We start from the raw sequence: 72089 nt of genomic DNA, 5'->3' as shown, positions 1-72089 counted from the left end.
TGTAAAACAAACAATAAAATCGCTCATAGCGTAACTTTGTAAAATCAACTGTATTGTGCCTGCGCCCTCCAGCGCACTTACGTGGTTTCAGTGATTAAAGCGCCTAACGGGCTGTTAAGCCCAGCGGTTTCACCCCCTCTGGTGGCGTCAGCGTCCCGTTCCTCCACTAAGGCGTGTCCGCTATTGCATTCACAGATCCCAGGCGGCCGGCAAGCACTTCCGCGACCTGGTGACATCAGACGCACCTGGCTCCGCCCTACGCGTTTCGTACAACATTATAATCTTAGACACAGAGGGAGAGGGGACATATAGAAATGAAGAATATGGATATGCAAACATACCCACGACCAACCGATATGATCAATTGGCAGATTACAATGATCGTTTTTTAGGGGTGGACCAGAGGAGCAGTTGGCAATATCCCCACATATATCAGGACGAAGAGTGGGAAGGAGGAGAGCAAAGAACAGGAGAGGAGTTAGAGGAGGCTGAAGAGAGAAACACAAAAAGACGCAAATAAAAGGGGAGGGCATTCCACTAACTCACCAGCAACTTAGATTGCTAGATAAAGGTCTTAGTTATGCCCCCCCCCCCCCAAAAAAAAAAAAAAAAACAAAGGGAGTCCCAGCACTAGGGCGAACCCCACTCCCCAAGAATTTATCCACACTGGATTAAAACATAGATCCCTCTTCAATCCACAGGATCAGTCCAAAGAGAGTACTATTGAGACTTTTAAACAAGCAGTTCTTCAAGATCTAGACTAGTGTTGGGCGAACAGTGTTCGCCACTGTTCGGGTTCTGCAGAACATCACCCTGTTCGGGTGATGTTCGAGTTCGGCCGAACACCTGATGGTGTTCGGCCAAACCGTTCGGCCACATGGCCGAACTAAGAGCGCATGGCCGAACGTTCCCCGAACGTTCGGCTAGCGCTGTGATTGGCCGAACGGGTCACGTGGTTCGGACCCGAACGCGCTCTGATTGGCCGAACTGTCACGTGGTTCGGGTAAATAAATACCCGAACCACGTCATATCTCCGCCATTTGTCTGTGGGTTTAGCTTTGGGTAGGCAGGCAGGGTAGTTCGCGCTCCAGCCACGCTAGCCAGGGTCCCCCCAGTCATTGTGTCCCTGCTGGGAATAGTAGTACACCGCTCGCTCAGCCACACTATATAGCATTGTGTTTACTGCCACTCTGTGTACCTCGCTCAGCCACACTATATAGCATACTGTTTACTGCCACTCTGTGTCTGCTGGGAATAGTAGTACACCGCTCGCTCAGCCACACTATATAGCATTCTGTTTACTGCCACTCTGTGTACCTCGCTCAGCCACACTATATAGCATTCTGTGGCCTTCTCCTCCTGCGCCTCCTCCTTTTCCATCACGTCTGCTGCTGCTGGGTTAGCGTTGCCGGTCCCTGTTTATGGAACCTCTCATCTTTATTACATTTATGACTGCATGGCGGAAAAAAGCATGCTATCCGCACGCTTCTTGTCCTCATGCAAGGCCTGGGTTGTTGTGTCTCAAAGCGTGGCCTTCTCCTCCTGCGCCTCCTCCTGTTCCATCACGTGTGCTGCTGCTGCTGCTGCTGGGTTAGCATTACCGGTCCCTTTTCCTGGAACCTCTTCTCTGTATTACATTTATGACTGCATGCCGACAAAAAGCATGTTACCTGTGCAAAGAAACATGACATTTTCCACATTTAAAAGACAGTTTTTCCTTTGAAACTTTACAATCAATTTTCTCAAAAACTATAAGCTCTTTTTCAAATATTTTTTTTCCTCTTGTACCCACTCCCAAGGTGCACATACCCTGCTAATTTGGGGTATGTAGCATGTAAGGAAGCTTTACAAAGCACGAAAGTTCGGGTCCCCATTGACTTCCATTATGTTCGGAGTTCGGCGCGAACACCCGAACATCGCGGCGATGTTCGGCGAACGTTCGCGAACCTGAACATCTAGGTGTTCGCCCAACACTAATCTAGACAAATTGGATATTAAAGCACAAAAAAATGGGAGAGTGATAAGCCAACAAATCATGGAACTGGCAGAAAACAAAGATCTTATTTTAAAACCGGCTGATAAGGGAGGTGGGCTGATAGTGATGAGTAGACAGCAATATAATGGTGAAATGAACAGATTACTAAGTGACCAACAAACGTATCAGAAATGAACAAGAAATCATACTGTTGAGTACAAGAGATTACTGAAAAATATACTAATACAAGGAGAAAAGGACACCATTATTTCTACCAATGAGTTAAAGTACCTACTACCCCAAAACCCCTGCATACCGGTGATTTACTTTAACCCCCGGTACATAAAAGTGTTGAGAGACCCCCCCCCGGGGAAACCCATCGTAAGTGGGGTAGGTACCCTCACACAAGGGTGGGGGAATATATAGATATATTCTTGCAGACTGTAGTAAAAACACTACCCTACCTTTTAAAGGACACTAAGCATCTATTACAAAACTTGCAAAATATACAGATTGAGGAAAATGATATTCTTGTAGCGGGAGATGTGACATCTCTATATACAATCATTCCCCATCAACAGGGAATGGAGGCAGTGGAGCAAGCCCTCACACAGCAAGCAGAATTGGAAACCCAGCAAATTCAATTCATACTGCAGCTGTTGGATTACTCCTTACACCACAATTATTTTTGGTATAATTATACCTATAACCTACAAACAACAGGATGTGCTATGGGGGCAAAATTTGCCCCATCAATGGCCAACATTTATATGGATAAGTCATAAGTGGGAACAAGAAATACTACAAAAGCCAGATGCTAAGCACATAGTAAGCTGGAATTTATTGATGACCTGTTTTTTATTTGGAGGGGCCCGGCTGAACAATTAGATCACTTTTGCACAGTAATGAATGACCACTGGACACCTTTTAAAATATCATTTAATAAGGCCGATAAGCAGGTGGATTTCCTGGACCTGGTCATAGTCACACAACACAATGGCCTGAGTACTAAAACGTTTTTCAAGCCCACAGATAAAAATGGATACATACCGAAGGGCAGTTGCCACCACAAGAGATGGCTAGAAAACATTCCAAGGCCAATTTATGCACATTAGACGCAACTGCACAGAGGTCGAAGAGTTCAAACAGCAGAGCCAAATATTGGTTGATAGATTCATAGACAAAGGCTATGATAACATACAGTTACAAAGCCAGGTCAACCAGATAGAAAAACTGAATACAAGTGCTCAGTATGTCCAGGGGAGCAGGGGACAGTGAATACAAGCGCTCAGTATGTCCAGGGGAGCAGGGGACAGTGAATACAAGCTCTCAGTATGTCCAGGGGAGCAGGGGACAGTGAATACAAGCGCTCAGTATGTCCAGGGGAGCAGATGACAGTGAATACAAGCGCTCAGTATGTCCAGGGGAGCAGGGCCAGTGAATACAAGCGCTCAGTATGTCCAGGGGAGCAGGGCCAGTGAATACAAGCACTCAGTATGTCCAGGGGAGCAGGTGACAGTGAATACAAGCTCTCACTATGTCCAGGGGAGCAGGTGACAGTGAATACAAGCACTCAGTATGTCCAGGGGAGCAGGGGACAGTGAATATAAGCGCTCAGTATGTCCAGGGGAGCAGGTGACAGTGAATACAAGCACTCAGTATGTCCAGGGGAGCAGGGGACAGTGAATATAAGCTCTCACTATGTCCAGGGGAGCAGGTGACAGTGAATACAAGATCTCAGTATGTCCAGGGGAGCAGGGGACAGTGAATATACGCGCTCAGTATGTCCAGGGGAGCAGATAACAGTGAATACAAGCACTCAATATGTCCAGGGGAGCAGGGGACAGAGAATACAAGCGCTCAGTATGTCCAGGGGAGCAGGGGACAGTGAATACAAGCGCTCAGTATGTCCAGGGGAGCAGGTGACAGTGAATATAAGCTCTCAGTATGTCCAGGGGAGAAGGTGACATATAGTGAATGCAAGAGCTTAGAATGTCCAGGGCAAGTTTAGAACAACCGTTATATATTTTTCAACAGCTGAAACAACTGTGGTCACTTATGGTCATCCTCCCAATTTTCCCATTGTTAGTTAAGGTGAATAGGGGACTATACCATTACACAGTTAATTTTCCTATTTAATGCAGCTATTCCAGACAAATTTGCTTAGGAACAGTCATGTGACCCAGGATCCCTTCAGAAAAATGGCAGCTGGTAAGAGAGTGGATCTTCCCCTGCTAGTAAACAGCTCTAACTCCCCAGGATAAAGTCAATTACCTCACCCCAGCCACCTCCTCCCTCTGCAGCTGAGAGATTAACCCTTTGTGGCCAGCACCACAGCACAGCAGAATCTCATCATCTCCCTATCATGCTAATATGGTCCCTGTGGTAAATAATATCACTACTTAACAATCTGGAGTCGTGTAAGTGGCTGGACTCTCTCCTGATCTAAGATAAAGAAAATACTGTATCCTATACAATAAAATGCAAGTGTCCCTGCGTCATCAACTGAATGGTTGTGTGTCCCTGGCTTTTTTGTACTGAGCATGTGCGCAGCCAGGGTAGTTAGGGCACAGGGCCGGTTCTGACAGTTTGCTGTGTGTGGTTCACAGAGGTTCTCATTGCATTGTAGGAAATAAAAGCTTTTTTCCAAGCAAGCAGCTCCCTGTGTGCATATACTTCAGAGAGTGGTGGGGAACGAGCAAGCGGGACGCGTATGCACAAGCATTGCAGGGGGTAGCGCCTGTTTTTTAACGGGCGGGCCTTTTTACTAGTGTCAGCATAATATATCACACCCTTTTCACGTCAGGTGAAGAGGGGGAACAAGGGAGCAAGGAGGTCTACCTTTTTTCATTTTCTTTTCTTTCCTTTTTTTCTTCCATTTTCTCTTCAATTGCTTATGACTACTATGTTTTTTTGGCTCTGACGTCAATGGAAACTATGAACATTCATACGTATATGAGACGTGTATGACAGCTGTTGCAATATGATTTATGGATTGTATATATATTCTTATGATGTATAATGGTATATTGTATTTTTTAAGTGATGTTGGAGTCCCTTCTATATACTTACCTCTTTGTATCATCTGATCTGCATTATTGTTCAGCGTCTATGGCAGATGATCAGAAGGACAACCCGGCAGTTTGCATTGTCTAAAAGATAATAAATACTGTATGTCATACTCCAAACTGAAGATTTACCTTCTATATCTGAATGCATTCTGATTTCTTATGTTACTTATGTATTAGGGATCTCCCTTAAGGGCCCTTTCACACTGTGGCGGTGTGGCAAATTGCCGCGCTGCTACCGTGGTTTAATGAAAGTCTATGGGGAAGTTCATACATCCCTCATTGCGGAAGTGCCCGATTTTATGCTAGAGCATACGTTACCACGGGTCTCCTGCAGCGGCCCGGAAGTCATGTTAGTCTATGGCAACGCAGGGATCTTTAAACACGTTGGCGTTGCAACGTTGCAGTGCGCATGCACAGAAAGGTATTTTTACAATACGCTTCCGCGCACTTCCGAATACCCGAAAGAGGAAGTAACCGCAAGTGCGCATCACTTCCTGTTTGGATGGATGCCAGACAGGGATTACCATATACTAACGTGGTGTTCTCTGAAAGATTGTATTTGCTGATGCGGTGCAGTGCTCGCAACACTAATGCCAATTTGTAGTGTGAAACCAGCCTCAACCTATAGTACTTATATCTACCTATATTATAAGGCCCCTCCATAGTTCTAGGTGTATTATTCAGCCCCCTGCCTTCTGCATATAAGAGAATTCCCTTGCTAGTAATAAAGTACACCTAAACTGAGAGGCATATGGTGGCTGCCATATTTATTTCCTTACTGGCTGAAGACCCAGCATTGCCCGGGTATATATTTGGTTGTTGAGTCTCACCTTGACACACAGTCACTCAATAACCAAGTTTGTGAGCTTTGGGGTTCTTGGCTTCAATAATGTGAGAATGGAAGCAGTTTAACAATTCTGATTGACTTAAAGGAGAACAGAGGCGCCAAAAGGATAAAATCAATTATTAAAAGATTTAAAAGTGCTTAGGAGGCAGTGGTGGACTTACCTCCTACAAGCAGACACAACAAGCTGTGTATTCAAAACAAGATAGATTTATTGGTACACTCCGGGGAATAGTCGCAACGCGTTTCGCAGGCCCAAAACCCGCTTCATCAGGCAATAGTAAAAGGAGTACACGACTGGGCCAAGAGGTATAGTTGGTGTATGGTCTCGGACATTGTACATACATCAGTAGAAATTCTCAACATCATCATGAGATATATAGGTACATAAAAGGTAAATATAGCAAACAAGTGGCAAATTACACATTATGTGATATTATGGCTGCGGGGAGGTAGTATGGGAAGGGTAGTGTGCACCCATATGGATAGAGTGGGGGACCTAGGTGGGGGGAGGAACATATATGTGTAAATGGGAAAACCCCTATGCAAGGGGGACGTGTTAGCCCCCCGGGGGCGGGGGGGGGAAGGGGGTTTATGGAGGGTGGGGGTATATGTTTTGTCCTCTATTTCAGTATTCCGTCTATTGGCCTATCAGATTGCGGGGCGGGCACCTGATTTCTCGCCTTGCGAGATTACGTAGTCAATGTGAAGTAACTTTGCAATCTGATAGGCCAATAGACGGAATACTGGCTTATTTAAACAGCAGATCCGGGACACCATGGCAACGAGGCGCCAGGTGTTACCCGGACATTCTGCTGGTAAGTGAAGCCACTAAACCCCTTTTTCTGTACTTGCACTTGTACTTTTTGTACTTGCACTAACTGTGAAATAGAGGACAAAACATATTCCTCACATAACATCAATCATTAATAAGGAGCTTCTCTTTCCCCCACACCCTGAGCAGGTTCAATTAGTTACCCCATTGTCCACACTTTAGGTGTTTTTTTATCTATATATATGTCTAACATAGCACTAAACCCCCCCCCCCTTCCATAAACCCCCTTTTTTTCTTCCCCCCCCCCCACCCTCCCCGGCTAACACGTCCCCCTTGCATAGGGGTTTTCCCATTCACACATATATGTTCCTCCCCCCACCTAGGTCCCCCACTCTATCCATATGGGTGCACACTACCCTTCCCATACTACCTCCCCGCAGCCATAATATCACATAATGTGTAATTTGCCACTTGTTTGCTATATTTACCTTTTATGTACCTATATATCTCATGATGATGTTGAGCATTTCTACTGATGTATGTACAATGTCCGAGACCATACACCAACTATGCCTCTTGGCCCAGTCGTGTACTCCTTTTACTATTGCCTGATGAAGCTAGTTTTGGGCCTGCGAAATGCGTTGGGACTATTCCCCAGAGTGTACCAATAATCTTGTTTTGAATACACAGCTTGTTGTGTCTGCTTGTAGGAGGTTAGTCCACCACTGCCTCCTAGGCACTTTTAAATCGTTTTAATAATTGATTTTATCCTTTTGGCGCCTCTGGAGCAAAGCAGAGCTAAAAGGGGCGGCTGAGGCATCGGCTCTTCTCAGAGTGAGCATCGGCTCCTCTGATTCACTTCAAAGAGCCGGCTCTTAGAGCCGGCTCGTTCGCGAACGACCCATCACTACCAGGAGGAGGAAGTCAGCAGACGGGTAGGCAACTGGAGTCAGCGCTGTGAGGATTGAGGAGGGAGAAGTGTGTGTGTGCAGAACTACAGGCATTTTACACACTTCGTCCTAAGCTGCTGTGGAGTCCTGAGTGACCAGCTGTCTCCCTCTCCCTCCTTCTTCCTCTCCCCTGGAGCCTGTCACTTTGTGACTTCTGAAACTGCAGGCTGCCTGACGCTCCCCTACTGTCCTGCTGGCTTCTATCACTCACTCTCCATACAGCCCCCTCTCTCTTTCTGTGTTGTTAATCAGGCAGCTCTTCTCCTCCCCTCCCACAGTCATTTCCCTGTCACACAAACAAGGCTATTCATGTATGCCATGTTCCTTTTGTTATTCCTACTATAGCCACACTCTAATGCCCTACCATATTATTATGATGTATTTATATGGCACTGATATCTTCTGCAGCACTTTACAGAGTCATGCCACTGACTGTCAGAGGAGCTCACACTCTAATCCTACCATAACCATAGTCTAATGTCCTATCATTATGCATTTATCTAGCGCTGATACCTTCAGCAGCACTGTATAGAGAACATGGCCATGTCACTGACTGTCATAGGAGCTCACACTCTAATCCTACCATAACCATAGTCATAGTCTAATGTCCTATCGTTATGTATTTATCTAGCGCTGATACTTTCGGCAGCACTGTACAGAGAACATGGTCATGTCACTGACTGTGCTCTGGGCAGCCCACAATCTAACCCTACCATAGTCATAGTCTAATGTCCTACCATATCATTATTATGTATTTATGTAGCACTGACATCTTCTGCTGCACTTTACAGAGTACATAGTCATGTCACTGACTGTCCTCAGAGGGGCTCACAATCTAATCCCTACCATAGTCCTAGTCTAATGTCCTACCATGTTATTATTATGTATTTATATAGCACTGACATCTTCTGCAGCACATTACAGGGTACATAGTCATGTCACTGACTGTCCTCAGAGGGGCTCACAATCTAATCCCTACCATAGTCATAGTCTAATGTCCTACCATATTATTATTATGTATTTATACAGCACTGACATCTTCTGCAGCACATTACAGAGTACATAGCCCTGTCACTGACTGTCCTCGGAGGAGCTCACACTCTAATCCTGCCATAGTCATAGTCTAATGTCCTACCATACTATTATGTATTTATCTAGCACTTATACCTTCTGCAGCACTGTACAGAATGCATAGTCGCTATCCTCAGTCAATTTAATCACCTTAATCTTGTGATCAGACTCTCTAACCTGAGATGGTACACTGGACTTTACAGTATATATATACTCACCTGGGACTTCTCCAGCCCCATGAGCCCTGTGGCCTCCCTCTGGCCTCTTTGCCCCCTCTGTTCTGGCGCTATGACTCCCGGTAATCCCCTGCGATGTGGGCACCCTCTGTCACGCTCTTGTCCCCAGGAGCGTCCTGTGCAGTACTGCTGCGCAGGCACAAAATGCACCTGGACGCAGCAGCGCAATGAGGGGTGCACGTCTGGACGAGCTGCGCATGCGCAGAAGAGCACTTCCAGCCGGATTACCGGGAGGCATACATACCGGGAGGATACAGTGCTCATGAGGCTGGAGGAAGCCCCAGGTAAGTATAAAAAAAAGCCCAGTGTACCATCTCAGGGTCACATAAATTTTAACCCCTTTTCCCACAATCCTATTGTCAAATTCCTAGCCTTACCCTAAATTGCCAAAAGGCCTAGCCTTTAATCTCCACTAACCACTTTTTTTTTTTTTGTAAATGCTAACCCTAATATCCTGATCTATCAGATCCTAATTCCGCTGATTGACATGGGGCGGCTGAAGGTAGTGGGCCTTGGGCGGTAAAAAGTACAAATCCAGCCCTGGGGATACCCCATTTTCTTCCTTTCTACAGAGAGCGACTTCTTAACCCTGAGTGAGGACAGGATAATCTCCTCACCTGCTTATACAGTGGTTGCCTGGAGGTAACCCTGGTTTGTGAGTATATTATTGTACTCTTTTTCATATTACCCATTGCTACAACTTACTACACTATATTTGGCTCTTGGTTCTTTCTTTACATAATTCTGATTGACTGTTTGTGGCTCTGCCCCCTTTTCCAAATTTGAACACGTCTGAACAAATGCATTATGAGTGTGAACTGCAATGGAGACTAGACATAGACATTAATGCAACGCCTGCATGCAGCGAGTTAGAATATGGTGATCAGTTACAACGCAGTTCTGTGAAAAGGCCCATATATTGTATGGTCAGTGAGCTGTCATGCAGAATTATCCTGCAACGCAACTGAGCATTGTGAACTAGCCCTGAGGCTTCTGCCATTAACTACTTGTTGACCACCCACAGGTGGCTAAAAAGTGGCCATACACATGCGCCTCCACGCACCACCCACAGCTGTATCCCGATCCTTTGCTCTGCAAATGGATTGTTTTAAAACATCTGTTTTTCACTGAAAAATGCAAAAAATTGATGTTTTAAAACGTCCGTTTAGGAGGAAGCGGTTAACAATGTAAGAATAGCATCAATTTAAATATTCCCCTTGAAAATCAAGAGGTGAATTTTGATTGACGTTTGTAGGCTCCACCCACTTTTCTTGATATTAATCCCAGTCACCCAATGACCATATGTGCCAAGTTTGAGAACCCTACCTTTGAGGGCTGGTGCACATCAAGCGTTTTTGGTAGCATTTTGAAAACCTTTGCCACTTGTGAAAACATTTGCCTAATTGTATCTCTATGGGATGGTGCCCACCAGTGGTTTGAGGGTTTTAATACGGTGACCATACGTCCCGCTTTACCCGGGACGTGTCCCGCCTTCGGGGGGCGCTGTCCCAGGCTGCATGAGGTCCCGGGAAATGTCCCGCTTTTAGCAGCGGGACGTCCCGGCCTCGGGACTCTGACCACCGTACAATGAACTAGCCGCAGCGTCTACTAGACGCTGCGCTAGTTCATTCCCCGCAGCCCCGCTCCAGCCTGCAATGTTCTTCTCCGGCAGGCACAGGCAGAGCAGGGCTACGGGAAGATGGCGTCCGGAGGCGGAGCCCTGTATTGGAGACTATTTGTCTCCAGTACAGGGCTCCGCCTCCGGACGCCATCTTGCCGTAGCCCTGCTCTGCCTGTGAGAGGCTGAGCGGGAGATTGAACATCGTCCAGGCCAGGGGGAGCTGCACCTGAGGCACCAGAGGACGGCTGCGTGAGGGGACGTCTTCTGCCAGGTGAGTAAATGCCTTTTCTTGCAGGTGAAGTGTCTGGCCGCATTGCGTGTATTTTGTACTGACATGTTTGCCCGCAGTGCGTTTATCTTGTACTGACATGTTTGGCCGCATTGCGTGTATTTTGCACTGACATGTTTGCCCGCAGTGCGTTTATCTTGTACTGACATGTTTGCCCGCAGTGCGTTTATCTTGTACTGACATGTTTGCCCGCAGTGCGTTTATCTTGTACTGACATGTTTGCCCGCAGTGCGTTTATCTTGTACTGACATGTTTGTCCGCAGTGCGTTTATCTTGTACTGACATGTTTGCCCGCAGTGCGTTTATCTTGTACTGACATGTTTGCCCGCAGTGCGTTTATCTTGTACTGACATGTTTGCCCGCAGTGCGTTTATCTTGTACTGACATGTTTGCCCGCAGTGCGTTTATTTTGTACTGACATGTTTGCCCGCAGTGTGTTTATTTTGTACTGACATGTTTGCCCGCAGTGCGTTTATTTTGTACTGACATGTTTGCCCCCATTGCGTTTATTTTATGCTGACATGTTTGCCCGCAATGCGATTATTTTGTGCTGAAATGTTGCCCATTGCGTTTATTTTGTGGTGTCTGGGGTAACTGTTGCTGCATTTATTATTTAATGGTCATAGTTGGCTGTGTTTGCTGCTTTGCGGTTATGGCATACTATTAAATAGCATCACACAGTTTCTGCACACAATATATGAAATCTGCTACAAAAATGCTCAAAAAAACGCTAGGCATGTTTGGAAAACCTCTCTAAACATTCCTAGAATCGCTCTGAAAATCTGCTTCAAAAACCTAGCGTTTTGCAGATCTGCTAGAGGTTTTTGCTGTGCACTGGGCCTAACAGTGTAAGAATGGCTGCAGCTTACATTTACCCATTTAAAATGAATGGCTAAAATGTGATTGGCTGCTTCACTCACGTTACCTGGATTTTTAACCTCGGTTATCATGTGACCAACTGTGCCAAGTTTGAGGTCTCTGGCTTTATTTCTGTGAGAATAGCAGCCATTTAAATTTTGCCCTTGACGTTAATGGCTGAAATCTGATGGGCTGTTTGTGGCTACGCCCAGGTGTGCAGGGGGGATGTGAGACCCCCAGAACCATCATCCCAGGTAGTAAGGGCTCTGTATACCAAGTTTCGTTAAAATTGGTCAAGTGATAGCGATACATACATACACACACGTGCACGCGTTCCGATTTTGTATATATAGAGAGAGAGAGAGACAAAACCATTTGCCTGGTGTCTTGCTGATCCCTTTGGCTGCAGTAGTGTCTGAATTGCACACCTTAAAAAAATCATGCAGCTAATCTACTGTGACTTCAGTCAGAAACATCAGTACTTTTCCGTTAGCCGGGCGCATCCTCTAGGTGGCGATATTTACTATTCCCCCTCCAGGCCGCCATGGATAGTAGGGAAAGATGTAACTCTGCTGGAGTTCTATCGCCACCTAGAGGATGATCCCGGCTAACGGATGCGCCCGGCTAACGGATATTCTGATCTGCATGATTGTTCAGGTCTATGGCTACAAGTATTAGAGGCAGTGACTCAGCAGGACAGCCAGGCACTCTACATTGTTTAAAAGTAAATAAATATGTCAGCCTCCATGTCCCTCTCTTTTCAGGCATGCTTTAACAAGCTCTCTCAGCAGCTCCGGGATGTGTGAAGGTCCAGCTGTGCTGCAGTGCAGTGTCATTTCACTCCTCCAGCACTCCCAGCAGGTCCCCTCCAGTAGTCAGGATTTCCTTCACCTTCCACAGGTGATTTATTAACTATTGCTGGAGTGGAAATTGCTCCAGCTGTTTCATCTCAGAGAAAATCTCAACATGTGAAGCTGGTAAAATTGAGGAGGAAACGGGGCAAATACATTGAACACCACAAAATGTGTCTGCCTGGTATCTGCAACCACATCCATCTAAGCAACATTCAGATGTTTGGAAGTGCAGCAGAGGCCAAGGCTCAGGGGCTAAGCATGGTGTCAGGCAGGGCCGGATTTATAGCTCAGGAGCCTGTAGGCACATAAGCTCTGGCGCCCTAAACTCCTCCCCTTAACACAGACCACACCCCTCAAATGACGCCCCCTTTTAACAAAGACAAATAGAGAACCGCAACAATGTGCAGATATTATTCTAAAACTAAAAAGGTTTCCTATATACTCAGAACCACTAAATAGGTAGGTCATAACTATACATTATAATTACATTCAACATGAGCAAAGCAAGTCACGGAGGAAAAGGAAAGTAACAATCAGGGTGGATTTGAAAAAACTGACATCCTCGTCACTGCACTCTGTGTGCCTGCACCATGCAAAGGGAGGCGAGGGGAGCCTTTTTGCATTCAGGTAATAATAAGTTGTAGTGCTTAGAGGAAAAATAGCATTTGAGGAACACATATGCTAGGACAATTACAAGAGAACTCCAGCTCCTGTCAAATGAAGAGAAAAAAAGTAAAAATACGTGGCAGGGACGCACGCATAGCCGGGCATGCACAGTTGGCCTCAGACCGGAGGACTTTCCAGGGCCAATTACGGGCAAATGGAGAGGAGGAAGAGGACCTTGTGTGAGCGATCAGGCCAGAGGGGGCTGGAGGAAGCTCTTGGTATATTTATGTTATGGCAGGGGTCCCATCGCTGGTACACTTAAATAACACATATTTAGTGTAACACTGAAAATATAAGATCAATATTTGCCACAAACAATGCTAACTGCCAATGACAATCTGCCCAAGATCCAAAAACACCGAATCATTTATATCCAACATGTCCGATCTGATTCCTGATTGTTTTTCAGATCTATTTTATATAGAAGTGATCAGAAAATCGAACAGAAAAATGATCGAAAATCAGTTTGGACCTGTTGGAAATAATCAATTTGACTGTCAATCTGACAGGACATTGCATTGTGTGTATCAGGCATCACACTTCGAGATACAATCAAGAATGGCCACCACAGAAAGCTAAGCTGCTAATTGTTGCCCTCGGTATCTTCTATCCAAATTAATGGGTAAATTGAGATTTAATCTCTCCCTGAGTCTGTCTTTGTCCACACGATTCTTCAATGGTTAAAACCATCTGTGCACGGAATACGCTCTCTCTCACACACACACATACACACACTGTACGCACAAACACTATACACGCACACACTGCACACACTATACACGCACACATGTACGCACACAAGCACGCGCACTATACATGCAGACACTGCACACACTATATACGCACACACGTATGCACACAAACACTATACACGCACACACTATACACACACACACGTATGCACACAAACACTATACACGCACACACTATACACACACACACACGTTTGCACACAAACACTATACACGCACACACTATACACGCACACACGTATGCACACAAACACTATACATGCACACACTATACACACACACACTTATGCACACAAACACTATACACACAAACACTATACACACACACACACACACACACACTATACACTCACACACGTATGCACACAAACACTATACACGCACACACTATACATGCACACACACACTATACACACACACACGTATGCACATAAACACTATACACATACGCACACACTGTACACACACACTATACACATACACACACTACACACAAATTACACACACACTATACATGCACATATTCTACACACACACTGTACACACACACACACACACACTGTACACACACTGTACACACACTGTACACACACACTGTACACACACACACACACACACACACACACACACACACACACACACACACCTTCAGCAGGCTGTATCCCAATCTACCTTCTGCCTGCAGCCTGTCATTTTCAGATTCCTCAGGTCCGTCTCTGTGATGTGACATGTTGCAGAGATAACGCTAAGCACACTGCCCACTTGTCTCAGGAATGCTCTACTGACTCACGGACCTGACCAGTCCTCCTCTCAGTCAGGAGCAATTAATCACGGTGTGCTGTGATGATAAGCCGGAAGTTCAGTGTGGAAAAAAATAAACAAAGCTGCCCGATGCCTACTCTGCACAGTGCACACTACCGAAGTGCAGTGCAGTTTGACGTAACATCCTGCAAGCAGCTTGACTGAGTACAGTAGCCGCGGGGGACACTCACAATGCAGCTGCTGACTGCCGGAGAGACGGCAATGCGCCAGAGCGTGAGAGCAGGCGGGGTGAGAGATAAGGCGCTCTGCCGCTTCAGTATAGGTACAGGGGACATTCAGCAAGCCGCTCCTGCCCCATTAGGCGCCTGTAGGCACGTGCCTACAGTGCCTTATGGTAAATCCGGCCCTGGTGTCAGGATTACAGCCTGGTGCACACATCCAGTGTTTTTAACACCTCCATGCAGTATGATAGCTTACTTACAAAATCTATTCATAGTATTTAAAGTGGATCCGAGATAAACTTTTACTCATTGCATAATTGTGTTCCTTTCATATAGTTTATAGGGCATTCCTCAAGCCAAATACTTTTTTTGTTTTGGTTTAATACTCTAATTCCCAATAAACTAAACAAGCCTGGCCCACAGCTTTTTAAAGTGCCTTGGCACTGTAGCAAGGGCATATGTGCAGGAGGAGGAGGAGGTTACTAGCCAGAGATTTCAGAGGTGGAGGGAGGAGGAGAGAGGACTGAATTTGTCACATTACACACGGGCAAGCTGATAGCATCTCCAGCCCCCAGCCTGTGACAAACAGAACATGGCTGCCATTGTGTCACAGGAATAAATAATCATAAACTACTGAAGCTGTTTGCAGCTAGATTTGCTGTGTAAACTATCTAAACTTTAGATAAGATATACAGACAATTTACTTGTTATAGTTAGTTTTTTCATCTGGGATCCGCTTTAAAGTCTGTCGGCCCTCACACTGCATTGAGGTGATAAAATTAGTTAGTGATTGGCTAATCAAAATTGTATGCTCCTTTAGGCTATGTTTATTGGTTAGGGCCAGGCAGTAGTACTGCGCCTGCGCAGAACACTCCAGGCCACTTGAGCGCGATCGTGAGCGGCGCAGGTTGTGTGCTCACGCAGGCGCAGAAGATGCCGACCTAGTGAGGTCGGCATCTGCAACGGAGTGGACACCGGAGCTGCGGCGAGGGGCAGATAGGCTGCCAGAGGCTGGAGGAAGCCCCAGGTAAGTATATCTTGTTTTCTTTTTTCGAACGCACCTGTCCTTTAAAGGAGTACTGAGGTGAAAAAATAAATGTAGGTTTACTTACTTGAGGCCTCTTCCAGCCCCCAGAAGTCATTTGTATCCATCACCGCAGCTCCGGTCTTCTTCTAAATCTTCAGAGGCTGCCAGCGGGACGCTGGCAGCCTCTGAAGGATCGCCGACCCCTGATGGGTTGGCATCTTCCGCGCATGCGCTGGCACCTGCCCCGCCCAACATGAGAACACAGCTTTGTCACTGGGAGCGTACTGCGAGCTGCGGTGAGGGACACACATGGCTTCTAGGGGCTGGAAGAAGCATCAGGTAAGTAAAGCTACTATTTTTTTCACCTCGGAAATTACGTGGAAGGCTGCCATATTTATTTCCTTTTAAAAAGGAACTGTCACTAAAAATGTAAAATTTAAAACACATACAAATAAGTTTATTTCTTCCAGAGTAAAATGAGCCATAAATTACTTCTCTCCTATGTTGCTGCCACTTACAGTAAGTATTAGAAATCTGACATTACAGACAGATTGTGGGCTAGTCCATCTCTTTATAGGGGATTCTCAGCATATCCTTTATTCTTTATTAAGACAATCCCTGAAAAAGATTTATACAAAGATTCTGGCCAGCCGGGAGGCAGACCTGCCGGGCACAAAGGTAAGGGAGGACTGGCTGGGCATTTGGATCAGAGTGCCCAGCTGTTCCTCTAACTTGCACACAATCGAGGCAGCCTATAAAGTGATGACCCGGTGGTATCTAGTTCCTGCAAGAGTAGCTAAAGTGTTCCCCTCCGCGAACCCTTTCTGCTTCCGTGGCTGTATGGCTTTGGGCGACATGTTACATATTTGGTGGACCTGCCCACGACTAACTAGATTCTGGTGTCAGGTCTACCGACTTCTCTCTTCCATGTTTCATAAACCTATTCCTAAAGACCCTTGGCAAGCTCTTCTCCACGAGAAAGTGGGATCTTTGACCTCGCTTCAGAATAAGTTAGCCTCCTTTGTCTTTTCCGCAGCGGCCATGTCCATTGCCGTTAACTGGAAAAAACCTTCTGTCAACATTAGCGAGGTAAAGTCTAGACTTAACTCCTTCATTGTCAATGAAAAATTAACCAGCATTCTAAAGGACTCCCATAAAAAATTTGAACGGATTTGGGACCCCTGGATTCAATTCGAACATGCATCAATGGATGGTTCTTTGATAACGAGGCTATAGGACGGAACTGCCCACTACCCTCCCCTTTTTTCTTTCTCTTTCTCCTCCTCTACTTTTCCTTTCTTTCCCTTTTCTTTCTTCACCCTTTTCCCCGCTCCTCTTTCTACTTGTGGAGCTATTGCATGTGACCTCTTCGGTGGCTCGTCCATCGCTGGACGACTGGCCCCAGAGGCCCTAACTGTTCTTGGTCTTTTGCCAGGTCTTTCCCCTCACACACCCATAAGCATGTCTCAGATAGTTGAGTTTAACCCTCTGGGACACATCCTACACTGTTCTCTGCAATCCTTACCCCGTTGAGTATTGCTGTTAAAGTTATTGTACACCCTTCTGTGTTTCTGCATGCTCCATTTGTTTCCAATTGATGATCTCTTGTCTTGCCTTTATTATGGAAAATTAAAAAATTAAATTAAAATTTTGAAACACAAAGATTCTGGCCAGCCTCCCTGCTCACCACAGACTTTTTTGGCAGTTGGACGGAGCAACTGCCATTCTCTAAGTGCTTTTAATAATAAAGAAATCCCTGAGAACCCCCCTATGAGAAGATGGTCTAGTCCAAAATTTGTCGTTAATGTCAGATTTCTAAAACTTACTGTAAGTGACAGCAACATAGGAGAAAACTAATTTATGGCTAATTTTACTCTGAAAGAAACGTACTTGTATATATTTGTATATGTTTACATGTATTTAACATTTTAAGATTTTTCGTGACAGGTCCTTTAAGCAATACTTGTTGCCTGGCTGTCCTGCTGATCCTCTGCCTCTAATACATTTAGCCATAGACCTTGAACATGCATGCAGCAGATCAGGTGTTTCTGATAAGATTAGCTGCAGGCTTGTTTCTGATATACAGACACTATTGCAGTCCAACAGACCAGCAGGGCTGCCATGCAACTGGTATTGTTTAAAAGGAAATAAATATAGCGGCCACCACAGACCTCTCGCTAGAGTTGTCCTTTAAGAATATTGAAGGACTGATGGCAAGGAAAAGGTTTCAATAGTGTTAAGGTAGCCACACAAAATACTATAAAATGATCCAATGTTATGATAATTCGAAAATGATCAGTTGTACAGAAATATCAAAAGCGTTTTTTTATTCGTTTAACAAACCTGATCAAATTATTTTCTATTCTTTTCGATATAAGTCAATCGGGAATGGTGGATTTTCTGATCAATTTCTATGGAAATTAAATGCTGTAGAGTAGGTTGTCAATTTCTTAATGTATGGATGCAAGCAATTTTTACAGTTTGCAATCATTTTGCTTTCATAATTGGGGAAAATTTGAACAAGTGTGCAGAGTAGCTTAGCTTAGGATCTCTGGGCCCCAGTTCTAGTTTTACATGGGGCCCCCTCAAGCGCACTATACATAACAATTTATATGGAGCACCAAAACCTGCCAAGGACAGCTGCAGTGTCAGAGAAGTGTAAGCAGGGAAGAACAGTCTATTAACGGCTACAACTAATCAAAGCACATACAGAGGAGATCATTACCAGTTTAGCACCAATAAACAGCCAATAAAGCGGTTGACTCTGGTCCAGGGGCCCTGGTGCATTAGCTATCTCTGCATCCCCTATTGCTATGACGCGTGTGTGGTACATTGGTCAGATTTTTCAAATGTTCCAATCAATGAGATGTATTGTAATTCTTGAATTGAAATGAAATGTAAAAAATTGTATGGTGTGTGGCCACCTTTAGGCACAGGAGAGGGGAGAGCTTACAGCCGGGCACAGGAAGTGGTTAGTTTTAGGACAAGTAAGTGTGTTATGGAAGGGTCTGTGGTCGCAGAGGACGCCTAAAAATCATGCCTGAGGCTGGGTTCACACATGACGCAGCGTGGAAAAGTAGCATTTTAGGATGGTGCGTTTGTGATTTTTTTATTGCGCTTTTACTGTGTTTTTGGTGCGATTTGCGTTTGAGTTTTTTACGCAGTGTTCATTTTTTGTGTGCGTTTTAATGCGTTTGTGGTTCGCTAATGTAAAACGCATATGCATTTTGTATGCTTTTTTAATTTAAATTTATGCAAATCACTAGGAAGACAACAGGTAGCAGAAACACATCAGAAATCTTCAATTTTTAATCAAAAATGCATTAAAAAAACGCAATGCATGTGTTACCATAGACTTTCATTATGTGCGTTTTGGCAGCCATCCTGCATAATATGCAACACTGTAGAAACGCAGCTTCTTCTGCATCCCATAGACTAAGGCCCAGTGCACACCGAGCGGTTTTTGGAGCGATCCGCCGGCCGCATCCGCCTATAAAAACGCTTGTCTAATGTATTGCAATGGGATGGTGCACACCGGCGGTTTGCGGTTTTTGCCAAGCCGCAAACGCGCCTCCTGCTGCGCGTTTGCGGATTTCGGAAGAGTTTCGTCCTCAATGTAAAGTATAGGAAAAACGCAAACCGCTCGGAAAAACGCTACTTCAGAGCGGTTTGCCAGGCATTTTTGTTACAGTAGCTGTTCAGTAACAGCTTTTACTGTAACAATATGTGTAATCTGCTACACAAAAACGCACCCAAAACCGCTAGGTATGTTTAGAAAACCTCTCTAAACATACCTAGAATCGCTCTGAAATCAGCTCCCAAAACCGCTAGCGTATTGCGGATCTGCTAGCGGTTTTGGTGTGCACTGGGCCTAACATTGCTGCATAAAACGCAGAGTTTTCCACTACGCTAGCGTTTCTGCTATGTGTGCACCCGGCCTGAGGGAAAATCTCGTCCTCCAATAGCAGTTGCCAATTGATGCTGTGTCCACTTTGTACACATATTCTTGATATAATATGGATCTACGTTGCAAAAGTATGGAGCCTCCTCCTGTAGCATTCATTCCTGGCATTTATTTATATTTGTCAGTGTATTTCACACCCCCACCTTTATACACACATCTAAGTAGCCTGTATGAAAATAATTGTGCCAATTCTCCATTCTGGATTTATGATACAGCCACCCCTTTACACACAGCAATTACTGGTGCGATGTCCAGGCCTCCCCTCCCTCCGTCTATAAATGTTAGCTAAATTTTAAATAAAGCCACCTCTCACCCCTTCTGTATGTATTTTGCACAACGTTTCTAGGTGATTTGTAGTAATATTTACCTCCTTGTACTAAATATAGGAGAGCAACCCCTCTGCAGTGTGCAGTTCTGGGTGACTTTTCATTTGGACAGTCTTCTCCCCCCTCCTGACAGTGGTGTGCAATATTATGGCAAAGTGTTTTGTCACCTAATTGTTCCTGGGATTTCGAGTGATGCTTCCCCAGCTACGCTGCCAGTTGATGGCGAGGGTGGGCGTGGGCGCCCCCTGCTGACTGCCGGTCGCACAGCTTCAGCACCACATGGATGTACAGCGCCGAAGTGAGCGAGCTGATCAGAGGCACTGGAGAGGCAGGAGGCTGAGTCCTGATAGCATCCTCCTGAAGGCTGGGCTATAGAGATAACATACACACGGAGGAGAGCCTCAGTGGTCCCTGGAGCCAGGGATGGGGTTCCGGGGTGCTGCTTCTACCCGGACATATCTCTCTGCTGGCTGGTAAGTCAATCAGAGGAATGAATCAGTTTCTGGGTGCTGCCTCTCCTATTCCTTTTATAGATGTAAGAAGAGACTCCATCACTGGGAAATGGGGGTGGTGTCTGCCCCCCACTATATGAGTGGGCAGCACGTACTGGGGTGTTACCATGCTCATGTATAGGGCACTGCCATCACTGGGATGGTGAATGAGGGTCAGTGTGATGGTTTCTGGCACAAAGAGGATGAAGGCATGCCACAGGGTAACGTTTTAATGAGAGGAGATTGTGTCTGCTACACTCCTACAGGTTGCATTGTGTCTGTTAACCCCTCTGTCTGTTCCATGGTAAAGGAAGGGTTAATGTTTATCCCTTGTAGGAGGTTACCATGGTAACAGCACATTCTAACTATGCCTGCACTTTGGCTTTATAGGGAACTAGCGAATTATTGCCTGTTGGGCAGGGACAGGCCAGAAAATCTACTAATTAGTAGATACTATACATCTGAAAGAAAGTGAAGGGGAATAATTTGTAGAAGTATATTGTGTAGACATTGGTGGTGACACATCAAGTAATAGGACTTGCAGCCCCAGAGGTGACAATAAGGACATTTGTGTATTATTTTTTGTAATTTTACAATATGAAGTTAGCATATGGTTCATTTTAGAGGAATTAGTGAAAATGTAATACCGGTATGTGTGTAATATGTGTAGCACAGATAGTGAGCAGGAGCAGTAGTATGTTGTCACTAATCTGTACATTCTGCTTTGTGCATAAAAAGACAGGTGTTAAGCTGCCCTACACTTCACAATATGCGGCTGCCGAGAGATCGATCGGTCACCTGTTCAAGAACTTTTTACCATTAGTTATTACTAGACAGGATTTTGGCACATAAACTGACATGACAATGGATTCTATGTTATCTATCAGATCTGTTCAGACATGTTCATTGTCAGTGTATCCGTGGTGGTAACGCAAACTCCCATCTCGCATGACTTTTCTGGACACCACATACGCTACATATGCCGACAGACACAATGAAAGTCTAAAGACAGACGTACATATGTTCTCACCCATGCTTTCCGTGCAAAGTGGACATGACAATGATATAAAAAAAAATCCACTCCAGACCCCTCCCAAACCCAGGGGTGCTGCTTGTCCCAAGCAAACAAGTGGCCGCTTGGGGCCACACCCACAGCAAGGGCCTCCCATACTTCCAAGGACGCCCTGTCTATAACATGTATGACCACCTCCCCATCACTCACACACAGACCTCAGATCATCAGTAACATGAACAGAACGGAAAGTGGCCCAGTGACCACTTTCCCTTCTGTTCATTTAGTCTAGAGAAAAGACGCCTTAGAGGAGATCTAATTAACATGTATAAATACATCAGAGGGCAATATAATAGCTTGGCGGATGAGCTTTTTGTCCCTAGGCCTTTTCAAAGGACTAGAGCAGTGTTTCTCAACATTTTATTGGTATGTACCCCTTTCAAAACCATATACTCACGAAGTACCCCCTAGCATAGTAAACATTATCACAAGTACCCCTTGACAAATATATATTTAATCGTAGTACATTATAATTGGTTTTAAACCATTTCCAAGCTTTTACTATTGCTTATAATTAGCTAATATACTAACTTGGCTTTGTTCAAATAAGAATTATCATTTTCTAAAACTCTAAATTTGTTATTCTTGGTTAAGTATATCAAGCCCGAGTACCCCCTGGAACCCTCAGAAGTACCCCCTGGGGTACGCGTACCACACGTTGAGAAACTATGGACTAGAGGACATGATCTGCGCATGGAGGAAAAAAGTTTTAGCCATTTATTTAGGAAAGGGTTCTTTACAGTAAGAGTGATTAAGATGTGGAATGCATTGCCACAGGAAGTAGTTATGGCAAACTCTATACCTGCATTTAAAGGGGGCTTAGATAGTTTCCTTGCGTTGAAAGACATCCATGGCTACAATTACTAGGTAATGCCTAATGATGTTGAGCCAGGGATTTTTTTCTGATTGCCATCTGGAGTCGGGAAGGAATTATTCCCTTTTGGGGCTAATTGGACCATGCCTTGTAAGGGTTTTTTCACCTTCCTCTGGATCAACAGGATATGTGAGGGAGCAGGCTGGAGTTGTACTTTGTACTGGTTGAACTCGATGGACGTATGTCTTTTTTCAACCAAAATAACTATGTAACTATGTAACTTCAGTCACGGATGTGATGTCACTGCTAATTTCCTGCATTTGAAGTGTGCTGCCGAACTCCTCTCTTCCAGTTGCTGCTGATCTGCAGGTCAGTGAGTGTTAGGGATTGGGGGAGGGGCAGCAGGAAGGATACCCCCACTGAAACTAATGCCCTATATAGGGTATGGGGGGGGGGGGGGACAACACTTTTGGCTACCTATACTGTGCTTGCCTATCTTTACTAGGGGGTGCACCTTTTACTACCTACCTAAACTGGCACGCTACCTATTTTTTTTTAGTTTTTTTTTTTTTTTATTGCTACCTATTATTACGGGAGCCTCTGACTTTTGTCTCTCTTTCTGACTCTTACTTTCTATTGTCAAAATGAATGCTACAAAGGGCACAAATCATGCATGGAGGGACACCGCTGATCTTAGATCGGATCTTAGATCTTGCCAATCTGGACTTAAAGTGACACTGAAGCAAAAAAATACTATACAATGAATTGTATGTGTAGTACTGATAATCAATAGAACATTAGTAGCAAAGAAAATAGTCTCATATTTTTATTTTTGGTTAATATAGTTTTTTTTTTTTATAATATTGCATCATTCTGTATTATTTGCAGTTTACACACTACACTCAGCATTTTAAATTATTTCACAGAGCTTCGCTAATGACTTGTAGTAAAACCTTAAACAAAAAAGAAACAGTGAGAGACAGTGAGATAAAAGCTTCAGAAGACAGAGCTCTCTGTGACTTTGCAAGTCTCAGAGAAGCTCTTTTGCATAGATAACAACTGAAGTTTCTTAACTCTTCCTGTTCTGGAAACAATATGAGACTCATATCTGTGCTGCTAATGTTCTATTTCTTAGCTGTACTACACATACAAATCATTATATCATAAGTTTATTTTCACTTCAGATTCTCAGACTCTAGTGGGCTGTCTTTTAGTTCTTGGAAAATGTAATGCTTTTCTTAAAGAGTGTATTTAGCATACTTACCTTCATTTTGTTTAAAAATGCTGACTTATAGTAACTACTTGCCGACTGCTCCACGCCAATTGGCATGAGCAGTGCGGCAGCCCCAGGACCACTACACACCGATCGGCGTGAACAGTTTTCTATGGGCCTAGCAGAAGATTGCGTGCACGACGCGCGCGCATCTCCTGCTGGGGGGGGGGCGGAGCTCCGCCCCGACTTCAGACTCCAAGCGGTGGTCGCCTCTCAGGAGACTGTTAGACGCCGAAACTGCTGTCTAATAGGGTAGTACAGTGCTGCGATCTAAGGCAGCGCTGTACTGGGGACAGCCGTGTGACACGGCTGCCCCCCTGGGTGACACAGAAGCGATCAGCGGTGAAGCCTATCACAGCCGATCGCAGTGATTGGCTGACTGGGGGAGGGAGGGAAAACATTTAAAGAAATATGTTTTTTTATTTAAAAAATAATAATAAAAATATTTACATTAAAAAAATAAACATGGGGGAGCGATCAGACCCCACCAACAGAGAGCTCTGTTGGTGGGGGGAAAAGGGGTGGGGTAATTACTTGTGTGCTGTGTTGTGCGGCCCTGCAGCTTTGCCTTAAAGCTGCAGTGACCCAATTAAGTAAAAATGGCCTAGTCACTAGGGGGGTTTAACACCGCGGTCCTCAAGTGGTTAAACACCTTCATCACTGCCTCATGCGAAGCACGTATATATATGTCCACATACCCATCTTTCATTAAATTGCAATTGCATTAAATTGCAACTAATCACTTTTGGGATTAACTGCTGATAGTTCTAATCTCCTCACATAAAAAAAACAGCTGTGAAGTGCTGAAGTAGAAATACTGCACTCTAGTGGTGGGATGTCACTTCGCAGCACACAAAATCAAAGTGCATTGTAGGAGATGTAGTTTGTGGGCAAAGGGTGCTTTAACGTAAACATAATGCATTGTTAAAATAAGAAATGTATACTTACCTAAGAATCTTAGGTAAGTATACATTTCTTATTTTAACAATGCATTATGTTTAGCGGGAAGCCTCTGGATCCTCCAGAGGCTAGAAGCTTCCCATGTCCTCCTAGAGACCACTACCACTGCCTGGGTTTCTGAAATACTGTATTGGTTTGGATTTAAGAGTTTTGATAGCCTCCGTAGAAGCGATAGAGTGCGCGATACACCCGTCAGGCGTTTTCACCCATCAGCCGCCATCATCTATTGTGACACCTTTTCTTTCACTGGTATGTTCACTTTTTATTCAGTATGGACTATGCGTTTTTACACATCATGTAACAGCAAGTTTTGAATAATAAACAAGTGTTTTGCAGCATCTTCCACCTCTTATGACATGTTGCAATCTCATGTACGCTAGAGCACGCTACGCACACTTACCAACAGAGGAAGCACACTTAATTCACCCTTGCTTGGCTAATCGTCTCACTGTACACTGTAGTGCCAACCTGCTGCCATTTCTTCAAATACATTCTAAAAGATTGCGGCTACGCTCCCCTTTGTGCACGAGTGCAACTGTACTGCTCCTGCCCGAGTACAGCTGCACCTCTGCAGTAGCACAGTGTAGCTTACAGCCCAGGCATGGTTGTACTCAGGCACAGTACAGCCATGCTCATACACTGCAGGGAGCAAGCTCTACCTAGGAAAGTATCTATTGTTTTTTCTTTTTTGCTTCGGGTACACTTAAAATTAGCATAGGCCTTATTTGAGACAATCATGCACATTTGAATGTCTTAGGGAGCCACATAAAATGGCGAGTCGGGAGTTTGTAAAGATTCTTTCAATTTATTACTACACTGGACTTTAGAAGAGGCAGTGGGGGTGGTATGTCTCTAGGGATGTGGACAGTCGAAGTGGTGTAAGTTTCTAGGGGTGTGGACAGTGGGGGTGGTATGTCTCTAGGGATGTGAACAGTCGAAGTGGTGTATGTTTCTAGGGGTGTGGACAGTGGGGGTGGTATGTCTCTAGGAGTGTGGACAGTGGGGTGGTATGTCTCTAGAGGTGTGGAGAGTGAGTGGTGTGCGTCTCTAGAAGTGTAGACAGTGGGGGTGGTATGTCTCTAGGGATGTGGACAGTAAGTGGTGTATGTCTCTAGGAGTGTGGACAGTGGGGTGGTATGTCTCTAGGGATGTGGACAGTGGCGGTGGTATGTCTCTAGGAATGTGGACAGTGGGGGTGGTATGTCTCTAGGCGTGTGGACAGTGGAGGTGGTATGTTTCTAGGGGTGTGGACAGTGGGGGTGGTATGTCTCTAGAGACGTGGACAGTGGAAGTGGTGTAAGTTTCTAGGGGTGTGGACAGTGGGGGTGGTATGTCTCTAGGGGTGTGGACAGTGGGGGTGGTATGTCTCTAGGGGTGTGTGGGCAGTGGGGGTGGTATGTCTCTAGGGGTGTGGACAGTGGGGGTGGTAAGTCTCTAGGGGTGTGGAGAGTGAGTGGTGTGCGTCTCTAGGAGTGTAGACAGTGGGGGTGGTATGTCTCTAGGGATGTGGACAGTAAGTGGTGTATGTCTCTAGGAGTGTAGACAGTGGGGTGGTATGTCTCTAGAGATGTGGACAGTAAGTGGTGTGCGTCTCATACACTGCAGGGAGCAAGCTCTACCTAGGAAAGTATCTATTTATTTTTCTTTTTTGCTTTGGGTACACTTAAAATTAGCATAGGCCTTATTTGAGACAATCATGCACATTTGAACGTCTCGGGGGCCACATAAAACGGTGAGTCAGGAGTTTGTAAAGATTCTTTCAATTTATTACTTCACTGGACTTTAGAAGAGACAGTGGGGGTGGTATGTCTCTAGGGGTGTGGACAGTGGGGGTGGTATGTCTCTAGGGATGTGGACAGTGGGGGTAGTATGTCTCTAGGGATGTGGACAGTGGGGGTGGTATGTCTCTAGGCGTGTGGACAATGGGGGTGGTATGTCTCTAGGCGTGTGGACAATGGGGGTGGTATGTCTCTAGGGGTGTGGACAGTGGGGGTGGTATGTCTCTAGGCATGTGGACAGTGGGGGTGGGATGTCTCTAGGGGTGTGGACAGTGGGGGTGGTATGTCTCTAGGGACGTGGACAGTGGAAGTGTTGTAAGTTTCTAGGGGTGTGGACAGTGGGGTATGTCTCTAGGGATGTGGAGAGTCAGAAGTTTGTAAAGATTCTTTCAATTTATTACTTCACTGGACTTTAGAAGAGACAGTGGGGGTGGTATGTCTCTAGGGATGTGGACAGTCAAAGTGGTGCAGTTTCTAGGGGTGTGGACAGTGGGGGTGGCATGTCTCTAGGGATGTGGACAGTGGGGGTGGTATGTCTCTAGGCATGTGGACAGTGGGGGTGGGATGTCTCTAGGGGTGTGGACAGTGGGGGTGGTATGTCTCTAGGGGCGTGGACAGTGGAAGTGTTGTAAGTTTCTAGGGGTGTGGACAGTGGGGGTGGTATGTCTCTAGGGGTGTGGACAGTGGGGGTGGTATGTCTCTAGGGGTGTGTGGGCAGTGGGGGTGGTATGTCTCTAGGGGTGTGGACAGTGGGGGTGGTAAGTCTCTAGGGGTGTGGAGAGTGAGTGGTGTGCGTCTCTAGGAGTGTAGACAGTGGGGGTGGTATGTCTCTAGGGATGTGGACAGTAAGTGGTGTATGTCTCTAGGAGTGTAGACAGTGGGGTGGTATGTCTCTAGAGATGTGGACAGTAAGTGGTGTGCGTCTCATACACTGCAGGGAGCAAGCTCTACCTAGGAAAGTATCTATTTATTTTTCTTTTTTGCTTTGGGTACACTTAAAATTAGCATAGGCCTTATTTGAGACAATCATGCACATTTGAACGTCTCGGGGGCCACATAAAACGGTGAGTCAGGAGTTTGTAAAGATTCTTTCAATTTATTACTTCACTGGACTTTAGAAGAGACAGTGGGGGTGGTATGTCTCTAGGGGTGTGGACAGTGGGGGTGGTATGTCTCTAGGGATGTGGACAGTGGGGGTAGTATGTCTCTAGGGATGTGGACAGTGGGGGTGGTATGTCTCTAGGCGTGTGGACAATGGGGGTGGTATGTCTCTAGGCGTGTGGACAATGGGGGTGGTATGTCTCTAGGGGTGTGGACAGTGGGGGTGGTATGTCTCTAGGCATGTGGACAGTGGGGGTGGGATGTCTCTAGGGGTGTGGACAGTGGGGGTGGTATGTCTCTAGGGACGTGGACAGTGGAAGTGTTGTAAGTTTCTAGGGGTGTGGACAGTGGGGTATGTCTCTAGGGATGTGGAGAGTCAGAAGTTTGTAAAGATTCTTTCAATTTATTACTTCACTGGACTTTAGAAGAGACAGTGGGGGTGGTATGTCTCTAGGGATGTGGACAGTCAAAGTGGTGCAAGTTTCTAGGGGTGTGGACAGTGGGGGTGGCATGTCTCTAGGGATGTGGACAGTGGGGGTGGTATGTCTCTAGGCATGTGGACAGTGGGGGTGGGATGTCTCTAGGGGTGTGGACAGTGGGGGTGGTATGTCTCTAGGGGCGTGGACAGTGGAAGTGTTGTAAGTTTCTAGGGGTGTGGACAGTGGGGGTGGTATGTCTCTAGGGGTGTGGACAGTGAGGTATGTCTCTAGGGATGTGGAGAGTGAGTGATGTGCATCTCTAGGAGTGTAGACAGTGGGGTGGTATGTCTCTAGGGATGTGGACAGTGAGTGGTGTAAGTCTGTAGGAATGTAGACAGTGGTGGGGTAGGTCTTTAGGGATGCCGACATTGGGGGTGGTATATCTCTAGAGGTGTGGACAGTGGGGGTGGTGTAAGTCTCTGACATCATATGCAACCTGCCAGTAGGTCCCAACTGCTCAGTTCAGGTTTAACCACTTGCCGACCGCGCACTCATAACGCGCGTCGGCAAAGTGGCAGCTGCAGGATCGGCGACGCAGATGCTGCAGGCTAATTAATTAGGAAACACGTGCTAGCAGCTGCTTCCTGTCAATTCACGGCGGGGGGCTCCGTGAATAGCCTGCGGGCCGCCGATCGCAGCTCACAGGCTAAATGTAAACACAAGCGGAAATAATCCGCTTTGTTTACATTTTTACAACGCTGCTAACAGTAGCAGGGTTGTACTAGATCAGCGATCCCCGGCCAATCAACGGCCGGGGATCGCTGTCACATAGCAGGCAGGAGCCTGTTAGAGGCTGCACAGGACAGATCTGTTCCTGTGCAGCCTCCGATCTCCGGGGCAGGGAGGGAGAAGAGGGAGAGGGGGAATCCTGCGGTGGAGGGGGCTTTGAGGTGCCCCCCCCCGCCAGCCACACGCAGGCAGGAGCGATCAGACCCCCCCAGCACATCATCCCCCTAGTGGGGAAAAAAGGGGGGCGATCTGGTCGCTCTGCCTGGTATTTGATCTGTGCTGGGGGCTGTAGAGCCCACCCAGTACAGATCTTAGAAATCAGTGCTGGTCCTTAAGGGGGGGTAAAGGCTGGGTCCTCAAATGGTTAAAAAGGTATTATAGATAGATGCATACTAACATTTTCTTCTTCAAATATTACTAGTAGTATTGGTAGTTCTAAGCTTAAATGTGAAATATTACATATTAATTATACAGCAAGAAAATGAGAGCACTGCAGCTCTGTTTACGTTGATGTTAGAGAGAGTGCCTCCAGGTAGTGCCGAGCTTTCTCGTTAGAAAACCTACCATGCTGAGTGACCAGACTACCAGGGCTGTACCATGTTAAATATTAATTCATGAAATAGAAAAAATCCAGTACAATGTTAGAGGGAATTTCCAGTTTTGGTCAGAGAAACTGTGCTTTCAGTTTGCCTGCATACATTACAAGGCATTTATGGAAATATAAAAACAAAATCATTCCACAATAGAATATCTTATCTGGTTGAAGGTTCAAATGGAAATTGCAATTAAAAAAAAAAAAAAGTTTTAAAGGATACCTTAGCGGTCACAGATTTTAAACACAGGGGGAGCAGGCATGTGCAGGAAGCGGTCCTCATGCCCACTGCTTCCCCATTCTCCTCCATCCCCTCCGTTCTCTTCTAAAGGTCTGACAAATTTATTTCCTGGTCTGTAAGGTCGGTGACAAGTAGAGATGGCCCGAACGGTTCGCCTGCGAACGGTTCCAGGTGAACTTTCAGTGGTTCGAAGGCGAACTTTTGCGGAAGTTCGGTTCGCGGAAGTTCGGTTCGCCCCCATAGTGCGCCATTAGGGTCAACTTTGACCCTCTACATCACAGTCAGCAGGCACATTGTCTCTTGGAGCCACTCCTCCCCTTATAAAAGGCAGGCAGCGCTGGCTTTTACACTCACTCGTGTGCCTGCAGTAATTAGTGAAGGGACAGCTGCTGGCAGACTCTCATAGGGAAAGATTAGTTAGGCTCTTGTAGGCTTCTTAGCTTGCTCCTGACTGATTGTTATTGCTAAAATAGCACCCCTCAACAGCTCTTTTGAGAGCTAATGTTCTCCTGATGTGTTTTTTTTGTTTTTGTGTTGCCCACTGACACTGCATTATACAGCCCTATCTGTTGCAGCTGGACCTTGGTAATTGTTATTACTGTGCCAGCCAGGCCCTGCCTAACTATCTATACTGGGACACCTACCTATGCCTACCTAACTACTGGGGCACCTACTTACCTATACGGGGACACCTACTTATGCCTACATACCTACCTATACTAGAGCACATACCTATGCCTACCTACCTATACTGGGACTCCTACCTATGCCTACCTACCTATACTGGGACTCCTACCTATGCCTAGCTAACTACTGGGGCACCTACCTATGTCTACCTACCTATACTGGGACACCTACCTATGCCTACCTACCTATACTGGGACTCCTACCTATGCCTACCTACCGATACTGGGACACCTACCTATGCCTACCTACCTATACTGGGACTCCTACCTATGCCTAGCTAACTACTGGGGCACCTACCTATGCCTATCTACCTATACTGGGACACCTACCTATGCCTATCTACCTATAGAGGCACAGCTACCTATGCCTACCTACCTATACTGGGACTCCTTCCTATGGCGACCTACCTATACTGGGACACCTACCTATGCCTAGCTAACTAATGGGGCACCTACCTATGCCTATCTAAGTATACTGGGACACCTACCTATGCCTATCTACCTATACTGGGACACCTACCTATGCCTATCTACCTATACTAGGACACCTACCTATGCCTAGCTAACTACTGGGGCACCTACCTATGCCTACCTACCTATACTGGGACTCCTACCTATGCCTAGCTAACTACTGGGGCACCTACCTATGCCTACAACTAAATACAAGAAGAAAATAAGGTTGTTGCTTCATTGTGGACAGACCAAATTTGATCAGCTGGACAGTCACTGTTGTTCTATCATTGAGCTACCACAGCCCGACGACCATATGGGCTTGAACACCGCCATGGCCTGCACTCTCGCCATGGTGCGCACCAGTCCAGCACGGCCGTCACTACACAAACAGCTGTTTGCGGTGCGTTACACAGTGAGTTTGGTGTGTCAGTGTGAAGCAGTTATCTAATTACACTACCTGATTGATGTATACACGTGCAAGATGTTTTAAAGCACTTTAGTCTTACAATTTATTATTCAATGTGATTTCTGCCCTTAAAACGCTGCTCTGTGTCAAATCCAGATTTTTCCCCGGGACTTTTGGCGTGTATCCCACTCCGCCATGCCCCCCTCCAGGTGTTAGACCCCTTGAAACATCTTTTCCATCACTTTTGTGGCCAGCATAAATGTTTCTAGTTTACAAAGTTCGCATCCCCATTGAAGTCTATTGCGGTTCGCGAAAGTTCACGCAAACCGAACCTTTTGCGGAAGTTCGCGAACCTAAAATTAGAGGTTCGGGCCATCTCTAGTGACTAGTGCGCAGGTGTGTCCTTGACCGTGCACCCATGTCTGGGAGCATTCTGCGCTTGTGCACTTCGTAGTTATGATATAAAGCGCTCCTTGCCGCGGGACCTTTAGAAGAGAACAGAGGGGCTGGAGGAGAATGGGGGGAGCGGGGGGAGGGGGGGCATGAGGACCCCTTCTTGCCTGCTCATCCTGTTTTTAAAATTTGTGACCACCAAGGTATCCTATAAGAAGACTATAAGAAGAAGTCAAGGACTCATCTATTTTTTTATGCAGATTTGTAACAAAAGTGAAATTCACCTTTTATTAAAATTTACCAAAAATCACAATGTATTCCCCTTTAAAGAGAAACTTTTTTGTTTTGTTTTGTTAATATGATGTAACATGTGCTGCTTTACAGAAGCTATTCTGTTGACTGAATGTTAATAAGTGACCATTTCACTTCAGCCTGCCAAAACGTCATATAGCCTATGCCAAAGGGTTCAAATACGTTTCTGTGTTACCGTGGCAACAGTAGTTTTGTTGCACAGAAAATTCTCAGTTATTTGCTTCAGCATTAGGGCACTTGCAAAGGGAGGCCACTCTTTAGGGATCCCCGCTCTGGAACTGGCTGATGTACGACAACGAGTATGTAAATGGAAGGTAAGTATCTAAATGTTCACATAGCAAACCTCTCAGGATAGTCAAGGACGACTATCCTGAAAACATCGGCAGTTAAAATCTGACAGAACCAATGGCTAGTCCATCTCCTCATGGGGGATTCTCAGGGTTTTCTCTGTTTTCAACAGCATTTCCTGAACAGCAGTTGCAAAGTCTAACTGACAAAATAGTGTGCAAGTGAATAGGGAGGCCGGCTGGTATCTTACCATTTTGGCAGTTAAACTACTGATCAGGAATTGCTGTTGAAAACAAAGAAAACCCTGAGAATCCACCATGAGGAGATGGACTGGCCCAAAACCTGTCAGTTCTGTCAGATTTTAACTGCCTACTTTTTTCGCAATACTGGTCCTATAAATGTTTTATTAATACTCTATGGTTAGGTAGTATGGACCTTCGAATGTGAAATTTCTGTTTAGCAAGTAAGATCCATTCACAGCTGGTCAGACATGCGCCTCACTTTCATCCCTCCTCCTCCTCCCCCCTCCATAGCAACAGAACGCATCCTCCTCACTCCTCTCTGCAGAAGCGCTGTACAGTCTATCTCCTCGCGGCTCCAGTCCCTGCAAGTCATGTGACCTGCATCAGGTGCCGCAAGGAGCTAGACTGCTCAGCATGGCTGATGTATGATGCTACAATAATGGATTATGTCTGCTTGATGGGGCGCCCCCAGCCATTTGCAAGTTACCTGGCCTCATCGCAGGAACCACCTATTCTCCCAGCAGCCCCTCCATTGCAAGTTACCTGGCCTCAAAGCAAGATCCACCGAAACTCCGAGCAACCAGCAGCATTGCAAAGTTCCTGGCCTCAACACAGGACCCCTTGATACTCCCAGCAATCCCCATCATTGCAAGGTATCTGGCCTCAAAGCAAGAGCCACCAAATACTCCCAGCAGAACTCACCATTGCACGGTATCTAGCAGATCAGTACTCCTAACCAACAATGCAGGTGATCACTGTGGCACAGGTGCAAGAGCAGTGAAAGTGGACTTCTAGTCAAATAAAGTGCAGCAGAACTTTCTTTTCCTATAATTCACTTTAGGCTGGATCCACACTATAAGCGTTTTTCTGAGCGGTTTGTGATTGATTAGCATTTTCTGAGCACTTTTTAAAAATACAGGTTTGCGCGCATAAAAGTAAAGGTTTGCGCGCATTAACTTCCCCGTTCACGCACTAAAATAAGGGTTAGCGTGTGAACCGGGAAACTTAATGCGAGCAAACCTTTACTTTTATTTTACCTGTACGCACGCTAACCCACGCGCTAAGCATATCATGCCTGTGATATCATTTATTACGGCTTTGTGAATCGAGCCCATAGTGTGGATCCGGCCTTACCCTATTAGGGAGTGTGGATGTAAAGCTGTTGTCTCCCTTTGGCAGAGTTCACACTTATCATTGCAAACAACTGAACTTTTTTGGCTTTAAATTCTCATTTGTATGCAAATTTTTGCATGTGTTATTTTTACCGCAGCTAATAAAAGTCAATGGGAATTTGCATGTGATGTACAAAATTCATGATACCTGCAAAAATGCAAAAGCAATTTCGCAAACTTTAGCAGAAGTGGGATTCTCCATTGATTTTCATTAGTTTTACGGTGACGGTGTTTTCGCACATTCACAATTGGCATGCAAATTTTAACAAGTGTAAGCCCTGGGTCAGTGTTTTTCTATGCTGCCGTTCCATGCTTTTTGGGTATTCTTCACCTTGTAGAGGATAAGGAGGTATTCCTATAGCCCTCTCCCTCCTCTTGTGCTCATGACGCGGCTATGACACTGTTCCTCCAAAGGGCAAGCAATAGAAAAAGGTGCGCATGTTCATAATACCAACAGTGCCATTTCCTGCAGATCACAAAAATCAGAGGGTGTACAATATGACAACTAAAGAAAAATCCAAACAGGTCTGAGTCAAAGTTGTGGAGAAAATCAGGGTTGGGTTGTAATATTGCAAGTTTTCGCAAGACGCTGCATGATCTGAGCACATTGCAATTTCGAGTGCTTTTATCCCCTTTTGAAAACATGGATAAAATGAGTCTGAGACGTGCTAGCCACTTCACGGGTACTTGAACTCACATCCAATCATGTTTTATCTTCCAGACCCTCCCAGAGTCATCTGTTCAGTAAATGCATCCAGTGTGTCTGAACATAGTGTACCAATTTCACCCGTCCATTGCTGGAGGTGAATTACAGAGACAACAGGCCGATAAGGCCGCAGCATTAGAATATTATGATTATTATGTATAATGTCTACAGTGAACAACTGCAATTACATTCTATTCAGTTTTCTGGGTTGAAGTGTTTCCTCTATATTCATCAAGCGCACAGCATGATTTACCCAGAGCTGAAATCATACTATTCTGTCACTAAGCAGTTAGCATTTCATCAGACATAACTTCTTTATAAATAATTGGCAAAGGAAGTATCAAGTCCTTGAGGTAAAAAGAAGGGCCTGTGGTGAATGTACAATGTACAGTGCAGTGTATTCATGCCGGGTGCTGGTGGATATCATTCATGTGAGGAGAAGATAGCACAGAGGGCAAGCAAGGAAAAATTGAAAAGTGAATATATGTTTTAGTCTTGAATTATTCATGATCTGCATGACGGGAATGTGGTGTGGGCATGTCTTAATTAATCATCATAATCCTCTTTGCAGGGGCATACCTAGGGCACAGCAATGTGTCACATACCCCCGGCACAATGTCTGCCATATTGCCAAGGTCGCAGCTTTCACCTCTGTGACTAGGTGGGACAGGGCCGCCATCAGTAATTTTTGGGCCCCATACTGGGCAAACCTACTGGAGGTAGCTTTACTTTATTCACTGACTAAGGTAACTCTTGAATGAGCCTCCCAGCACCTCTCATTACATTAATGATGTCCATGTGTGGCACTGTTTGCTGGGCTCTAGAGTAAAGTAATTTGCATAATTATGTATCATAAGTCTCAGTTATCTCAAAGTTATTTGCACCTCAATTATAATCCCTACTAACTTATGTGGACCGTGGCACATGTAGAGGTAGGCTTCCTCCATTGACATCATATCTTGAACTGGGAAGGACCTGAACTCCCTAAATAAATGCTCTCAGATGTTCAGCCTATTGAAAAACCTATATCAGATCCAGCTGTAACCCAAGAGACATACTAAAGTATAGAGGAGTCCCTTGGTTTTCTCACGCTCCCATCCATTGTGCCACTGTGTCCCTTCAAAAGCTGGTCAACTGAGCAATTCATGGGCTACTGTACATGCGCTGCCCGGGATGCACATGCGCAATAGCCCACTACTGGCTATTTTTTGGAGGTGCACAACAGAGCGAACCGGGAGGAGACCTGTAAAGCTACAGAGGTTGGAAGAAGCCCCAGGTAAGTAATATCGAGTTTTTTCACCAATCTAGGTACACTTTAATTACCAAAACATTGGGTGGATGGGGCCTATGCTGGCTCCTATTATGAATGAAAATCTGGAGCAGTCATATAGCTTATCAAATCTTTTCAATGTGATGATTATTATAGACCCTTCAACAGAGATTGATGGTTGATCAGTTCCACTTGCTTTTCTCTATTCTCAGTACCAGGCAAATAAATCCCAACAGTCTTCTGGGAAGCATGAATTGAGTTAGCCAGTGAGACCAGCGCTTATGGCAGCTGCGGAAGGGTTAATCCTGGGGGGGGGGGGGAGAAGTGAATGTGTCTTATCCTGCGTGTTTGATTCATTTCACGCCATGACTCACTGTTTGTTTGGAGAAGTGTCATCGGTGTAATCCATTTTGCTCAGATGAAGCGATTAACCATCTGTAATCGCGCATTTCTCTAGTCAGTCAGTGCAGGTGCTCCATTCAGTGACAGCATCGTTCACTTATCTTTATGCTTCCGAAAGCACAATGTTTATGTCTACGTTTGGGGAGAATGATCTCTGGCATAACTGAGAATTGGAGGATAAAAGCACTGCTACAAACAGATATCGATATATCTTATTTTAATTTCCTAACCACAAAAAGAAGATTTTGCCTTGTTGTCTCAGCCAAAACTTTTGCAGCTAAAAAGCTTGTTTTAATCACAGCCCAGCGAAGGAGTTAAAGGATACCCGAAGTGACATGTGACATGATGAGATAGACATGTGTATGTACAATGCCAAACACGCAAATAACTATTCTGTGTTCCTTTATTCTATCTCTGTCTGAAAGAGTTAAATAGTTTTTTCTTTCTCTGTCTGAAAGAGTTAAATATCAGGTATGTAAGTGGCTGACTCAGTCCTGACTCAGACAGGAAGTGACTACAGTGTGACCCTCACTGATAAGAAATTCCCCTTTTTATCTCTTTTTTGCTCTCAGAAGCCATTTTCTGCTAGGAAAGTGTTTTATAGTTGAAATTTCTTATCAGTGAGGGTCACACTGTAGTCACTTCCTGTCTGAGTCAGGACTGAGTCCGCCACTTGCATACCTTATATTTAACTCTTTCAGGCAGAGAAAGAACAAAAGGAACACAGCATAGCTATTTGTGTGCTAGGCACTGTACATACACATGTCTATCACATCATGTCACATGGCACTTCGGGTATCCTTTAACAACAAGCTAGGCAAAACGTTATCATTCCGCTGAGGTTGCGGGGGGGGGGGGGGGGGGATTGTTGGGTAGGTACAAGCAGAGCTGTTTGAGAAGATTGCAGCTCTGGAAGTCTGTGGTACAAGCAGAGGAGTGATTATAGGGGGGGTTGCCTTATATGGGCTGCGGAGAGCCCCGACCTTTCTTTTCCACACAATACAGGGGGCCACCCGACCAGAGCTGGTGTTGTAGTGGCCTCACTTGCACAATCGCATCCATTCCATTTCCTTCTACTAAACGGAACATTTATAAAGGCAATGTGAATGCGACCTAACACTCCTCCCATCCAATGCCAAAAACAATCATTTTGTGTGGCCTCTTACTTGCTATATACTGTAATCTGGCCTTCCTGACGGCTGGTGTTAATGAAAAGTGCCCTTTCAGAGCAACAACAGTTCTATAGCCTTTTACGTTGTGCATCCCCAAAATTGACCTCCTTACACCTCAGAGCCGTTTTTAGCCTTTTGGTCACCCCAGGTAAGAAGTCCTGTGTCACCTGCCCTTAATGCCCCCCCAAAAGACAACAAGAAACACACTAATGAATAAGAATATAAACCATGTGCCATATAAGGTAGATGGAATACAGGGAGTTCCCGAAATACAAACAACACAGCAGTCATGTCGCATTTCGTTGCACATCCCCTTCCTGCACTCCCCAGCTCAGTGTGTAAATGCAGAGTATATTGCAGCAGAAGCTGTGCTCTCACCTCTGCGCCAAAGTCCAGTGCTGTGCTTCTGTCTATCCGCTCGGCCTAGTGCCTGGTATCTCCTACTGCATGTAGGAGAGTGAGATGCCAGCACTAGAGGGAGCAGGAGACAGACAGGATGGTTGCACAGGCACATCGCTGGACTCTGGCGGGGAGGTGAGTGCACAGCTTCTGCTGCGTTGGGAGCTCAGGAGGGGGATGGGGACAGAAGGAGGCACATGGGGCAGAAGGAGAGTCAGGGGTCAGAAGGAGTCAGAGATGGAACATTAAGAGGTACAAAAGGGGAAAAGAATGATGAACAGGGGGCCAGAGGCATGCATGAGGGAAATTCACATGTTTTATTATATGATCTCTGATATTATCACCTGATGCTTGTATAGCTGGATAAAGTATATTTCTCTTATTCTTTTTGCAGGGCCTGGCATAAATTAGCATAGAAAAGGAACTGTTATAACAGAAGGCAATGATGTTTACAGACAAAAGCAACTCCTCAGTGGCGCATAAACCTGCGCAAAAAAAGACCCGCCCCCACGGGCTGCCCTCTCCAGCGTTGTGCTGCGCCTGTGGTCTCTGCATCATGCTCGCTGGGATAAACATCACTCTGGTTGGTGCCTTTGCTTTTGGGACATTTCTGCCTATGAATAACCCTCCCATTATTATCGGACCCATCCTGCTGGTTGTGGCGTTTGCGTTCTTCGGGGCCTGCTGCATCTGTAGCCGGAGACCTCCTGCGCATGGCGCCAGGAAGTGCAAGCCGGGATCCAACATTGGCTTCATCAAGCCAGGAAATGCGGCCTTTGAAATTGAGACCAGCGAGCACACGATTCAGGATACGACTGCAGTCCAGCTCAGTCCCACCAACTCCCCCGTGTCATCACGAAAGTCCTCCCCTGTGCACGATAATGCAAAGATGTGTAAACTTTTTACTATGGAGGCCAATGGGCCAGCTGCTAAGTTTACTTCAGGCGGAGAGTCTGTGCAGCTTAACCTGCCAAGAGACCCTGTCACTTAGAGCCACAGGCCTCTAGAGAGGAAGATCTTTTACAGCTACCTTTGCTGCAGCAAGAGTCCGACTCCCAATACAGCTGCAGGGAGAGCAATGGAAGGTGAAGTGATGATGTGGTGACTTTCGCGTCACTTAAATGAGGTGTTGGTGATCCAGCCGGCAGAAAAGGGGGATTATTACAGCCTGACCTAGGTCTCTGTTTGCCAATCTGACGTTTGATGGTGTCTGGTGTGTAGGGTTGCCATTCTTTGTCTAAATACAACATTCGGATGAGCCAATCAGAATCATTCAAAGAGAAGTCATGTTTGCCCAGACATTTAATGCCAGTGCACATCTTCAGCCAGGTACTCAAACTATTTCTATCTGCAGAATGCAGATACCTGGACTCATAAATTGCCATGGAATCTCCGGCACTCATTTGAAGAAGTTCCTGTTAGAATAGAGCAGCCTTTCTCAACCTTTTTACCTTGGAGGAACCCTTCAAATCATTTTCCAATATCAGGGAACCCCTGCATTAGCGGAGGGAGGGAGAGGAAATTTATTTTATAGTGGGGATTGGTCATTAAAAGTGGGTGAGGTCAAACACTATTATTGTCATAGCCCTCATTCCATGTTTCTCCTTTACAGAGCACCCATTTCATGCCCTCCACGGTTACATTCCCCAATATAGTTACCCAGGGTTAGTGTTTTCTCTCTTTCCTCTTAATCTGCTGTACGCACATGCTTAGTTCTGGCATCCCACATGCCACATTTTATTCATCACCAATGTAATGTGCTGTAACAGTCCCGTGAAGAGGACATCAAGAAGCTAGGAACATAATTTTGAAACTTTTTCAACCTGCCAACTGAGGAAACTTACCAGGAAGGGCAAAAATGCCAGGGAACCCCTGCAAGGTCCTCAAAGAACAGTGGGGGTTTCAGGGAACCCTGGTTGAGAAGGACTGGAATGGTGTTGGAACATTTTCTAGAAAAATGGAAGTTTTCTTTTTAGTATAACTAAGTCCTATATCACAGAGAATCTTCACACAAGCAGATCCAATCAGAAAATAGCCAATACAGAATAAAGAGCTTGTAGACAGAATCGCTCTAGGAAAACAGACTTTGGTACTATTTGTAAGCTTTTTATCTGATGTTTTGCTACAATGGGCACCAAGATTGGGGACATTTGTGGGGCAATTTCTAGACAAGAACTGGTAGTTGGGGTATTATATGCAGTGCAGAAACTGTAGCATTTTTGTGTATAAAGTTTTGTCTTCTGTTAAGAAAAGAACATGCTGTATAAGTGTCAGTAGCGCCTGTCTTAGTTTGTGATAAGGTTTGTTGCATGACAGAAGTAATTATTCAGTTCCACCATGTTGTACTATTGGTGAAAGGTAAAAAAAAAATTGTCACTGTAAATATAAAAGCAATATTTTTACATGTTGTGGTTCAGAAAATTCCTAAAGAAAAGAATGTTATTTCCTTCTACTGGGCAAATAAGAGCAACGTGAGATTGCTTACCTATGCATGTGTGTTCCACCAGAATAAGGCTAGCCATACACTGGTTGATGTGGCTAACAGATAGAGCCCTCTAAGATCCTAATCTGATAAGATCTATCTGGTTGAATCAGGGGCATATTTAGAGTGGTGCAGGCATGGCTTTTGCCATGGGTGCCACAGCACTATGGGCGCCTTGCCTACTCGTGTGTTGCACCCCTGTACTTCCTCAACACTCAGACCTCAGTTCAGATTCATTCTTTTTCTGGAGAACATAGCTTCTTAATTTATGTATGTAGTGCTCACTTGGCTAAGTGTTAGAAAAGAGGGCAGAGGGGGAATAAGAAAATATATTTCTAAAAAAAGGAAATTCAGCAATATCCCAAGCCAAAAAACATAGCCAACCATAAACATGCATGTGAGAAAGAATGCTGGTTTTAGAGGGGAAGGGTGCTTCGGGGGGGGGGGGGGGTGTTGCAATTTCAGTGTTTGCCTGAGGCTCTATATTACCCAGATCCCCCTGGATTGAATCCCTCCACAGCTGAGCACTGCCTACCAGGCCCCCCCGAGGTCTCTCCTATTTAATGTATTCCCCCTGCTCCCAGGGCTGTGCAGAGTATAGGCAGCGGTGGTTATACTCCCCTGTCCACCGGCTTGAGTCTTCTCTCCATGGCCATCAGCTGTTCCTCCATGTCTCTTGTCTCCTGAGGCGCCTATGTCCCATGACAAAAATAGAGGCTGAACACTAGAGGCACGGCGCACCTAGCTTATGTGACCATGTCCATCATGTCTAGTGTTTTGGTACTAGCGTCTGTCAAAGGATACAGGCCGCCCCTGGGAGAAAAGACAGAGAGGAGCAATGGAGAGAAAACACACGCTGGCGGACAGGTAAGTGTAAACCTCACTGCTAATACTGCAAGTCTGTCATCCTAGTATTGAATGCCACTACCCTAACCCACCGGCATGATCGACTAATATCGATTGTGGACGAAAAATGAACGATGGGGCATTGTTTGCCGCATTGAACCTGATGGATATTGACAGGAAAATTAATAAGTGTATAGTCACTGTAGATGTATATTGCTAGGCACTTGATAGTGTCATTATATATATATATATATATATTACAAGCCTGCTGACAATGAAGCCCGATAACGTGTGAAGGCTATTTCTGTACAGATGACAAAACTCCCCACTCCGTCACAGTGCTCAGTTATCCCGACTAGTTGCTATGGTTACTTATTACACCACCTGGAATTCCTGATATCGTACGATGTGAGGAAACACCATCCATTTATAGCTCCGGCTGCAGTACAAATATGGTGTGAAGTATAGAATAAAAGGCAAACAGTGTAGCATAAATCTGACACTCAAAACCTATTTACAGCAGCGATTACACAGCGTTCGCTTCAGAAACAGGCTTGTCCCAATAAAACGTGCTTCACAATACAAGTCTAATTCTGCAAAGTTGTGTGGGAGGTAAGTCACCCACAGTTCTAACCTTTAAATTATTTTTAAAGAATCTGGGCTGCTCCCCCCCCCCTCTCCTCATGCTTGTATGGCGAGCTTTAGATATTTTTTGCCTCACTCAGGTGCAGTGCTGATCATCAGGATTCCGGATTTTTTACGCTATCCGATTCGGATTCCGGATTAAAAAAAAAATCCGGCTAGCTATCTGCGGATATTTGGCCGCATAACCCGAATATCCGCGGATATTGCGGGTATCCGGATCTGAAATACTGTAACTAAGGAGATGATGTCCTGGAGCCAATCAGAGGGCCTCCAGCAGAAGCCCTAGCAACCAATCACAGAGGGGAACCCTGAGCAGCCCCACCTGACCTCATTGAGCCAATCAGAGGGCTCCCAGCCTAAACCCTTGCACCCAATCACAGAAAGGAACACTGGTGGCCAGCCCTCCTGTATATAAGGAGGGCTGCCATGATGAGACATATCGTCTTAGCTTGCTGAATGCTCACTGAGAGACATGCTCCAGTGCTGGGGGCCTAGAAGGGCTGTACACAGTTATAAACCTAAAGCTGTTCAGTGATTAACCCCTTCACTACTATCACTACACTATTGTTAAATCGTTAATTAGCTTGATTGATGTCATAGTGTGACAGTCAGAGTGTGTGCTCCAGTGCTGCTGGGCCTAGTATCAAGGGCTGTACACAGTGATAAGCTGTTCAGTGATTAACCTCTTCACTACTATCACTACACTATTGTTAAATCGTTAATTAGCTTGATTGATGTCATTGTATGACAGTCAGAGTGTGTGCTCCAGTGCTGCTGGCCTAGCAGTGATAAACCAAAAGCTGTTCAGTGATTAACCCCTTCACCATCACTACACTATTGTTAAATCTTTAATTAGCTTGATGTCATTTGTGTGACAGAGTGTGTGCTGCAGGCAGCTGCTATGTGTCTGTGTGTGTGCTGTGCACAGACCAGGCCAGCTGCTGCCTGCTGGCCAGCTATTAGCCTTAGGTATAGGTTAGGTTAGGGTTTAGGGGATAGGATTACTGTGTTATTGTGTAGTTAGTACTGTAGTACTGCAGTCAGTGCTAGTATTTGTTAGAGTAGTAGTACTACTGTGTTAGCTTTAAACAGAACTGCTGTGCTGTGAGCAGTGCCAGTGTGACAGTTAGTGTGTACTAGTGTCTTCTCCTCTGCTGTCTGACTGTCACTCAGCACTTGCCACGTGTCACTTGCCATGTGTCACCTGCCAAGTGTCACGTGTGGCACTTGCACGCGTCACGTGTCAAGTGACACGTGGCAATGCCAAGTGCCACGTGACATGTGCCAAGTGCCACGTGCTAAGTGCCAATTGCCACGTGCCACTTCCGGCATGCTCCTGGCTCAAGTTACACCTGCTGCTGCTGCATTGCCCTGCTCCTGCTGCTTGTGCAGCTCCCACCACCAGGCCAGGGTGCCACAGGCCACTGATACCACCTATATTTAACCTAAAACACAATTGCTGCGTAATTTTTTGGAGGTATCTTGGCTGAAAACTGCCATGTCCCAGTTGTGCGGTTGGACTTTGGAAACAACGGGCTTGAATCACAAAAGAGTACTAACTGTTAGCACAGCCGTATTCGCATGAATTTTCGCGCAAAATGATTACGTTTTCGCGCGCAAACGCGAATTTTCGCACGAAATTGATATTGTTTTCACATGAAAATTCATGTTTGCGCGCAAAAACGTTATCGTTTCGCGCGAAAATTCACGATCGCGCGCAATGCGAAAATTCATGCGAAAAACGACTGTGCTAACAGTTAGCACTCGATCACGAATTTTCGCGCGAAATGATAACGTTTTCGCATGCAAACGCGAATTTTCATGTAAAAACGATATCGATTTTGTGCGAAAATTCGCGTTTGCGCGCGAAAATGTTATCGTTTTGCGAGCGCGCGCGATGTGAAAATTCGCGTGAAAACGGCCGTGCTAACAGTTAGCACTTTTTGTGAATCAAGCCCCATGTGGGCTGCACGACCGCTGTCTTGAACCTAGTCCTGATGTTAATTGACAGCCACTTTTTTTTTTGGGGGGGGGGGGATTTTAAGTCCCCACACCATCAATTAGTGTTCCCCTTTACAAAATAATGATGCTACATGCCTCATATACCTTAAAAAAAAGTTTTTACAGCAATTTAAAGGCCACTTACGGTTTTTCTATCCGGATATCTGAATTTGCCCGGATATCCCAAATACTAGGGTCGGAAATCCGATTCGGATCAGAAAATTTTGAACTCGGATATCCGACCTGGATCAGATAGCGGGGTATCCGGATCCAAATCGGATCCGGACTTTGAAAAGGGGTATCCGAGCAGCACTGCTCAGGTGATAAAATTAAGGCTAACTCATTCAACAATGATAGGAACCAAATGTAAACATACAGGGACTGGGCACCTCTTCCAAATTTGTGCTATACTGTACTAATCCTTGGAGAGGGACTTCTGTACCAAACTATATCTGCTGCTGACCCCAATACAAAATGTCCCTCAAAAGGCGTATGATGGTACAACAGTTGCCTAACATCTTTGGCTAACCAAATTACGTGAGTAGTTACTAGTAACCCACTAAACCAACTACTTGTACTTAAAGAGGAACTGTAACCAAGGATTGAACTTAAAACGAAAAATTCAAGAGGTCCGCACACTCGAAGAATAAGCATCCAAGATTTATTCAAACATCGTGACAAAGTTCCATTCCAAAGACCAACGATTCGTTTCGGGGCCCCGTTAGGTCCCCTTTGTCAAGGCAACACGAACAGAATGGTGACTATGCTGCTATTGTGGCAAGAAGGCAATAGCAGCATAGGGGGCGATATATTGTGGCTGGGAACACGAAGAATCACTCGCATTCCCAGCCTGTCGGCAGCTGTCGCCGAACCCGGAGGTAGCCGCCGGCGGGGACAGGAAGATCGGTGCGAGGCTGCGAGGGCACCGGACAGCTGCAGGGGGCTGAGGGAAGCCCCAGGTGAGTAAAAATCATTTTTTTTATATTCACTTAAGTATCCCTTTAATATTGTGGTGAAACCCCTCCCAAAGTGTGACTTGGAGGTGTGATCCCACAGAGGACTGGGGATATGCTTGCAACTTTGCTGTGTGTGTGGTGGGGGGGGGGGGGGGGGATGTGAAGGGGGATATCCATGCAACTTTCCTAGGGGGTCATTAGTGGCAAATCTGGCTACTATACTGGGGGAGGGAGGAGGGAGGCACATCTGGCTACTATACTGGGGGGAGGGGGAGGGAAGCACATCTGGCTACTATACTGGGGGAGGAAAGCACATCTGGCTACTATACTGGGGGGAGGGAGGAGGGAAGCACATCTGGCTACTATACTGGGGGAGGGAAGCACATCTGGCTACTATACTGGGGGAGGGAAGCACATCTGGCTACTATACTGGGGGAGGGGGGAGGGAAGCACATCTGGCTACTATACTGGGGGAGGGAAGCACATCTGGCTACTATACTGGGGGGAGGGAGGAGGGAAGCACATCTGGCTACTATACTGGGGGAGGGAAGCACATTGGCTACTATACTGGGGGAGGGAAGCACATCTGGCTACTATACTGGGGGAGGGGGGAGGGAAGCACATCTGGCTACTATACTGGGGGAGGGAAGCACATCTGGCTACTATACTGGGGGGAGGGGGGAGGGAAGCACATCTGGCTACTATACTGGGAGAGGGAGGAGGGAAACACATCTGGCTACTATACTGGGGGTAGGGAGGTGCACATCTGGTTATTGTATAATACTGGGGCACATTTACTACCTATACTTGGGGGGAGGAAGCACTTGTTAATATTCACCTCTAGCACAATTATGTGTGGGACAGGGCACTGGACCCCAGATAAACATTTCCTGCTATGAGCACCCAGTCCACCTTCCTGGCTCCTTTAACCAGTTGTCAGGGGGCCCCACGGGTTACATTTTCCCCAGGGCCCCATTGTATCTAGAACCGGCTCTGTGGCCAAATAGCCACACCCACCAAGCTAAAATAGTGAAAGACTAGCTGGTACCTCCTTCTAGCTCCTGCCTCCTGTGACTGATGGTAGGATAGGGGGAGGAATTGAGTTTACAGACTAATATTGCTTCTAACCAAGCTGCATCTGACATTCCCACAGAAAGCAAATATGCAATAAAAAAAAAAGTAGCCCAGACTTAGGCTTTGAAATATGTAACTCTTTATTCTGTAGGTTAAATAGTTTGGTTGAAAAAAGACACCTGTCTATCAACTTCAACCATTCACAAACAAACAAAAAAAGATCACTGTCCCGAACCCGCTCATATCTGTGAGAATCCGCTCAGCTGCCTGCGCAGGCAGGCAGCCTTTTGACCATTGTTTAGGTTTGCTTGCTGCAGGACTCTGGAAAGGAGACCTTCTGTCAGTTGTGCAGCTTGTGTTGCTGAGGGATTTGCATACATTAGTCATGCAAATCCCTTACCTGCCTTCTTTTGATGACTGGCACTATAAAAGCATTCTGCTCCCAGAATGCTTTGCTGGACATTTCCCTTCCATGGTCTGTTCCTGATGGACACTGCTGGAGTGTCAGCCATGCTACTTCTCGTTGAAGATTAGTTTAGAGTTATTCGTGGGACTGCGCTAGGCAGATTCCCTAGTCTAGTTAGGATTGTATTATTTGTATTGCCTGTTCTGTCTGTCTGTGGGGTGTTAACCAGAGCAGTGGTTGCTACTGGTAGGCCCTTCTGTTCTGTTATTATCTTCTCTGGATCGCACTAGTCTCTTTGCGCTAGTGCTGTGGATCCTTCTGTTCTGTCTTCTGGGATCGCGCTAGCCACTTTTCGCTAGCGCTGGGGATCCTTCTGTTCTGTCTCCTGGGATCGCGCTGGCTACTTTTCGCTAGCGCTGGGGATCCTTCTGTTCTGTCTCCTGGGATCGCGCTGGCTACTTTTCGCTAGCGCTGGGGATCCTTCTGTTCTGTCTCCTGGGATCGCGCTAGCTACTTTTCGCTAGCGCTGGGGATCCTTCTGTTCTGTCTTCTGGGAGCTGGGGATCCTTCTGTCGCTTGTCCCTGTTTTCGTGTGTCTGTCTTGTCTGCTGCGCTTGCTGGAGGCTCGGTGAGGTAACCGTTAAGCAAGCGCTCGCGTCCTCTGTTTCATGTTTGTCTGTTAATGGTTAGTTAGGCGTGCTTGTCTCTATTGTGCTTATCACGTGGAGACCGCGCATAACCGCGTGCACTGTTGCGAATGAGTGCGGTGTTCGCGGTTAGCTAGCGTTTATTTTCCGTATCTCCTTATTGTATTATTTGCTGTGCCTTTGCTACTCTCGTGCTCCGCCTTGCTGTAACCTTGTGTCACGTCTGGCGATCGCACCTCTCGCGATCGCGTTCCTGCTTCTTATCTGCTGTGGTGTGTGCACAGTCGCGGGTTGGCGACTAATTTTATGCACACACACACAATCTGTCTCTGTGCTCACTCTCAATCGCTTCTCTTGTGATTGCGTTTCTTCCCTTCGTACAATTCCTGTCTGGCGTGTGTGGTAGGGCAGAGGAGCTGTTCCTCTGCACTCCACAGCTCCACCTGCCGACAGGAATTTCCCTCTGCAGGTGCATAGCACCTAGCCTGGGTGTCCTCAATTATACGCTTGTGGAGGAAATCCGCCGCGTCAGCGCACGTCTGGTGCGCTGACCACGGAGACGATTCCGCAATCGTTACAATATCCCATTTGATCCCGAATAAAAAACAGTTGGCCTTAAGAGGGGAAAAATTCAGACTCCATATGATTATCAGATAAATCCCTGGATCAACTCTGCCTGGTATTACCTAGCAATTATAGCCATGAATGTCCTTGATGCAAGGAAAGCATACAAGCCCTCTATAAACGCGGATATAGAATTTACTACCTTCTGTGGTAAGATATTCCAGATTTTAAATCTCTGTTACTGTAAAGAACCCCTTTCTAACTTGATGGCAAAAACAGTTTTCCTCTATACACAGATCATGTCCCCTTGTTCTGTATATAAGCCTAGGGACAAAAGGTTCATCTACCAAGCTTTTGTTTGCCCTCTGATATATTTATACATGTTAATAAGGACACCTCTCATTTTCAAGCTTAATAAGCTTGTCCAACTAAGTAAATTAAGTTGAGACCTTCCATCCCTCTGATTGATTTAGTTGCCCATCTTTGTACCATTTCTAGATCATCACTTTCCGTCCTTTTTGTATAGTGTGGTACCCAAAACTGTCTCCCTTACTCCAGTTATCTGGACTTCCCTTCCACAACTGATATTTACTATCTGTACCTTTCAAATGTGTATAGTTAAAGTGTACCTGTAAGGTAAAAAAAAGAGCAAAAGACAGATACTTACCTTAGTAGTGAGAAATAATCCAAAGACTTTCCCCATCCTCATCGCCCCCAACGATCTGGCGCTGGGACCCTCAAAACATATTCCACAAAAGTCCACACTTCCATCTGTGTATGACTGCGGCTGCACTGTGCAGGTGCAATGACGGCCTATGCCTGCTCAGTAGCACAGAATCGCTTAAGCATGGCTTTTTCCTACCTGCATGATGAACTCTGTGCTACCACACAGGCGAGAAGCATCATTGCATCTGCGCAGTGCAGCTGTGCTTGTACATGGGCGGGAGCACGACAATGAAGAAGAAGAGGGTCCTGACGAGCAGCAGTAAGCTGCAGGAGGATCAAAGAAGCCTCTGGATCATCCTGAGACTTTCCTCTTCAGAGGAAAGTAACTTTTGCCCTTTGTTGTCACAGGTTTGCTTTAAAGGGGCGCCTAGCAATTTTACCTACAGGTATACTTCTGACAGTAGGGTAGCGCACATTGAGCATTTAGCGTGACCATCATAAGCTAGGTAATGTGCACATTGCCAGGGTACAACTAGCTGCAACATGCGCCACCTGTCAGAAGTTTCAGGAAAAATTTCTGATCACCCTTTACCAATGTTTTGTGAATACACCTCAAGTCATGCTTTAAAATAGCTAAAATACTAATTGAACATTTATAAACAGTTTAAAATAAATCTCAGGATTTATACTCACATGGAGCTTTTTCCAGCCCCCTTGAGGCCGCTTGGCCCTGTGCCTTCTCCTTGGGCTGCTCCTGTCCCCTGCTGGATGGCCTGGTACTTTGGCTAAGTCGCGCTGTGTCGCGCATGCGCATCCCGGGCCTCCGCCAGAGTATCAGGCTGTCTCAGGTACACTTAAACTCTAAGGCTCCCTGCACACTGCATCCGATTCCGATTATTAATTGGTTTTTACATCCAATGCCGATTTTTAATCGTTACTGCATGCTGCGTTTTTTCCTCCGTTTTTCTGTTGATTGCATTCAGAGAAAATCGGAATTGAAAATCCAAATCGCAAAATGGATTTGCAGTGTGCAGGGAGCCTCACGGTTAAAGGGGAACTGAAGTAAGAGGTATACGGAGGCTGCCATATTTATTTACCTGTGCACCGGATTCATACAATTTTTGCCATATTTATTTCCTTTTAATCAATACCAGTTGCCTGGAAGCCCTGCTGGTCTATTTCTCTGCAGTAGTATCTGAATAACACCAGAAACAAGCATGCAGCTAGTCTTGTCAGATCAGACTTTAAAGTCTGAAACACCTAATCTGCTGCATGCTTGTTTAGGGGCTATGGCTAATAGTATTAGAGGCAGAGGATCGGCAGGGCTGCCAGGCAACTGGTATTGTTTAACAGGAAATAAACATGGCAGCCTCCATATACCTCTCTCTTCAGTTCCCCTTTAATTTACGAATCTTCATAAATTCCTGTGCGACCGAAGAAAGATACATGTGACAGCAGGGAACAGATGAAAAGTTAAATAGTTTGAGATGTGGCTGTGTGAATTCTAAATATTATCATTCATTTGAAAGTCAAAACTTTAAAGTAAGTTTTTTGCTTATCTTGTCAGTTTATTTTCACATCAGGTTTGCTTTAAAGAGACAAATTGGACATAAGGATTTATACTTACTTGGGGCTTCCTCCAGCTCCCTGAATGCCGTCTGCTTGATTGCTGTCCTTTTGTTCTCCTACGTTCTCCCGCAGTGGAGTCCGAGATCCAGTCCAGTCGCACTCCACTGCGCATGTGCGGTTCCAGGATGACGATTGCGCAGACAACCGACAGGTTGCTGGAGGAAGCCCCAGGTAAGTATAAATACTTATGTCATATTTGTCTTGGGTTTTCATTAAGAACTTGTGAGCTGCATTGCATCTTGTGTGAGAACAGATCCTAGATGGAATCCAAGCTCCAGCAGTCCCAGCAGATTGGCTCACATACGTTTTATTCTTCCAGATTTATTTGATTAATTTGCAAGAAAGCAAATGTGTTTTGATTTGAAAGATGTCAACTTAATTTGTAATTAATGGAAGACGCTGCTCACAGAGCATCAAACTCGGGCAAACATACAAGAGGAAACAAGAGATGACACAACAACACAAAGTGTTCATAACTGACAACGAGTGTGTTGATATAATCTGATGGCCCAACCTCCTGTTTCAATCAATCTGCTCCAGAATCACCATAACTTGCTCTAATTCCACCACAATCTGTGCAAGAACATTACAATCATCTGAGGCAGCACGCGGTATTCTAGGCTCAGCTTTTTGCTACTGCCAATGCGAACATGTAAAATCTTGAGCCACCATATACAGTGCATCCCCAGAGGCTGTCAACCTTCTTATCTGTACCCCACAAACTTTAAAGTGTACCTGTAGGGAAAACAGTGCCCCAAATGGGTACTCACCTAAACAGAGGGAACCCTCTGGATAATCCAGAGGCTTCCCCTTCCTCCTCCACTGGCCCATTCCATCACCATTTCCTCCGCAAAACAGTCGACATTCGACAAGCCCTTGTCGATAGCTTGCGCTTGCACAGTAACACAAACTTTATTGAGCTCAGCTTTTTCTACTGAAACCTGACCAGGTCCATGCTATGGCACAGCTCAGTGCGGCGAGCTTCGAGAGGACAAAGGGCTGGGAAGGCAAGGTGGAGAACCACAGGCTTCCTTCTCCTAAATATCTAACTTTTTGTTTATAAAACTTACAGGTTTACTTTAAAGGGACACTGAAGCAAATCTGGAAAAAAAACAGATATTTACCTAAGGGGCGGGAAAGGCTCTGAGTCCTAAAGAGCCTTCTCTTTCCTCTCCTGATCCCCTCGTTCCAGCGCTGGTTCCCCTGTTCACAGTCTTCGATCCATCAGTCAAAGACTGCTCTTTACCTCTGCGGAAGCTTCAGAATTTTTCATGAGTTCCGTACTGCGGATGCGCGAGCATGTTCGCGAGGTGTAGTCGCTCATGCGCATGTACGGAGCCGCCGGTCTTCGGGAGTACTTGGTCTCTCAAAGACTTCCAAAGCCTTCTGCAGCAGGAGATTTCAACAGGGGAGCCAGTGCTGGAACGAGGGGAACATGAGAGGAACAGGAAGAGCCTTCCCTCTCCTTAGGTATGTTTTTTTCAGATTCACTTCAGGCTTCCTTTAAAGCTTGCGTTTTAATGTATACTGTGTGGAGTATAATGCACAGAGTTTTGTGCTTTGCATGTAAACCAGTTTTGTATCATTCTTTTTTTATTACGTCCCTGGCTGGTTTTGCAATGCTGGCTTCCTGTGTCGATGTCTGATGCAACTTCACTGAACTGAATAGCAGTCTGTGTTCTGTCCAAACTCCAAACCCTGTTCCATAATCATCCACATGAGGTTGTCGGGCTGGTATTGGGGGAGCACTAGCTAGAGCCGACGCTTCCCAATTCCATCCTGTCCTCAACAGGGCCGGATTTGTACTCTTTACCGCCCAAGGCCACTGTCACCAGCTGCCCCTCTTCAGTATAGATAGCGAGATGCCCCCTCCCCCTTTCCTCTATTATAGGTAATCTGATGACCCCCCAATATAGGTAGCCAGATGGTCCCTCTTCCTTTCCCTCCAGTATAGGTATCCAGATGACTCCCTTAAGCCCTCCTTTTCCAACCCCAGCACCTTTCAGTATAGATAGCCAGCTCACCTTCACACTGCAGCAGCCATCAGTGTCACTAATTTCTCTGCTTGTCTCCAGTGCAGAAGGTTCCTCTTCCTTTCAGTCTCCAATGCTGACCAAGTCCATAGCCGCCAGCAGGGGAGGACTGGGACCTTTTGGCCTGGGGGGACAACACAAACTAGAGGCCCGTTTCACGGCATCCCCAGCCCAAAGCCATATCTTTCTTGTGTGCAAATCTTCAAATTGTGATGACTAACAGCCACACACACACACACATACACACACACACTATGTACCTGATGCCTAACCCCATTTCTCCGCACAATCTACCTGTCTGTCTCTGATGCCTAACCTTAAAGGAGTTATCAGGCTTTTTTTTTTTTTTTTATGAAAATAAGTGCTACTTACCCAGGGCTCGTCCAACCCCAAGCTCCCAGCATGTCCCTTGCCGCAGCTCTGCAGTCAGCTGTTCGCTGCCACTGCCTCCCAGCCCCCGGCGATGACGTCAGGCCGATTGCGCCTGTGCGAGCGGCGCTGTCAATCACCGCCACATGGACCAGAGCGTACTGTGCAGACGCAGAACTACTGCGCCTGTGCAGTACACTCCGGTCCACGTGGCGGTGATTGACAGTGCTGCTCGCACAGGCGCAGTACAGGCCGACATCCAGGTCGGACTGGTGCCATCGCCGGGGACTGGGAGGCAGCAGCAGCGAATGGCTGACTGCAGAGCTGCGGCGAGGGACATGCTGGGAGCGTGGGGCTGGAGGAAGCCCCGGGTAAGTAGCACTTATGTCATTAAAAATGCCTGATAACTCCTTTAAACAACCCCCCCCACACACACACACACACAAACCTACCTACCTGGTAATGCCTAACCCCACTCCTGCCCACCCACCATACAAACTACTTGTCTGACACCTACCCCATCCCCCCCCCCTCCAACTACCTGTTTGACAGTGCCTAACTGCCTGCCTCCCCCCTCCCCTGCCGCCAGTCACACCACAAGAAGAAAAAAGTTCCCCCTCAGGCCAGGGTCAGAATGGGGTAGATTATCACACAAAAAAAAACTCAGAGGGCACTGGCCTGGGCAGAGAATTGAATTTGACAGCAGTAGCAGGCATGCAGCAAAGTGTGAGTAACTCAGTGACAAGAAGGGAGAAGAAGTACAGAAACAAAATTTATAAAAACCACCTTCTCCTCTGGCAACCTGGACCCGACCTCCTCTATCCTCCTGTCTCCTCAGTCCTATCCTACACCTCCTCCTTCTCCACAGCAGCAATCAGCTATAGGTGGCATCTCCGACTCCCAGCCTCCAGAGTGTCCAACTCCTCCAGCCAGGACAGCCAGCCAGCCACTCGTAGCCGCAGCTCCAGCCCCCCCAGCACAGAAAGCTGAAGAGTGAGACAGCTCACTCCGACGACACCTCAGGCACAGCAGCACAGGGGAGGACTGAGTCCGACTCCTTCAGCCAGCCACTCGTACCCACAGCTCCAGGCCCCCAGCCCCCCCAGCACAGAAAGCTGAAGAGTGAGACAGCTCACTCCGATGACACCGCAGGCACAGCAGCACGTTGCGGGCGGCAATGGCTCCAGGCGGGGGGTGGAGTCAAGCAGGGTCAACCCACCGGGCCGGAGAGGACCTAAGCTATTTGTGTCCTTGTGCCGCTCACATCCACGCACAAGGGCACACCACGGCCGGCCGCCTCAGCCCCTTCTCTGATTGGATACTTCAACTTGCCGGGAAATATCGCGCGAGGTTGCGATCCCAACTGCGAACCTGTCACCTGTTGTATGTCTGCGGCCGCTGCGTATAGCAGCAGCTGGCCCTAATTACTTAAGATTCGGGCGGCCCGGGGGGCAGTTGCCCCCCGTCCCCCTGGGCCAGTCCTCCCCTGGCCGCCAGCCACAATGCAAACGTGCACAGAGAGCAAGGTGGCTGCTGCACAGGCGGCTAGCAGCAGAGTACTGCAGTCAGGTGCTCGCCTGATCTCCCTGCATTGCAGCATTTGCAAGCTTCCATATGCTGCACAAGTTTAGCCTGCTGCTTTGGTGCCCCTGCTCCTGTGGTGCCCTAGGTTGGCCTTGGCCTAAATCCGGCCCTGGTCCTCAACAAGAGGGAAGAAAGGGAAGGGGACAGGTGATGGCGATGTGCATAGGCAGAAGGTCCCATTCTGCTGGCAACTCAGTCTTTTGCTTCTGGGTCATAGGACTGACTTTTTAAAAGGGAATTTTTCTGGAACAGCGTCATCAAATATTAAAACTGAGGAGGGTGAGCTGGGGTTTTAACATTGTCTCTAAAATGTGTGCATTCTCAAAATGTATTTATTTACAGGAGCAAACTAAGGATTTTCAAGGAGGGGGGGGGGGGGGGATTCCTGAAAGGTCTCCCTCAGCCACGCACAATACAGTATAATAATAAGGTAGGACATCATGCTGGGTACACATAATGCAATTTCCCAACCGACAACGGGATCGATCAGGAGCAATTCGATACAGATAACAATGAGGACAGCCAACATTGCTAATGAAGGGGAAAGTGAATAATTCACACAGCAGGGCACAGGGCGGTGCTCATACCTGACTCAGAGCTGTTCCATGCTCTGTACACACGCTACTGCTACACGTTCTGTATACACGCTGCTGCTCCATGCTCTGTACACACTCTGCTGCTCTATGCTCTGTACACACACTGCTGCTCCATCTAAAGTCAACTGTAGCAGGGAAAGAAAGAGGGCAGTTCTGTGAGCTGCAGGATGCCTGCAGACATTCTGGTGTCTCAACTTTTGCCTGGCCCCAGACATTGCACTGGCCTGGTCTGAGGGGGGATTGCTAGTATCCTAAGAGCAATCCAGCTGTAAAATGGGCATGGCCACACACCAGAATGTGGGAGTGGTCATAGGTGGAGCCAAATTTACATGAACTTAACAGCGGTCTAAGTAGGCCTGCCCAGCAAAATGTTGTATGAAGCCCCCTCTCTATTAATACACACATACACACACAAAAATGCAGCATATCACGTAAATAGGCAGTGTCACTTAAATATAACTAGGCAGAGTTACCAGGCTTCTGTGTTGGTTGGTCTGACTTTCTGCTGGGTGGGCCGGCCTGCTGCCAGGTTATCTGGCAGTTCCCCCATAGCATTCCCTGACCTTCTAGTGGACCCCCTCCCATGCTCCCATGGGCCTTCCATTGTGGCACCACAACTCCCATAGAAGAACCACAGCTCCCTGCATGCCCCCATAAAGGCATCACAGTGCCCAGCATGGCACCACAGCAACCAGTATACCTAGAGGCACCACAGCACCCAACATAGCCTTGATTGATGCACCACAGCTCCCAGCATGCTTGCCATTGATGCATCACAGCTGACTCTGCCTGGGGGATATTCAGGGCACCCCAGAATAGATCCAGGGCACATGCCACTAATCTTTGGAGCTAGCCATGCCCCTGCTATTGCACTCCCCAAAGTTCCTGATGGCCACCAACTCATTAAACAAGTATAGCCACCTTCAACCCTTTTCTCCCCTTAACAAGTGTGGCCACCATAAGAAGTGGATGACACTGAGGTTTTTGGCATTGCTTGAGTCAGTGGAGCAGAGGAAGGAATATTGGTATGGTATTGGTGGTATTGGAGTGCAGAAGACACATAGATATTGGGTGGGGCCCAAGATTTTGTCCTACAGGTGTTCATTCTACATGATGTCTGAGCATCATGCAGGACTCAGCCTGCTATATCCTACACGGCTGGTTCCTTACAAGGAACTGTACTATTATGGAGGGGAGTTGGATATTTTCTAGAATAGTTCAAACAAAAATGTACACTTATTAATTTTATTTGTATTCTGAAATGAGAACCCAAGAGCCAGTATTTTGAGACCAGGTCCCCAGCGTGGTCTCGGCATGGTCTCGAAACATTGGCTCTTGGTTTCTCATTACTGAATATGAATACAGTTTATGTTAGTGTTTGTTGATTTATGAATTGTTCATGGTTGGAGGCCTCACTCATTCCTCCTGATTTCCCTGAGCACTCCAACACATGTACGGTAGCCTTAGCAATAGTAAGTGCGAGGCATAGCTCTTGAATAACAGCTTTTCTAGAATAAGAAAACCCTCTGGATCAACAGGGATATGTGAGGGAGCAGGCTGGTGTTGTACTTTGTTCTCTGGTTGAACTCGATGGGCGTATGTCTTTTTTCAACCCAAATAACTATCTAACTATAAACCAAGGAAGAAGTCTTAATAAGAGAACTTGCTGATGATTACAATTCCTCTCTGAGGACGTTTTTAAATCCCTCATTGAGTAAGGGGGCTTCAGGAAAATGTACTTAGTGCATGGAAGAGACCTGCCTCCAGTGGTGATCTGGACGGTTATCTGACTTTGGAGTAGCTATTCCAGGTTCTGCACTGGGGCCTCATAGGTTTTACATGCACTACCAGCCTATTTGTTCTTCTGATTCTGCCTCCAGTTTTACAAGACTCTTCATCAGACTCCTACTCTGCACCAGAACATTTGTTCTCAACATCAGCCACTCAAAGCATATGTGAATCGAGCTGGAAAAAACTCACCTATGCAGAAGGAAGGTTCTGGATCCCACAGAGCCTTGTCCTCTCTTTGTGCCCTTGTTCCACCAGTGTCCCACATTCTGCCCCTTCAAGAGTCCTCGCCTCTTTGGGAATCCTCAGAAAGGCTTCATAAGCACTTGCATCCCTGACTGTTGTGTGTGCATTACGGATGTGCTTGTCTTTGGAAGTATTTAAGTAGTCCCAAAGGCTGCCCAAGAAGGGCTGAAGATGTAGTCAACCAAGCTAGTCGAAGAACTTTACTTGGACCCGGCAGTAGAACGAGGGGACAGAGAAAGGACCAGGAATGTTTTATGGGATCCAGAGCATTCTGTGTACATAGGTGAGTATCATTCATTCATTTTTGCAGCTCACTTCAGTATTACCAGTCATTTATAAGTGGGGTTACTGCTTACCATGGGAGAAGGATGTTGCAGCCATTTGATCTGTTTTGTAGATTAATGGAAACCCACCTTGTGAGAAATACAAGTAGAGTCACTGGCTTCAGAGGCATACAGAGATAATTTGCATATTTAGCAGTGTGCATTGTGGGTAACCACAGTTACACACCTAAATCCGAATTACTGTAAGTACCTTCTGTTTTAAGAAGGCAAACCACACTAAGCATTGCTTGTTTAGTAGGAGGGCTTTTCAGTCTCTTTAGTCCCCTATACTTTCCTAGTGGTTTTGGGTCACCCCGAGTTGCTTGGTGGTTACTCTGTTGTCCATCTAAAGGGGAGCTGTCAGCCATACTATCTCAGAAAAAAAATACATATATAAGCAGATAAATACTTGCTCTACTTACATAACATGTGTATTACACCATCCACGTTTTGATTTTAGTGACTTTTCTATAGCAAAAAAAGAGAAAATCTTTCTTAGCATTCTCCATTTTAACTGTGTCTATCTTGAAGCCAATCCTGATGTCATTTCCTCCCTTACTCTCCTCTGCCTGATTGTGTATGCATTGCCCGGCCTCCTCCCAGTCTTCAGGCACTCTCACCCAGCTCTGCAATAGAAAGTGCATTGTCTCAGCATGAGAAATATTAACCAATCAGAGAGGTACAGAGGTGTGGGAGGGGAAAACAGGAGGGAAAGAGGCTTCAGCCAATCAGGCTGCATTAGTTAAGTCTGAGGTGAAAGTAGAGAAGCAAAAAAGGACAACCCAGCATGCCCTGCAACTTCCTTTGTGCGGCAATGTACCAAATAAGAGTCAGGTATACTGGGGAATGATCATTTACCAACATATGCCTGGTTAACATACTTATTACTTGTTTACCAGATAAAAATAAAGAATTGATTTTTGATTTTGTGCCCCACAGTTACACTTTAAGGCCCCGTTTACACTTAATCAGTTGCTCTCAGTTATAACTGAAAGGTCAACTGATTTTCAAAGTAAGTCCCATGTTTTCCTATGGCACCTTTCACACTTAACGCGTTTTAACTGAAATCTTTTTCACAATGCACTGCTATGGAGGAGAAAAAAAACAACGCGTACCAACTGATTAAGTGTAAATGGGGTTTTAGCTCCATAGTTTAACAGTCCTAAAACATAAGACTCTCTCAGGCTTGGTGTGGCATAGAGTGCCTGGACCCAGGGGCGTAACTAGGAGCCATCGGGCCCCACTGCAGAGATTCTGACGGCCCCCCCCCCCCCCCGGGGCCCGCTCAGGACCATTTTGGGGGGCTGGAGGGGACGCAGCATGAGGGGAAAGCCATGGCCACACTGTTCCTTCCTCTGCTCCCCCTCCCTCAACTCGGGCTCTCCCCTCTGCGCTCCCCTCCAGCTTAAATTAGTGTCTGGGGGGCGGGCAGATACATACCTTCCTTGTGTTCCACCGCAGATACTCCTCGCTCTAGTGTCTGACGCTACTTCTTGTTTATACAGGAAGTGACATCAGACGGTAGAAACAGCATCATTCCCGGTGGAACGCAAGGAAGGTATGTATCTGCCCGCTGCCCGCCGCTGCCCAGACAGTAATTTGAACTGGAGGGGAGCACAGAGGGGAGAGCCTGAGGTGAGGGAGGGGGGGGGGGGCGTACCCCTCCACGCCGAGTGTGGCCATGGCTTTTCTCTCATGCTGCGTCCCCTCCAGCCCGTCAAAACGGCCCTGAGCAAGACCCAGGGGGGGCCCGAGAACCCCCATGGGAGCAGGGGCTGCAGGCCCTATTGTTACGCCCATGCCTGGACCTCTAGATAAGCAGGCCAGCTGTTCTGGAGTATGTCCGCTCTGTCTATGGCACAACAATGATAGGGTGCTGATGGACTAATATCTAGGTCACAGCCATTACACAGCAGCTGGACAGCCAGTCAGTCTTTTGTAATAAGGCTCTGTTTTCCCATTTTCATAATCTATATTTGTATGAGTCTCTGCTGGAAGACAGACACTGCGGTTGCTATGTAATTAGTTCTTTAAATGCCAGTTACCAATCATGTAAATGGCTGTAGCACAACTCAGCGGCAGTTATTCTTGTACTATCATTTGGAAAAATCTCATTTACTTTCTCTGACTAGGAGCAATTTGCTGTGGATAATGTTTTCCTGCGTCAATGTACCGCGCTGTGCCTCCATCAGCTGTATAGTGAAACATACATGGGAAGAGGAAGCAGGAAATGCAGAAGTATGTCTGCACATAGTAAATGTGAGCCAAAGGATTCTGGGTAATCTGATCTGAACAGTTTAATGGGGGTAGGCATCTATAGGAGGCCTTTTAGTCTTTTGTCCAAAAAGAGAAACATTTCTGTGGAACTGAATATTGCTAAAAAACAAACCGTTTCACTTACCTGGGGCTTCCTCAAGCCCCCAGCAGCCGTCCTGTCCCATGCCGGTCCTGCACAGTTCTCCGTTCCACTGGCTCATTTAGCCGGGGGTTACCGATGTATGGAATACCCCCTTGAGACTCCTGTACCTTTAAAAAAAAATCCCTGAAATTGCTAAAGCGGGCAAGCTGGTAAATATACAGAGGCTTGCCTCCTGCAGGGTCTGTGGGAAAAACTCAGCTCTCTCTCTCCATTGTAAAGACTGCATCTGCACAGCTACATAAGGTATTTCACAGGTTGAAAAGTTTTTGACAGTCCCTAGACTCCAGGAGGGCTGATTACTGACTTGTGTGAGAGGCTGGCAGGGACAGGAGACACATTACAGGCAAGTAGCCGCTGTGTGATGTGGGACTGCAATACAGATACGCTCTCTGCTCTATCTTAGACTCTTCACTCCTCCTCTCTCCCTCATTCATCCTTGTTTTCCCCCTTTCCCTAATTCTGGTTGGATGTGTCAGTGCTGCCATGTATTCCACCTTTGTGACAAAAACTGTGTCTTCTGATATGAACATTAAATGTGGAGATATGTTTGCTTTCTATGCTGTGTTGTAAATGTAGGTGTTAAAAGGCCCATCACAACTTCAAAGGTTTGGTTTGTCTATTCATTGCTGAAGATACTATTTAGATAGCAGATGGTATTGGTATTGCTTTAGGGCTCATTCACACTATGTGCGGTGAGTCATGACAGACAGCACCACACATATGGTTCGATGCACATTCTTGAATATTGTTCACAATAAAGCTAATTTTTGATACTGGCAAGTGAGGCCTGGTTTAACTTTTCTAGGATATGGTGGTTGTAGTAGCACCACACATAATGCCAGCAATGCAGGTAGCATGAAAGTCTATAGACTTCCATGTTACCATTTACTACAGTTTGTGTTCCCGTGTGCTGCGATTTAACTTAGCCGGGAACATCATCGCACACGACGTATGCATTGTCATTCTTTTTTTTTTTTAATAAAATGGAAGCTGCTGACCTATGCGATTTAGCACATTGCAATGCATGTATGAAATTGCGTTCATGCATGCGTTGCCTTGTGTGAATGAGCCCTTTGTATCTCTTTGAAAGTTTTGTAAAAACTGGGTACTAGCTGTTCCTTTTACAGAGGAACAGGTTTTTTGGTGCCAAATTCTTTTGTCCCTTTTCAAGCCTTGGAACTGATGTATTGATCTACATACTGACAATATATGTACCCTTCTACTGAAATTGGTTTGTGAGACTTGAAATTTGTTTCTATCCTGAATTGATCTGTAGTTTATTTACAGATGCTAATATTATTATTATTTAGTTTTTATATAGCGCCAACATCTTCCGCAGACGCATATATCCCTGCATCATATGGCTATAGCTTGCGCTATTTGACACTATGTGGCATATTCCACTGAATTGTCCAAACTAAGTCTATCTCCTGTTTCTCTCTTGGGGAGTTGTTCCAGCGCTGTCCCCTGTTCAAATTTTCTGCTTCCAGAAGCCCTCAGAAACACTCGTGTCCTTCAGTACTTCCAAAGATAGGCAGCTCCGTAATACGCCAGCGCACTTTTGTGCATGGGCAGTATGGAGCCACCTGTCTACGGAAGCACTCAGGGACATAAGTGCTTCTGGACCTTTCAGTAATCCCACCCTTAAAAATCCTGCGTTTGCCCCGGCGTTCTGCCGCCGCCAGCTAGTTTTGTTACTGTCGACTTGTAAGTTGACAGGAACTGCGCCTGCGTGCCCTGGGCCAAATGTTGCTTTCTTTGTGTTCCCGCCCGCTATAGAGTCCTGCGCTATTAGAGTAGGATGCTATTGCATGCTGGAATGTGCGGAAAGCTACGCATAGCCTAGGGCGTGCAGGTGCAGTTGCCTGAAACTAGCTGGAGGCGGGAGAACGGAGGAGCATGCAGGACCGGCACAGGACAAGACGGCTGCTGGGGGCTTGGGGAAGCCCCAGGTAAGTGAAACTGTTTTTTTTTTTTTTTTTTTTGCAATATTCAGTTCCGCTTTAAGGAGGGGGTTGTTAGAGTTAGGCGCCACCAGGGGAGTGGTTAGTATTAGGCACCATCAGGGGAGGGTTCTGTGTGAGAGTAGGGTTGGGTTAAGCTGTATTGTTGAGTTACGTAACGATTTTTAACTTTAATATATTTTCGTTATTATCTCCCGTCTGTTTTAAAACGATATTTATTGTTAACCACATTCAATAACTATATTTATAATGATTAAGATTTCGTTATCCATCGGCCCTATTTCGTTATCCAACCGGGCCCTTTTTTCCTGGCGCCCTTTTTTCATGCATGCTTTTTATCACTTTCATTTTATGAAATGCTGTGGCTGGATTCCTGGAAGTTCTGACCCCACTGGGGCATCCCCGACATTCCCATTGATGAGCCATTCTTGTGTGCAGCTTCTGTTATTTTCCTCTCATACTGAACCCTGTGGAGGGGAATTTTGTTCTTAGCATCACGTAGGTCACATCAGATGATGCACAGGAGAACTCGTCTAGTATGTGATAATATTGTTGTAAATTCTGTACCTGTATTTGGTGCATGCAGAAGACATTTAAGCAGGTCTCATACCAGGCCACCATCATGATCTTCCCATCCATAACAAGTGTAGTTACAAAAATACCTGATCTGAAGTAAAGTCCCCTGTATCGGAGGAAGGGAAGGTTAGTAGTTGGGTCCCCCACAGCTCTGCCTCCCGCAATCGCAGATGCTGCTCCCCCATGACTTCCAATTTAATTTCACTTTAGGTCCCCTTCAAGTATGGGTTGTAGGCGAACACAATTAGGCTGGGTTCACACTGAAACTAAAATCATTCAGTTTAACGGAGCGGAACTAAACAGATCAACGGACATATGAATGCATCCTATGCAAGGAAATATGATCAGTTCATATATGTCTGTTTTAGGCTCCCTGCACACTGCAAATCAGTTTTCCGATTTCAATTTGCAATTCCGTTTTTCCCTGAATGCAATCAACAGAAAAACGGAGTCAAAAACGCAGCATGCAGTAACGATTCAAAATCGGAATCAGATTTAAAAAAACGATTAAAAATCAGAAGCGCATGCAGTGTGCAGGGAGCCTCAATCAGATCCATAAGTTCAGTTCTGATGAGCAGACTGAGGATTGTGCAATACACGATAATTCCAGACACTGAGATTGTCAATGGGGCAGATGCTGATGGAATCAATAGAAACCTGGCTGTGAGAACGGACAGTGTTTGTTGCCACTAGGTTGACTATTGTAAATGTTTTTCAGTCCTGTCGCCTTCTTCTGCCTTTATCTGTCACCTGCCCTTCTTCTGCAGCTGCCATCTTCTGCCTTCTCCTGTTATCTTCTCCTTGCTACCGCTCGGCTCACTGCTTCTGCTGCCACCTGGGACACGCAATACTGATGGGAACCCCGGCAGAAGTATACTGCTGGGGCTCCCCAAACGTAGACCCCAGAAGCGGGGGCTCAAATCGTCATTCCAGCGGTAGCAGAAGCGGCGACCCGAGCGGTGTGCAGCAACGGATGCACAGCGGTGCTGGTGCAGGATACTCTTGGAATGCACTAATGTGCATCCGTCGTCATGTGAACACAGCCTTACAGTGTCGGTTGCTTTTAGGCTGCTGGTCACACCTCATAAGTTACTCTCTAGGCACAGTCCTGTGGATCTGCTTCACCATTTGTGCGTAATGTTCCTGATTTATGAATATGTTCCACAGGAACAGGAGTCGTTTGTTTCTGTCCTCTGTATTGGAACATAGGCTGCTATATCTCACAGTTTGGCTGTAAATAATAGATTTACAGATTAGCAGTTTATCATCTGTAAACTGGAAGTGGCCCAAGGTTTCACTTCGCAGATTGAGAAAAAACTTTTCTTCAAGCTGGCCATAAATAAATTGACATGTTTGGGGAACATTACATTTCCCACAGCAGCATTGCCTCATTGTCTGTAGATATATGTTTTTCCCCCCAAAAAGTAATTATGAGTGAATGCACACCTGATTTGTTGCATTGTGGGCTCTTATGGTAGATTGTTCAGCTGGAGGAATTGCTGGAATGCTGCCACAGGCTGCATCTTTTCTGTTACGCTGGCTACACACGATAGGTTTTTCCGCTCGATTTTCCATCCGACCGTTTTTCTGCTCGATTTTGCTCGATTAGTATTTTTTTTCTGATTATAGATGATGCACTAGTTGGATTGTGGAAAAGACCATCAAAATGGTAAGAATTTTGCAACTTACATGGGTTCCGCATTTCCAGAGAGTGCTATCCGTAATCAATTAATAAAGTCCAAGTATGAGGTTGAAGCACTGATAAAGTGACAACAAATAAATTAAAAAGATGGTGCAGGAGAAGCAGGGCTAGATTTCTGGAAAGGCTGAAAAGGGGGGCACCTGGACATGAAAGAAGGGTTGCTACATATGAAAGAGGAAGCTGAAAATGGGGAGCAACACATGAAAAAGGGAAAATGATGCACAAGCACAAGGGAACCATTTATAAAAGAAAGGGGCTGCTGTACATGGGTACACATGCAAGAGGTAGCTTGTAATGATTTGCTCAGCTGCCTGTGCAGGCACGCAGCTTTTTTGACCATTGTTTAGGTTTGCATGCTGCAGCACTCTGGAAAGGAGAGCTTCTGTCAGTTTTGCAGCTTGTGTTTGCTGAGGAATTTGCATACGTTGTCATGCAAATTGCCTGGCCACATTCATTGGAGGCGTGTACTATAAGTACTATGTGTTTCCCACAATGCTTGGCTGGTCATAAGGATTCCTTCCTGTGAAACACTCCTGGAGGAGTGTCAGCCTTACTCTTTGTTTGAAGTTCAGCTTAGAGTAATTTCTGAAACTGCGCTAGGCAGGTTCCCCTAGTGCAGTTAGGATTGCTTATCTGTTTTGTTTGTTCTGTTGCGATTGTCCTGTCCCAGCGGTGGTCGACAGGAAATCGTTCTGATCTCTGTTCTTGGAGTATAGCTGGTGCAGCGGTTGCTACCAGCTATCTCTTCTGATCTGTCTCACTTGGATCGCACTAGCATCTTGCGCTAGCGCTGTGGATCCTTCTGTTCTGTCTCCTTGGATCGCGCTAGCCACTTTCCGCTAGTGCTGTGGATCCTTCTGTTCTGCCTTCCTGGATCGCACTAGCATCCTGCGCTAGTGCTGTGGATCCTTCTGTTCTGCTACTCTGTCTGCCTGAATCGCACTCGCCTAGCGCTAGTGCTGTGGATCCTTCTGTTCTGCTACTCTGTACCTGGATCGCACTAGCATCCTGCGCTAGTACTGTGGATCCTTCTGTTCTGTCTTCCTGGATCGCGCTAGCCACTTTCGCTAGTGCTGTGGATCCTATCTCTCGCTTGTCCCTGTTTTCGTGTGTCTGTCTTGTCTGCTACGAACGCTTGCTGGAGGCTCGGTGAGGTAACCGTTAAGCAAGCGCTCGCGTCCTCTGTTACATGTTTGTCTGTCAATGGTTAGTTAGGAGTGCTTGCCTCTATTGTGCTTATCACGTGGAGACCGCGCATGAACGCGTGCACTGTTGCGAATGAGTGCGGTGTTCGCGTTCAGTTAGCGTTTGTTATTTTCCGTATCTCCTCATTGTATGATTTGCTGTGCCTTTGCTATCCTCGTATTCTGTTCTGATCTGCCTTGTGTCACTTTTGGCAATCGCCTTTCTTGCAGTTGCATTTCTGTTTCGTATCTGCTGTTGTGTGTGCGCTGTCGCGGGGTGGCGACTAGATTGGCGCACACACATACAACCTGTCCCTTTGCTCGTTCTCATTCGCAATCGCTTCCCTTGCGATTGCGTTCTGTGCTTCATACAATTCCTGTCTGGCATTTGTGGAGGTACAGAGGATTGGTTCCTCTGCACTCCCCAGCGCCATCTGCCAACAGGAATTTCCCTCTAAGGGTGCGTAGCACCTTTTGCTGGGTTCCTGCAATTATACGCTTGTGGAGGATTTCTGCCGTATCAGCGCACGCGTTGTGTGCTGATCACGGAGAAAGTTCCACAATCGTTACATAGCTGCACATGGAATGGGATGGGCACTGCTGTACAAGAAAGAGGAGTCACAACATACTTGGCCTAGGGGCACAAAAAGTATAAATCTGGCCTAGAAAAGAATGGGTGGGAGGGCCGAGAAAAGATGGTGGGGAATTTAATCCTGTGATCTTGAGAGTCTTCTAGATCTACTTCTAGAACTTCAGCAAGAAGGTGAATCTCTGTGGGATAGATCTAAAAGAATGGCATCTTCTTGAATGGTGAGAAGACTCATCATGTCAACCCTCTCTTGATTCGCTGTGATGGATCGGCCTCCGAACCTCCATTCTTAATATCTAGAATGGCTAAGAATTTATCTCAGACTTTGTTTAAAAGAAGGGGCTACATCCAATGGAGGAGGACAGGATAAAAAGAATACTGGACCAGTGCACATTAGCTCTTATATTTACTTTGTCCAGTGGGGATTGGAGGCGGAGCAAAACCCATCAGTATGCTAGAATGGAGGATTCAGAAAAAAAGAAGATAAAGGGGAAGGAGATGGGAAAGATGAAGGGGGGAAGGGAGGTAAAGAGAAGTGTGGAAGGTTTAGTAGAGGGACATAAGGGAGAACAGGAAGAGAGATATGGGGGAGGCCATTGCATCTTGGTTTATACGTGGGCTTGTACATTGGATACCATGAATCACTCTGTGAGGTTAGTGAACAGTCACACCAAGGTAATTATGTATTATATAAACTTATATTTCAGACTGAGAGGTCTCCTTTTTAGCAGATGACTCCGAATGCAGTGTGGCAGCAAAATACAAGAAGTGTAATTGTACCATTTTCCATAGTTATTTATTTTTATATTCCTGTTGATTACCCAGCAGCTTCCCACTTCCATGTCATCAAATCCTCTCAGATATTCACATCAACAAGAAGAAATTGATTTGCTGAAAGATAAAGACATAAAACCAGCTAAGGGTCGCAATGTGCACCGCTAAATGAAAGTACACAAAGAGCGGAGAGACTATTGACTGTGTTTATTGATTGTCATTATTCCAGGCCCAGCGTGAATGAACTGCATATTATTATCCGGCGTCTTCTGTAACAGAATTATGAGGTAAAGGAATGATGAGTCTGTGCTGAGGGAAGATACAGAAATGTGCAAGAATCTGGAATCACCACAAGTTGGAATGGAGAAATGAACACAAACACTGGGGAACGTATTTTTCAACTACTGTACTCGGAGCAGTTAATGGTAGCCAAACATGGGCGTCCGCTATGGGAACTGCAGCTACCAATAACTGACGCCACAGTTCCCATAGTGGACTATTTAGCGCGCGCCCATTTTTGGCTGGGGGGTTATTAGTTGTTAGGCATGGGGAGGATTATTAGTTGGGGGTGATTAGTTGCCTGGGAGGGAGGGTAATTAGTTGTCTGGGGGGGAGTTATTAATTGCCTATGGGGGAGGTTATTAGTTGCCTGGGGAGGAGGGTTCTGTGCGAGAGTAGGGAGAAGTTAGGACATAGAGAAAGCTCAGCAAATATTGCCGATAGTTCACTATACCAATCAGGTTGTCGAATATTGGTACATTTACCAATATTCTACTACCACAATAAAATCCTCATTTACAGGTTTTTTTTCTGCTTTTAACACCACGCACTGTACATATAGAACTGCCATAAAGAAGACATGGATATATGATTAAAAAATAGGAATTCCTAGCGGAAGAACTTGTTCCCAGCTTGGGATGACCTCCAATTTTTGCCACAGCCATTTTCGCATTGAAATGTGAATTTTCGCCTGACTGGAAATTTCAGCTAAAATGTAATGGAATTTTTGCTATATACACATTTTCCAGAAAACGAGAACATTCTTAAAAATGCGTTTATTCATGCCCATTGACTTTAATGCATTTGGAAAAAAATGATTTTGCATGCATGCTTTGCACATACACAGCAGAAGACCCCACCGGGTACCATTCATCTCCACTACAAATAGGAAAAAGAGCCTACAATTTGCATGAGCTCACCAAAATTAGACAGTTGAAGACTAAAAAAATGTTGCCTGGTCTGATGAGTCTCAATAGAGTCAGAATTTGGCGTAAACAGAATGAGAACATGGATCCATCATACTCTCTGTTGGTGGGGTCTGATCACCCCCCAGTTGTTTGTTTTTTTAAAAATATGTATTGCTATTTATGTGTATTAAATAAATGTATTTTTTTTCCTTCTCCCTCCCACCCACCCCTGCCAGCCAATCACAGCGAACGGCTGTCATAGGCTTCAGCCTATGAGAGACAATCGCTCTCTGCTGCCCCAGGGGGACAGCTGTGTCACACGGCTGTCCCCAGTACAGCGCTGCCGTGGATTGCAGTGCTGTACTTAGTAGAAAGATGGTGATCGCCGCTCGGAGACTAAAGGCGGGGCGGAGCGCCACCTCTTAAGCAGGAGATGCGCGCACAGCCTGCGCGCGATCTCCTGCAGTAGCCGGCCCCAGGACTTGACGCCAATTGGCGTTAGGCGGTCCTGGGGCTGCCGCCGCGGTCTTGCCCATTGGTGTGACATGGTGGTTAGGTAGTTAAATGCCACGGGCTACCTGAGCATTGTTTCTGACCATGTCCCTCCCTTCATGACCACCATGTTCCCATCCTCTGATGGCTACTTCCATCAGGATAATATTAGCACCATGTCACAAAGCTCGAATCATTTCAAATTGGTTTCTTGAACATGACTATGAGTTCACTGTACTAAAATGGCCCCCACAGTCAACCTAATAGAGCATCTTTGGGATGTGATGGAACGTGAGCTTCGTGCCCTGGATGTGCATCCCACAGATCTCCATCAACTGCAAGATGCTATCCTATCAATATGGGCCAACATTTCTAAAGAATGCTTTCAGCACCTTGTTGAATCAATGCCACGCCCATGTAGAATTAAGGCAGTTCTGAAGGCGAAAGGGGGTCAAACACCGTATTAGTATGGTGTTCCTAATAATCCTTTAGGTGAGTGTATGTGCAAAAATGTGTTTTCTTGACTTGTGCCCATGGATTTCTGTTTCAATAGTTTTTTATTGGATTTTTCAAAGTATAATTTTACAAACATTTTAACAATGTTATGAGTTCAGTAGAGTTTTGCATAACATGAATTTTTATAAAACTGTCAATGAGAAGTCATGAATTGTTAGATAAAGGTGTGTACAGCAACAGTAGAACACAGTAACATTATATCTTTTTCATACAGTACTAATGTCTACATTTCACCAAAATATCTTACCAGAAGTTAAAATTTACATTTACATTTATGTTTATATTTATATAATCTGCAGTCGATAGCATATGTTGATGATGAAAAAGCTCTTAAGTAGGCATTCATTAGTTGCATTGTATGCATATGGTCAAGCAATCGTTATTCTATGTTGTGTATTATTGCAGATTTAATCTGCATTAATAAATGTAAGATATTAGATATTAGGAAATTGAGAAAGGTATGAAGAAGGCGTGTAAAAATACGCGTTGTCGGCATTAGTATACGCGTATATCCGAGCATTAGACAAACGCGTAATCAGATACATATAAATTCTATTATTATGCGGATGTATATCAATATGAATATTATGCGTACTTCTCGTAGTGAACCGATAAAGGATAATTAATAATGCGTAGATAGATACGTATGATTAAGACGAATGTACGCATTCAGTAACTATTAAGAAGTATTTAGATGAATGCATATCATAATACAAATACATATTCATACGCTGTTGGACAGGCCAGTAAATTATGTATATTTAGCGTGGTAGTCTGGTCTCGGGTTATTATGGCGTAAATAAATACGCATGTTTTGAGATGGTATTTTGCTGTTAGATACGCATAAAATATATCAATGTACGCATACATGTTTTATACATTCCGTAAAGTAATGTTTAGATATTTTTGAAGGGTCTCATATAGAAAAAGGTACTGTATGTCATCTATTATCTTATGTTATGTTCTATAAAGTGTATATATGCGTACGCATATACTTACATGTGTACCCACATATACACGCATATATATATCTAACCATATTTGCACGTATATTCAACATACATACATGCAGGTATTTATATATCAACGTATATCAAGAGTTTTATGAACTATGTTAATTACTAAGATATATGAGGAAAGAGAAATAACATTGAGCATTGAGTATTAATATTATGTTTAAGTTAATGAATAAGATCTCTCCATTAGTGACGTTTATTCAGAGATGTCACATTATTTCTGAATTGTGATGAAAAGGTGAAAATCTACCTGGAAAATGGAAGGACTTAACCTCCCCACTTAGATTCCAGGGACTCTCTCCACGCTAATATAAAATGTAGACATCTGTCCATACTGACAGAAACAGCATGGATTAAAGTGAAAGGTGAGATCTATGCAGAAAAATCCAATATCTTCTCAAGTCAATATACTATTAGTAGTCAAAACATAAGGTATAACATCAAACAAAACTAAATAACTAAACTACTCTACTGGTCCCAGCTTGTGAATGAGTGTTTCCGTCCAAGTTTTAGCCTCCTACAGGGTCATATATCCAAGATATTTTTTGTTCTCGTCTGTCTCATCCGTGAGAGGAAAGATATATAAACAACAACACCAAGTGTGGTATTATTAATTTAGGGATTTATTTGTATATAGCCAATGGTTCAGATTGGAATAGGTCTTGAGGGTAATGTATTCCAATAAGAACTAGGATCTCTCCTTAAAAGTTGTTCAGGCAAGATGTCACATCATATCTTTCTGATTTATGTGCCCATGGATTTCAATGTGTTTGGTGAAAATTCGTTTTCTCATGCTCCTATATTTTCACAGCACATGCTCTCTGGTTAAAGCTTCCCTTTAGAACAGCTGTACCTCTGGGATATCAGCATGATATAAACAATAACAAGAGGAACTGGTGTCAGAGCAGAACAGCAACATGACTTTTTGACAGATGTCGCGTAATGAGGCCAAATATACGGAAGTCATTTGACTTGTTTGCTTAGGCCATTAAAAAGTTATCACACTGAAGAGGCACTGGTGCTAGTGATTAGGCTGTTCACAGTGATAATTAAACTGGGCCTCGGTGACTTCAAGCTACAGAGCAGAAAGAGCAGATGGCAGACTCTGTGTACTAACATGGCGAGAGACTAGCATGCACAGATAACCGCTCTCCCCTCCATCTGCCAGCAGATACAAACAAGTGATTCAAGTATCCAGCGAATGGCAGAAAACATCTTGTGTCTCATCATTATCAGTTATTCCTCAAAGCAAAATAATGAATCGATGACTCATAGACAGTGACATGGATCAAAGGGGGATATGGTAAGTCACGTCTAAATGGCTTCATAAAGTCCGTGATCCTAGCTTGTGGGCACCATGGTAGAGGTACAGTTTCAGCTCCACCATAGACTGAAAATCCTAAAGCTTGGTACACACCTTTCGCCAATTTTTGATTGGCTGATTTTACCACCTCCATGTAATATGCGGGTCAACAGATTTTGAATACTATGAGCAGATTGTGTAGGGAACCTCTCATACTACATGGAGGGGGCCAAATGGTCCAGTGATTGGCCAATCAAAGTTGAAGGTGTGTGTTAGGTTTAATTTTCATTGGCAAGTGACTGGCCAATTTTACCACTTCCGTGTACTATGAGGCTCAACAGATTTTGAATACTATAAGCAGATTGTGTAGGTAAACTCTCATAATAAACAAAAGTGGTAAAATCGGCCAATCATTATCTAACCAATTGTATGTGTTTACCAGGCTTTAAGACTAGCTTCTTAAAACAGAAGTTATTAATATCACATTATTTTTAGGTCATGTGCTGAGAGGAATGCATTTACACATCAACTAAAGACCACTTCCTAACACTCAGAGGAAGACTGCCATCCTGACCATAGGCTCACACTCAGAAGAAGACTGACATACTGACCACAGACTCACACTCAGAGGAAGTCTAACATCCTGACCATAGTAGGCTCACACTCAGAAGAAGACTGACATACTGACCACAGACTCACACTCAGAGGAAGTCTAACATCCTGACCATAGTAGGCTCACACTCAGAAGAAGACTGACATACTGACCCCAGACTCACACTCAGAGGAAGTCTAACATCCTGACCATAGACTCACACTCAGAAGAAGACTGACATACTGACCACAGACTCACACTCAGCGGAAGACTGACATTCTGATCATAGACTCACACTCAAAGGAAGTCTAACATCCTGACCATAGGCTCACACTCAGAGGAAGTCTAACATCCTGACCATAGGCTCACACTCAGAAGAAGACTGACATCCTGACCACAGACTCACACTCAGAGGAAGTCTAACATCCTGACCATAGACTGACACTCAGAAGAAGACTGACATCCTGACCACAGACTCACACTCAGAGGAAGTCTAACATCCTGACTATAGACTCACACTCAGAGGAAGACTGACAACCTGACCATAGACACACACATTTAGAGGAAGTCTAACATCCTGACCATAGACTCACACTCAGAGGAAATCTAACATCCTGACCATAGACTCACACTCAGAAGAAGACTAACATCCTCACCGTAGACTCACACTCAGAGGAAGACTGACATCCTGACCATAGGCTCACACTCAGAAGAAGACTGACATCCTGACCATAGACTCACACTCAGAGGAAGTCTAACATCCTCACCATAGACTCACACTCAGAGGAAGACTGACATCCTGACCACAGACTCACACTCAAAGGAGGTCTAACATCCTGACCATAGACTCACACTCAAAAGAAGTCTAACATCCTCACCGTTGACTCACACTCAGAGGAAGACTGACATCCTGACCATAGCCTCACACTCAAAGGAAGACTGGCATCCCAGCCACAAGCACACATCAGAGAAAGACTATGAGCCTCACTTTAGACTAACACCCTGACTTACCATACAGACCTTTAGTAGTACATATTGGGGCACATTGACCAAAACATGTGCAGAGTTAAAGCAAACCTCGTGTGAAACAGATGCGCAGGTGAAGAAGTTACTTAGAACAACCAATCACAGTTCTTGATCAAGACATCTGCTCCATTTTCTGACCCAGTTTTGCTCGCACTGGTTTTGATAAACCCGTCCTGCTGACAGCTACTTTGCTGCTGTACA

General features: G+C 45.6%; 1 protein-coding gene across 1 annotated transcript; it reads left to right on the top strand.

Moving 5' to 3' along the window:
- The first annotated feature begins 38249 nt into the window (after window positions 1-38249).
- TMEM275 (transmembrane protein 275) lies at window positions 38250-38684 on the top strand. Its single transcript, XM_068242076.1, has one exon. It carries the CDS (start codon window positions 38250-38252, stop codon window positions 38682-38684), a length of 435 nt encoding a protein of 144 aa, XP_068098177.1.
- Window positions 38685-72089: the final 33405 nt, after the last annotated feature.

Source organism: Hyperolius riggenbachi, chromosome 6 (assembly GCF_040937935.1).
Source record: "Hyperolius riggenbachi isolate aHypRig1 chromosome 6, aHypRig1.pri, whole genome shotgun sequence".
In the NCBI taxonomy this organism is placed as follows: Eukaryota; Metazoa; Chordata; class Amphibia; order Anura; family Hyperoliidae; genus Hyperolius; species Hyperolius riggenbachi.
This window is presented reverse-complemented; position numbering and strand designations above follow the sequence as displayed.

Excerpts from the sequence above, each read along its gene's own strand:
- TMEM275 (XM_068242076.1), top strand. The coding sequence starts at position 38,250 with ATGCTCGCTGGGATAAACATCACTCTGGTTGGTGCCTTTGCTTTTGGG.